Source organism: Rhododendron vialii, chromosome 5a, assembly GCF_030253575.1.
Source record: "Rhododendron vialii isolate Sample 1 chromosome 5a, ASM3025357v1".
Lineage (NCBI taxonomy): Eukaryota > Viridiplantae > Streptophyta > Magnoliopsida > Ericales > Ericaceae > Rhododendron > Rhododendron vialii.
In genome coordinates this window covers 37,858,470-37,929,066 of record NC_080561.1, presented here as the reverse complement: position 1 = coordinate 37,929,066, position 70,597 = coordinate 37,858,470, and the positions used below count along the sequence as shown (strand labels likewise).

The window sequence follows — 70,597 nt, the reverse complement described above, 5'->3', positions numbered from 1 at the left end:
GTGCACCTCAGACGCAAATCATTGCGCCTCAGGCACATTGAATCGCGCCATGGGCGCATTCTTGAAATTTCGTAACCTACCAAACTTTGCAATTTTGCCACGGACACTTCCGAACTCCTTTTTGCATGCGGTTTGAACCGTTGGAAAGCTTGTCTAGCCTACTTTAATTTCTAACAAATTTAGTTTGGCTCCAAAATTATTTATACATCAAAATATAGGACGACTTTACCCCCAATAGGTTAAAGAAAGCTAGCTAGCTAGGTTCTGTTGGACCATTTTCTTGACCCCCAGTCCTCCGTTAGATTTCTTCTGACTAATCTCATCCCATTTGACCACGTGCATTTTCTTTTTGTCATTCGAGTCACCCCAGAAAAATTTTCTCTGTAATTTCTCCAATTTCCTCGCAACAGCTGTTGGCATTTTAAATAGAGACATAAAATATAAGGGGATGTTTGCAGTTTTGGCATCACCTCATCGTTACACCATCACCACCTCCTCTCATCATTTCACGCACTATCACAACAACCACCTTGCCAGCATTCCACCACCATTGTTATTTCACCACCACCGACGCCACAAAATAGTTTCAAAAGTTCATAATGTTGAAATCTATCACCATCACTTCGCAAACACAATCTCCAATATCGAAGAGTGTTTTTTGGAATTCAAAACATTAAAGATTTTCTAAATTGTTTTGGATGGAGAATATTTCAGCAACATTCATCCCTAGCACTTCAAAACCATGACCACCACCAAAACAACATTGCGAGTATTATCACTTAAAAAAGAGGAAAATTTTTAAAATATCTCCCAAACTATACACTCAATGTCTAAAACATTCACTCCTGCTTTGCTGTACTCTCATACTTTTGTGATTATGTGGTGCTAAAATGATGGTAGTGGTGGAGATGTAGTAGTGGTGGTGGAGTTCCATGTTGAGGTGTGATAGTCGTGGCATTGTAGTGGTGGTGTTGGTTGTACGTACGTAGTTGTTGAACGAAGGCGGAGATGCCAGGGTTGAGTTATGGTGCCAACGGTGGTAGCAGAGGAAAAGGTGGTTGTAGTGGTGGAGAAGTGATGCTGGACTAGATGGTGGTGTAGAAGTAGTGTTACGGTGACAATGTTGGTAGTGGAGAGATAGTAGTGCTCAGATAATTTTTGTAGCGGTCTAATTGCTACCCCTTTTTCATACACCATACATTATTATTTTTATGGTAAGAGTCAACCGACTTTTAGAACTTTAAATATCCTCTTTTTCGATACGTTATAGGTCTTTATCCTATTTAAAATGAAGGAGATGTGAGCGTTTTACCGAAATGATTTATATTTCAACTCACTGAGACTAATTTGGTCATATCTTTTTATGTACAAATAACTTTAAATCCAAACTACTTGTATTAAAAAGTACACTCAACAAGCTTTTTAACGGTTTAAACCTTGCGAAAATCGGAACTCGGAGCCACTAAGGCTAAAACACATTTTTGCTCCTCTTCCCCTCATTCTATATTCCATTCAATACTCGCATTCTCAGTTCTATGGTATTTGTTCATTTTTTATAGAGTTTGAGAGAATTCATAAGGCATTCTAGACTTCATTAAAGCACAAAATCTGTTTAATCATCGGAATTTGCCTAAGACATACCCCCAAGACAATGCTTATACATTTATGAAGCCAAATTCCAATGTCCATATCACAAAAAATATCAATTGACCACTACGACTACCAAACCACCACCATTTTAAAACCTTGTCACCCCAGAAATACTATCTCCACTACCTCGACCGTAATCACCTCATCGTTGCACCATCACCACCTCCTCCCATCATTTCATGCACCATCATGACAACCACCTCGCTAGCATTTCACCACCATTGTTATTTCTCCACCACCGACACCCCAAAATAGTTTCAAATGTTCATAATATTGTGAAATTCCTATTTTCCTACTGATCCAATAATCAATAAATAATAGGAACGAAGAATAAACGATGAACACCAGAATATACGTGGAAAACCCTAAACGGAAAAAAACCACGGGAAGGAAATCATGCATTATAACTCATTGTACAGTTACGAACAAAACTATACTTACAACCTAGAATCGCTCTCGGTTGACCAAGGTTGATTGCCGAATCACTCGTTCACCGCACCCAGTGCTTGACCGCCGCTGCCTTGAATCACTCAAGCCTTCCAATAACCTGCGGAATCCACCGGAAATCCACCGGAAGAACACTTTGATTAGGAATCACAAAGTATGGAGAGGGCTCTTGGAATTAATCCAGAAGTTTGATGATCAATCAATCATATCTTTTTCCAAGAGACAAACTAAAAATCTCCCTTGGACATTTCTCAGTTTTGGAGCAAGAGAGGGGTTGCACTCATATATTCGGTAGTCTCGAAATTCCAAAAGACGCACATATAAATACATGCTAGGAAAAAACAGGAAGGTTGCTCGAGGAAGGTTGCTCGATCGAGCACTGTATATAACTTGTCTTTGAGTTGCTCAAGCATTGTGACTGGAAAACATTCCCATATTGCTCCACGCATGATTCTTTCATTCCCTTTTCTAATATGGCTACCATATGCACGAAAACCTCTTGACAATTAATTTCCTTCCATGAGCCAATTGCCTTGACAATCTCTACCTTTCTTCGTTTCCCTTTCTTGATATAGCATAAGCACGAAATCCTCTCGAAAATTCATTTCCTTCCATGTTAAATTCCTAAGCAGCCTCTACCACACTCAATTACATAATGTTTTTGATGTCCTTCCACTTCCAAAACAGACACTCTAAAAATAAATAAATTAAGTAATTAAAATGAAATAAATGGAGATACAAATCAATGTGTTTTTGTCATTAAATTTGCCAAATAAAAAAGAGACCTTACATATTGAAATCTACCGCCATCACTTCGCAAACACAATCACCAATATCGAAGAGTGTTTTTTGGAATATAAAACATTAAGGATTTTCTAAATTGTTTTGGATTGAGAATATTTTAGAAACAATCACCCAAAGCACTTCAAAACCACGACCACCACCAAAAGAACATTGCGAGTATTATCACATGAAAAAGAGGAAAAAATTCAAAATATCTCTTAAACTTTACACTCAATGTCTAAAACATTCACTCTTGCAATGCTGTACTCTCATACTTTTGTGGTTATGTGGTGCTAAAAATGATGGTAGTGGTTGAGATTTAGTAGTGGTGATGGAGTTGCTTGTTGAGGTGTGATAGTCGTGGCATTGTAATGGCGGTGTTGGTTGTACGTACGTAGTTGTTGAATGAAGGCGGAGGTGCCGGGGTTGAGGTGTTGTGCCAACGGTAGCAGCAGAGGAAAAGGTGGTCGTAGAGGTGGAGAAGTGATGCTGGAATAGATGGTGAATTGATGGTGGTGTAGAAGTAGAGTTACGGTGACAGTGTTGGCATTGGAGAGATAGTAGTGCTCAGATAATTTTTGTAGCGGTCTAATTGCTACCCCTTTATCATAAACTATACATTATTATTTTTATGGTTGGATTCAACGGACTTTTAGAACTTTAAAAATCCTCTTTATCAATACTTTATAGGTCTTTATCCAATTTAAAATGAAGGAGATGCGAATGTTTTACCAGAATGATTTATATTTCAACTCACTGAGAGTAATCTGGTCATATCTTTTTATGCACAAATAACTTTAAATCCAAACTACTTGGGTTAGAAAGTACACTCAACAAGCTTTTTAATGGTTTAAACCTTGCGAAAATCGAAGCTCGGGAGTGTCTGGAGCTAACCCGCAAAATTTGACAAATTGCTGAGTGTTATTGCGCCACAGACGCAAATCAGTGCGCCTCAGGCGCATTGCATCGTGCCCTGGGCGCATTCTTGAAATTTCATAACCTACCAAACTTTGCCATTTTGCCACGGACACTCCCGAAATTCATTTTGCATGCGGTTTAAACTGTTGGAAAGCTTGTCTAGCCTACTTTAATTTCTAACAAATTTAGTTTGGCTCCAAAATTATTTATGCATCAAAATATAGGACGACTTTACCCTCAACGGGTAGAAGAACAAATTGGTTCGGAAAAATCCTTGAATCAAACTAGCGTTAAACCAGATCGAAACCTATTTTATATAGATAAAGAGGGTATTCAAAGTACTAAACCCCTTCCCCTCATTCTATATTCCATTCAGTACTCGCATTCCCAGTTCTATAGTATTTGTTCATTTGTTATAGAGTTTTAGAGAATTCACAAGGCATTTCAGACTTCGTCAAAGCACACAAAATCTATTTAATCATTGGTATTTGCCTAAGACGTATGCCCAAGACAATGCTTATACATTTATGAAGCCAAATTGCAATGTCCATATCACAAAAAATATCACTTGACCACTACGACTACCAAACCACCACCATTTTATAACCTTTTCACCCCAGCAATATTATTGCCACTACCTCGACCATAATCACGTCATCGTTGCACCACCACCGCCTCCTCCCATCATTTCACGCACTATCACGACAACTACCTTGCCAGCATTCCACCACCATTGTTATTTCACCACCACCGATGCCCCAAAATAGTGTCAAATGTTCATAATATTCAAATCTATCACCATCACTTCGCAAACACAATCTCCAATATTGAAGAGCGTTTTTCGGAATATGAAACACTAACGATTTTCTAAATTGTTTTGGATTGAAAATATTTCAGAAACAATCACCCACAGCACTTCAAAACCACGACCACCACCAAAAGAACATTGCGAGTATTATCACTTTAAAAAGAGGGAAATTTTAAAAATATCTCTTAAATTTAACACTCAACGTCTAAAACATTCATTCTTGCTATGCTGTACTGTCAAATATACTTTTGTCGTTATGTGGTGCTAAAAATGATGGTAGTGGTAGAAATATAGTAGTGGTGGTGGAGTTGCTTGTTGAGTTGTGATAGTCGTGGCATTGTAGTTGTGGTGTTGGTTGTACGTACGTAGTTGTTGAACGAAGGCGGAGGTGCCAGGGTTGAGGTGTGGTGCCAACGGTGGTAGCAGACGAAAAGGTGGTCGTAGAGGGGGAGAAGTGATGCTGGAATAGAAGGTGGCGTAGAAGTTGTGTTACGGTGACAGTGTTGGTAGTGAAGAGATAGTAGTGCTCAGATAATTTTTGTAGCGGTCTAATTCCTCCCCGTTTTTCATAAACTATACATTATTATTTTTATGGTTGGAATCAACCGACGTTTAGAACTTTAAAAATCCTCTTAATCAATATGTTATAGGTCCTTATGCGATTTAAAATGATGGAGCTGCGAGCGTTTCACTAGAATGATTCACATTTCAACTCACTGAGAGTAATTTGGTCATATCTTTTTATGTACAAATAACTTTAAATTCAAACTACTTGGGTTAGAAAGTACACTCAACAAGCTTTTTACCGGTTCAAACCTTGCGAAAATCGGAGCTTGGAAGTGTCTGAAGCGAACCCGCAAAATTTGACAAATTGCTGAGTGTTATTGTGCCTCAGACGAAAATCAGTGCGCCTCAGGCGCATTGCATCGCGCCCTGGGCGCATTCTTGAAATTTCATAACCCACCAAACTTTGCGATTTTACCACGGACACTCCCATACTCCATTTTGCATACGGTTGGAACCGTTGGAAGGCTTGTCTAGCCTACTTTAATTTCTAACAAATTTTGTTTGGCTCCAAATTTATTTATACATCAAAATATAGGACGACTTTACCCTCAACGGGTGGAAGAAAAGAAATTGGTTCGGAAGAATCGTTGAATCAAACTAACGTTAAACGGGATCGAAACCTATTTTATATCGATAAAGAGGGTATTAAAAGTACTAAAAGGTGGTGAGAGTGAACCGTTAAAATAATATACTTTGATCTACGGAATGTTATTCAAAAGTAAACGACTTCTAGATCGTCGGAGACACTAAGGCTAAAACACATTTTTGTGCCCCTTCCCCTCATTCTATATTTCTTTCAGTACTCGCATTCGCAGTTCTATGGTATTTGTTCATTTCTTACAGAGTTTTAGAGAATTCATAAGGCATTCCAAAATTCGTCAAAGCACACAAAATCTGTTTAATCATCAGAATTTGCCTAAGACATATGCCTATAACAATGCTTATACATTTATGAAGCCAAATTCTAATGTCCATATCACCGAAAATATAACTTGACCCCTACGACTACCAAAGCACCACCGTTTTATAACCTTTTCACCCCACCAATACTATTACCACTACCTCGACCATAATCACCTTATCATTGCACCATCGCCACCTCCTCCCATCATTTCACGCACTATCACGACAACCACCTCGCCAGCATTCCACCACCTTTTCACCACCACCGACGCCTAAAAATAGTTTTAAGTGTTCATAATATTCAAATCTATCGCCATCACTTCGCAAACAAAATCTCCAATATCGAAGAGTGTTTGTTGAATATATAACATTAACGATTTTCTAAATTGTTTTGGATTGGGAATATTTTAGAAACAATCACCCACAGCACTTCAAAACCACAACCACCACCAAAAGAACATTGCGAGTATTATCACTTTAAAAGGAGGAAAATTTTAAAAATATCTCTTAAACTTTACACTCAATGTCTAAAACATTCACTCTTGCTATGCTGTACTCTCATACTTTTGTGGTTTTGTGGTGCTAAAAATGATGGTAGTGGTTGAGATGTAGTAGTGGTGGTGGAGTTGCTTGTTGAGGTGTGATAGTCGTGGCATTGTAGTGGTGGTGTTGGTTGTACGTACATAGTTGTTGAACGAAGGGGGAGGTGCCAGGATTGAGGTGTGGTGCCAGCGGTGGTAACAGAGGAAAAGGTGGTCGTAGAGGGGGAGAAGTGATGCTGGAATAGATGGTGAATTGATGGTGGTGTAGAAGTAGTGTTACGATGACAGTGTCAGTAGTGGAGAGATAGGAGTGCTCAGATAATTTTTGTTGCGGTCTAATTGCTACCTCTTTTTCATAAACCATACATTATTATTTTAATGGTTGGAATCTACCGACTTTTAGAACTTTAAAAATCCTCTTTATCGATACGTTATAGGTCTTTATCCGATTGAAAATGAAGGAGATGCGAGCGTTTTACCAGAATGATTTACATTTCAACTCACTGAGAGTAATTTGGTCATATCTTTTTATGTAAAAATAACTTTAAATTCAAACTACTTGGGTTAGAAAGTACACTCAACAAGCTTTTTAACGGTTCAAACCTTGCGAAAATCGGAGCTTGGAAGTGTCTGAAGCGAACCCGCAAAATTTGACAAATTGCTGAGTGTTATTGCGCCTCAGACGAAAATAAGTGCGCCTCAGGCGCATTGCATCGCGCCCTGGGCGCATTATTGAAATTTCATAAACCACCAAACTTTGCGATTTTACCACGGCCACTCCCGAACTCCGTTCTGCATGCGGTTGGAACCGTTGGAAAGCTTGTCTCGCCTACTTTAATATCTGAAAATTTTTGTTTGGCTCCAAATTTATTTATACATCAAAATATCGGACGACTTTGCCCTCAATGGGTTGAAGAACAAATTGGTTCGGAAAAATCTTTGAATCAAAGTAACGTTAAACCGGATCAAAACCTATTTTATATCAATAAAGAGGGTATTCAAAGTACTAAAAGATGGTGGGATTGAACCATAAAAATAACATACTTTGATTTACGGAACGTTATTCAAAAGTAAACCACTTCTAAGATCATCGGAGACACTAAGGCTAAAACACATTTTTGCGCCCCTTCCCTTCATTCTATATTCCATAAAGTTCTCGCATTCCCAGTTCTATGGTATTTGTTCATTTCTTATAGAGTTTTAGAGAATTCATAAGGCATTCCAGACTTCGTCAAAGCACACAAAATCTGTTTAATCATCGGAATTTGCCTAAGACATACGCCGATGACAATGCTTATACATTTATGAAGCCAAATTCCACTATCCATATCACCGAAAAAATCACTTGACCAATACGACTACCAAACTACCACCGTTTTATAACCTTTACACCCCACCAATACTATCGCCACTACCTCGACCACAATCACCTCATCGTTGCACCATCACCACCTCCTCCCATCATTTCTTGCACTATCACGACAACCACCTCGCCAGCATTCCACCACCATTGTTATTTCACCACCACCTTCAAATGTTCATAATATTCAAATCTATCGCCATCACTTCGCAAACACAATCTCCAATATTGAAGAGTGTTTTTTGGAATATAAAACATGAACGATTTTCTAGATTCTTTTGGATTGAAAATATTTCAGAAACTATCACCCACAGCACTTCAATACCACGACCACCACCAAAAGAACATTGCGAGTATTATCATTTTAGAAAGAAGGAAATTTTAAAAATATCTCTTAAACTTTAAACTCAACGTCTAAAACATTCACTCTTGCTATACTGTACTGTCATATATACTTTTGTGGTTATGTGGTGCTAAAAATGATGGTAGTGGTTGAGATGTAGTAGTGGTGGTGGAGTTGCTTGTTGAGGTTTGATAGTCGTGGCATTGTAGTAGTGGTGTCGGTTGTACGTACGTAGTTGTTGAATGAAGGCAGAGGTGCCAGGGTTAAGGTGTGGTGCCAACAGTGGTAGCAGAGGAAAAGGTGGTCGTAGAGGGGGAGAAGTGATGCTGGAATAGATAGTCATGTAGAAGTTGTGTTACGGTGACAGTGTTGGTAGTGGAGAGCTAGTAGTGCTCAGATAATTTTTGTAGCGGTCTAAGTAGCCCTTTTCAGAAATTATAAATTATTATTTTTATGGTTGGAATCAACCGACTTTTAGAACTTTAAAAATCCTCTTTATCAATACTTTATAGGTCTTTATCCGATTTAAATGAAGGAGACGCGAGCGTTTTACCCGAATGATTTACATTTCAACTCACTGAGAGTAATTTGGTCATATCTTTTTATGTACAAATTACTTTAAATTCAAACTACTTGGGTTAGAAAGTACACTCAACAAGCTTTTTAACGGTTCAAACCTTGCGAAAATCGAAGCTTGGAAGTGTCTGAAACGAACCCGCAAAATTTGACAAATTGCTGAGTGTTATTGTGCCTCAGACGAAAATCAGTGCGCCTCAGGCGCATTGCATCGCGCCCTGGGCGCATTATGGAAATTTCATAACCCACCAAACTTTGCGTTTTTGCCACGGACTCTCCCGAACTCCGTTTTGCATGCGGTTGGAACCGTTTGAAAGCTTGTTTAGCCTACTTTAATTTCTAACAAATTTAGTTTGGCTCCAAATTTATTTATACATCAAAATATAGGACGACTTTACCCTCTACCGGTTGAAGAACAAATTGGTTCGGAAAAATTCTTGAATCAAACTAACGGTAAGCCGGAACGAAACCTATTTTATATCGATAAATAGGGTATTCAAAGTACTAAAAGATGGTGGGATTGAACCATAAAAATAAAATACTTTGATTTACAGAAAGTTATTCAAAAGTAAACCACTTCTAAGATCGTCGGCGACACTAAAGCTAAAACACATTTTCGCGCCCGTTACCCTAATTCTATATTCCATTCAGTACACCCATTCCCAGTTCTATGGTATTTGTTCATTTCTTATAGAGTTTTAGAGAATTCATAAGGCATTCCAGACTTTGTCAAACCACACAAAATCTGTTTAGTCATCGAAATTTGCCTAAGACGTACGCCCAAGACAATGCTTATACATTTATGAGGCGAAATTCCAATATCCATATTACCAAAAATATCACTGGACCACTTCGACAACCAACCCACCACCATTTTATAACCTTTTCACCCCACCAATACTATCACCACTACCTTGACCATAATCACCTCATCGTTGCACCATCGCCACCTCCTCCCATTATTTCACGCACTATCACGACAACCACCTCGCCAGCATTCCACCACAATTGTTATTTCACCACCACCTTCAAATGTTCATAATATTCACATCTATCGCCATCACTTCGCAAACACAATCTACAATATTGAAGAGTTTTTTTTGGAATATAAAATATTTACAATTTTCTAAACTGTTTTGGATTGAGAATATTTCAGAAACTATCACCCACAGCACTTCAAAACCACGACCGCCACCAAAAGAACATTGCGAGTATTATTATTTTAAAAAGAAGGAAATTTTAAAATATTTCTTAAACTTTACACTCAACGCCTAAAACATGCACTCTTGCTATGCTGTACTGTCATATATACTTTTGTGGTTATGTGGTGCTAAAAATGGATAGTGGTTGAGATGTAGTGGTGGTGGTGGAGTTGCTTGTTGAGGTGTGATAGTCGAGGCATTGTAGTGGTGGTGTTGGTTCTACGTACGTAGTTCTTGAACGAAGGTGGAGGTGCCAGGGATGAGGTGTGGTGCCAACAGTGGTAGCAGAGGAAAAGGTGGTCGTAGAGTGGGAGAAGTGATGCTAGAATATATGGTGAAATGATGGTGTTGTTGTAGTAGTGTTAGGGTGACAGAGTTAGTAGTGGAGAAATAGTAGTGCTCAGATAATTTTTGTAGCAGTCTAATTGCTACCCCTTTTTCATAAACTATACATTATTATTTTTATGGTTGGAATCAACCGACTTTTAGAACTTTAAAAATCCTCTTTATCGATACGTTATAGGTTTTGCATGTGGTTGGAACCGTTGGATAGCTTGTCTCGCCTACTTTAATATCTAACAAATTTAGTTTGGCTCCAAATTTATTTATACATCAAAATATAGGACGACTTTGCCCTCAACGGGTAGAAGAACAAAATGGTTCGGAAAAATCCTTGAATCAAAGTAATGTTAAACCGGACCGAAACCTATTTTATATCATTAAAGAGGGTATTCAAAGTACTAAAAGATGGTGGGATTGAACCATAAAAATAACATACTTTGATTTACGGAAAGTTATTCAAAAGTAAACCACTTCTAAGATCGTCGGAGACACTAAGGCTAAAACACATTTTTGTGCCCCTTCCCCTCATTCTATATTCCATTAAGTACTCGCATTCCCAGTTCTATGGTATTTGTTCATTTCTTATAGAGTTTTAGAGAATTCATAAGGCATTCTAGACTTCGTCAAAGCACACAAAATCTGTTCAATCATCGGAACTTGCCTAAGACATACGCCGATGACAATCCTTATACATTTATGAAGCCAAATTCCACTGTCCATATCACCGAAAAAATCACTTGACCAATACGACTACCAAACTACCACCATTTTATAACCTTTACACCCCACCAATACTATCACCACTAGCTCGACCACAATCACCTCATCGTTGCACCATCGCCACCTCCTCCCATCATTTCTTGCACTATCACGACAACCACCTCGCCAGCATTCCACCACCTTTGTTATTTCACCACCACCGACGCCACAAAATATTTTCAAGTGTTCGTAATATTCAAATTTATCGCCATCACTTAGCAAACAAAATCTCCAATATCGAAGAGTGTTTTTTGGAATATATAACATTAACGATTTTCTAAATTGTTTTGGATTGGGAATATTTTAGAAACAATCACCCACAGCACTTCAAAACCACGACCACCACCAAAAGAACATTGCGAGTATTATCACTTTAAAAGGAGGAAAATTTTAAAAATATCTCTTAAACTTTACACTCAATGTCTAAAACATTCACTCTTGCTATGCTGTACTCTCAGACTTTTGTGGTTTTGTGGTGATAAAAATGATGGTAGTGGTTGAGATGTAGTAGTGGTGGTGGAGTTGCTTGTTGAGGTGTGATAGTCGTGGCATTGTAGTGGTGGTGTTGGTTGTACGTACGTAGTTGTTGAACGAAGGCGGAGGTGCCAGGATTGAGGTGTGGTGCCAGCGGTGGTAACAGAGGAAAAGGTGGTCGTAGAGGGGGAGAAGTGATGCTGGAATAGATGGTGAATTGATGGTGGTGTAGAAGTAGTGTTACGATGATAATGTCAGTAGTGGAGAGATAGGAGTGCTCAGATAATTTTTGTAGCGGTCTAATTGCTACCTCTTTTTCATAAATCATACATTATTATTTTAATGGTTGGAATCTACCGACTTTTAGAACTTTTAAAATCCTCTCTATCGATACATTATAGGTCTTTATCCGATTTAAAATGAAGGAGATGCGAGCATTTTACCATAATGATTTACATTTCAACTCACTGAGAGTAATTTGGTCATATCTTTTTATGTACAAATAACTTTAAATTCAAACTACTTGGGTTAGAAAGTACACTCAACAAGCTTTTTAACGGTTAAAACCTTGCAAAAATCGGAGCTCGGGAGTGTTCGAAGCGAACCCGCAAAATTTGACAAATTGCTGAGTGTTATTGCGCCTCAGACGAAAATCAGTGCGCCTCAGGCGCATTGCATCGCGCCCTGCAGGGCGCATTATTGAAATTTCATAACCCACCAAACTTTGCGATTTTTCCACGGACACTCCCGAACTCCGTTTTGCATGCGGTTGGAACCGTTGGGAAGCTTGTCTCGCCTACTTTAATATCTAACGAATTTTGTTTGGCTCCAAATTTATTTATACATCAAAATATAGGACGACTTTGCCCTCAACGGGTTGAAGAACAAATTGGTTCGGAAAAATTCTTGAATCAAACTAACGTTAAACCGGATCGAAACCTATTTTATATCATTAAAGAGGGTATTCAAAGTACTAAAAGATGGTGGGATTGAACCATAAAAATAACATACTTTGATTTACGGAAAGTTATTAAAAAGTGAACCACTTCTAAGATCGTCAGAGACACTAAGGCTAAAACACATTTTCGCACCCCTTCCCCTCATTCTATATTCCATTCAGTACTCGCATTCCCAGTTCTATGGTATTTGTTCATTTCTTATAAAGTTTTAGAGAATTCATAAGGCATTCCAGACTTCGTCAAAGCACACAAAATCGGTTTAATCAACGGAATTTGCCTAAGACATACACCGATGACAATGCTTATACATTTATGAAGCCAAATTCCATTGTCCATATCACCGAAAAAATCATTTGACCACTGCGACTACCAAACCACCACCGTTTTATAACCTTTTCACCCCACTAATACTATCACCACTACCTCGACCATAACGATCACCTCATCGTTGCACCATCGCCACCTCCTCCCATCATTTCACACACTATCACGACAACCACCTCGCCCGCATTCAACCCCCTTTGTTCTTTCACCACCACCGATGCCCCAAAATTGTTTCAAGGGTTCATAATATTCAAATCTATCGCCATCACTTCGCAAACAAAATCTTCAATATCGAAGAGTGTTTTTTGGAATATATAACATTAACGATTTTCTAAATTGTTTTGGATTGGGAATATTTTAGAAACAATCACCCACAGCACTTCAAAACCACGACCACCACCAAAAGAACATTGCGAGTATTATCACTTGAAAAGGTGGAAAATTTTAAAAATATCTCTTAAACTTTACACTCAATGTCTAAAACATTCACTCTTGCTATGCTGTACTCTCATACTTTTGTGGTTTTGTGGTGCAAAAATGATGGTAGTGGTTGAGATGTAGTAGTGGTGGTGGAGTTGCTTGTTGAGGTGTGATAGTCGTGGCATTGTAGTGGTGGTGTTGGTTGTACGTACATAGTTGTTGAACGAAGGCAGAGGTGCCAGGGTTGAGGTGTGGTGCCAACGGTGGTAACAGAGGAAAAGGTGGTCATAGAGGGGGAGAAGTGATGCTGGAATAGATGGTGAATTGATGGTGGTGTAGAAGTAGTGTTACGATGACAGTGTTGGTAGAGATAGTAGTGCTCAGATAATTTTTGTAGCGATCTAATTGCTACCCTTTTTTCATAAACTATACATTATTATTTTTATGGTTGGAATCAACCAACTTTTAGAACTTTAAAAGTCCTCTTTATCGATACGTTATAGGTCTTTATCCGATTTAAAATGAAGGAGATGCGAGCATCTTACCAGAACGATTTACATTTCAACTCACTGAGAGTAATTTGGTCATATCTTTTTATGTACAAGTAACTTTTAAATCAAACTACTTGGGTTAGAAAGTACACTCGACAAGCTTTTTAATGGTTCAAACCTTGCGAAAATCGGAGCTCGGGAGTGTCCGAAGCGAACCCGCAAAATTTTACAAATTGCTGAGTGTTATTGCGCCTCAGACGAAAATCAGTGCGCCTCAGGCGTATTGCATCGAGCCCTGGGCGCATTATTGAAATTTCATAACCCACCAAACTTTGTGATTTTGTCACGGACACTCCCAAACTCCGTTTTGCATGCGGTTGGAACCGTTGGAAAGCTTGTCTCACCTACTTTAATATCTAAAGAATTTTGTTTGGCTCCAAATTTATTTATACATCAAAATATAGGACGACTTTGCCCTCAACGGGTTGAAGAACAAATTGGTTCGGAAAAATCCTTTAATCAAACTAACGTTAAACCGGATCGAAACCTATTTTATATCAATAAAGAGGGTATTCAAAGTACTAAAAGATGGTGGGATTGAACCATAAAAATAACATACTTTGATTTTCGGAAAGTTATTCAAAACTAAACCACTCTTAAGATCGTCGGAGACACTAAGGCTAAAACACATTTTTGCGCCCCTTCCCCTCATTCTATATTCCATTCAGTACTCGCATTCCCAGTTCTATGGTATTTGTTCATTTCTTATAGAGTTTTAGAGAAGTCATAAGGCATTCCAGACTTCGTCAAAGCACACAAAATCTGTTTAATCATCGGAATTTGCCTAAGACTTACGCCGATGACAATGCTTATACATTTATGAAGCCAAATTCCACTGTCCATATTACTGAAAAAATCACTTGACCACTCCAGCTACCAAACCACCACCGTTTTATAACCTTTTCACCCCACCAATACTATCACCACTACCTCGACCATAATCACCTCATCGTTGCACCATCGCCACCTCCTCCCATCATTTCACGCACTATCACGACAACCAACTCGCCAGCATTCCACCCCCTTTGTTATTTCACCACCACCGACGCCCTAAAATAGTTTCAAGTGTTCATAATATTCAAATCTATCACCATCACTTCGCAAACAAAATCTCCAATATCAAAGAGTGTTTTTTGGAATATATAATATTAACGATTTTCTAAATTGTTTTGGATTGAGAGTATTTCAGAAAGAATCACCCATAGCACTTCAAAACCAGGACCACCACCAAAAGAACATTGTGAGAATTATCACTTTAAAAGGAGGAAAATTTTAAAAATATCTCTTAAACTTTACACTCAATGTCTAAAACATTCACTCTTGCTATGCTGTACTCTCATACTTTTGTGGTTTTGTGGTGCTAAAAATGATGGTAGTGGTTGAGATGTAGTAGTGGTGGTGGAGTTGCTTGTTGAGGTGTGATAGTAGTGGCATTGTAGTGGTGGTGTTGGTTTTACGTACGTAGTTGTTGAACGAAGGCGGAGGTGCTAGGGTTTAGGTGTGGTGCAGTCAAGGAAAGCATGACTCTTTTGAGAAAGTCTGTTATAAAAATAGTTAGCAATTTGAAAATTTTCAAAGCCATGATTCGGGACCGCAATGAGCAAATCTTTGTATCTTCCCCAACATGCATAAAATGACTCATTCACTCTTTCGGCAAAAGTTTGAATTTGATTCTTGAGATCAAACCAATTGGTAATGGTCATACGACTTTTAAAAACATTGGCGTCATGAGTGGCTATGCAAGGGGATGTGAAAATTTGATTGAGACAAAGGTAATCCCGCAAAGCCTTGTGGGATGTTTCCCAATTTGCCGCCGCCAATCTATTAGATAGATAAGACATAAAATAAACAGGCTAGAGGAGCTATGTTGCCACCTCTTTCTCAAAACAGTTTCGTGGGGTTAAGCCACCGCCACATATATACACAACAAAAGAAAAGGCAATTGATGCTCAATCTAGCTTCGTTACACCTCAAGTCAAATTGGTGGCTCGGTTAGAGGTATCCGCTAAGTCGAGTTCAAATTACATAAAGGAAAAATAAACGGAGTATTTACAATGGTTTGTCGAACCTCCAAATAAGCTATATTAAGAATTCCCTGGCAACGGCGCCAAAATTTGATTGGGCCCATTCGGTAGTCGTTGAAGTTTACCAAACGGCCATCAAATTCAATTATTTATTAACCAAACTACAACTAAAGATTTGCATAGTATAGTGAGGAAGTCCGAGTCGATCTACAGGAAGTTCGAATATAGCTTGTTTGGATTAGATATAAGGGTTTGCAGCGTTTAGGCGGCCAACTTTTAGTTTTCCTTTGAAAGGTGAGAAATACCCTTATGAAAAAGACTAGAAAATGAGTTCGGACTAAGAATTAAAGGCGGCAAGGCATAGAAGTTCATAACACCCGTAACTTAAACCAATCAAATTTTCTCAAATGAAAACACGGTTGAATCACACGGCATAGGTTATCAACCGGAAGGTTTTGCAATGAAAATGGTTAGACTCAATATAGTGTTTGAATAACAAGCTAAACACAAGGCGTGACATTGCTCACGGAACCATATGAGCAAGCATATAATCACCGGAGATTAACCACGCCAAGACGTGCATTCAAACTAAATATCAAGGTCATGAACAAGAAGCGTAGTTTGGAAAGCGAGCAAGTTCTTTGGTTCTTTTGGCAAACACGAGGTGAGATATAGCTCACGGAACCATATGTGCAAGCATATGATCACCGAAAGTTAACATCGACAAGTTTTGTTACATAAAAGGCGAACCACGCACATTTACAAACCAAACCTCAAGTCTTAAGTTGAGAAGAGCAAAATTAACCCTAAGTCGCGAAGCATTAATCACCCCGATGCCAAGCCTAATCAACTATTCACATATAGCAAAAAGACTAGAAAATATGTTTGGAAAGGTAAACATGATTAACCGATAAAAATGGAAATAAACTTGATTTATGAGAAGATCCATACAATAGCTACAACATTAACACATGAGAAAACATCAAAACACTTAAACTTACTTGAGTTGTTGAAGATTGAAAGCTTGAAAAACTAAGAACACAACATGAAAATCCTAGAAAGCAAGAAAAAGACTTTTGCCTAAACTAACTATCTATCTATGGCCATTAATGGCTTGCAAAGCTATTTATAGGCCTTACAAATCAGCCACAAAATGGACCAAAAGGTCCCCAAAATATCCCAAAAACATACTAGAAGTAGAACTTTCCATATATGGAAGGTTGAAAAAGTTAACAAAAATCTGCACTACGGGCTTTGGTACCAATACCTAAAAAATGAGGTATTGGTACCAAATGAACTGTCTTCCAATCCGGCATGATGGTACCAATACCTAAAAAATGAGGTATTGGTACTTCTGTGCAAAAACTGCAGAACTGAACAGCTTGGTTCACCAAGCCTTCTTGTAGTCCAACGGCCTTCCGATGCTTCATTGCATGATCAACGGGAGTTAGCGGAGGTGTCCCTAGTGGCCTTGGAGTCTCGGATATCCTCGAGGGCCATCCTCGATGCATTTGCATTACTTTCAAAGCCTTGGCATGCTTCGTGACATTATTGACCATCGGCCGTCCACTGAAGCTTCTTGCAACACCGTTAGGCTCCGGTGACAATGACCATACGCCGTCGGGCACTTGAACTCTTGGTGACATCCCGGAACGGCGACATCCCGGAACGGCCCTTGGCGTCCAAAATCGCCTTATTAGCACGTTTTACCTGAAACACATACAAAAATACCTTACGTGCAATATGGGATAAAAACAACAACATATATGTACAAACACAACATACTAAAGGACTTAAGCACCAGAAATATGCATTATTGGGTGCTTATCATGGTAACAAAGGAAAAGGTGATCGTAGAGGGGGAGAAGTGATGCTGGAATAGATGGTGAATTGACGGTGGTGTAGAAGTAGTGTTACGATGACAGTGTTGGTAGTGGAGAGATAGTAGTGCTCAGATAATTTTTGTGGCGGTCTAATTGCTACCCCTTTTTCATAAACTATACATTATTATTTTTATGGTTGGAATCAACCTACTTTTAGAACTTTAAAAATCCTCTTTATCGATACGTTAAAGGTCTTTATCCGATTTAAAATGAAGGAGATGTGAGCGTTTTACCAGAATGATTTACATTTCAACTCACTGAGAGTAATTTGGTCATATCTTTTTATGTACAAATAACTTTAAATTCAAACTACTTGGGTTAGAAACTACACTCAACAAGCTTTTTAACGGTTCAAACCTTGCAAAAACTGGAGCTCGGGAGTGTCCGAAGCGAACCCGCAAAATTTGACAAATTGCTGAGTGTTATTGCGCCTCAGACGAAAATCAGTGCGCCTCAGGCGCATTGCATCGCACCCTGGGCGCATTATTGAAGTTTCATAACCCACCAAACTTTGCGATTTTGCCACGGACACTCCCGAACTCCGTTTTGTATGTGGTTGGAACCGTTGGAAAGCTTGTCTCGCCTACTTTAATATCTAACAAATTTTGTTTGGCTCCAAATTTATTTATACATCAAAATATAGGACGACTTTGCCCTCAACGGGTTGAAGAACAAATTGGTTCGAAAAAATCCTTGAATCAAACTAACGTTAAACCGGATCGAAACTTATTTTATATTAATAAAGAGGGTATTCAAAGTACTATAAGATGGTGGGATTGAACCATAAAAATAACATACTTTGATTTACGGAAAGTTATTCAAAAGTAAACCACTTCTAAGATCATCGGAGACACTAAGGCTAAAATACATTTTTGCGCCACTTCCCCTCATTCTGTATTCCATTTAGTACTCGCATTCCCAGTTCTATGGTATTTGTTCATTTCTTATAGAGTTTTAGAGAATTCATAAGGCATTCCAGACTTTGTCAAAGCACAAAAAAATCTAATTAATCATCGGAATTTGCCCAAGACATACGCCGATGACAATGCTTATACATTTATGAAGCCAAATTCCACTGTCCATATCACCGAAAAAATCACTTGACCACTACGACTACCAAACCACCGCCGTTTTATAACCTTTTCACCCCACCAATACTATCACCACTACCTCGACCATAATCACCTCATTGTTGCACCATCGCCACCTCCTCCCATCATTTCACGCACTATCACGACAACCACCTCACCAGCATTCCACCACCTTTGTTATTTCACCACCATCGACGCCCCAAAATATTTTCATGTGTTCATAATATTCAAATCTATCGCCATCACTCCGCAAACAAAATCTCCAACATCGAAGAGTGTTTTTTTGGAATATATAACATTAACGATTTTCTAAATTGTTTTTGATTGGGAATATTTTAGAAACAATCACCCACAGCACTTCAAAACCACGACCACCACCGAAAGAACATTGCGAGTATTATCACTTTAAAAGGAGGAAAATTTTAAAAATATCTCTTAAACTTTACACTCAATGTCTAAAACATTCACTCTTGCTATGCTGTACTCTCATACTTTTGTGGTTTTGTGGTGCAAAAAATGATGGTAGTGGTTGAGATGTAGTAGTGGTGGTGGAGTTGCTTGTTGAGGTGTGATAGTCGTGGCATTGTAGTGGTGGTGTGGGTTGTACGTACGTAGTTGTTGAACGAAGGCGGAGATGCCAGGGTTGAGGTGTGGTGCCAACTGTGGCAACAGAGGAAAAGGTGGTTGTAAAGGGGGAGAAGTGATGCTGGAATAGATGGTGAATTGATGGTGGTGTAGAAGAAGTGTTACGATGACAGTGTTGGTAGTGGAGAGATAGTAGTGCTCAGATAATTTTGTAGCGGTCTAATTGCTACCCCTTTTTCATAAACTATACATTATTATTTTTATGGTTTGAATCAACCGACTTTTAGAACTTTAAAAATCCTCTTTATCGATACGTTATAGGTCTTTATCCGATTTAAAATGAAGGAGATGCGAGTGTTTTACCAGAATGATTTACATTTCAACTCACTGAGAGTAATTTGGTCATATCTTTTTATGTACAAATAACTTTAAATTCAAACTACTTGGGTTAGAAAGAATACTCAACAAGCTTTTTAACGGTTCAAACCTTGAGAAAATCGGAGCTCGGGAGTGTCCGAAGCGAACCCGCAAAATTTGACAAATTGCTGAGTGTTATTGTGCCTCAGACGAAAATCATCGCGCCTCAGGCGCATTATTGAAATTTCATAACCCACCAAACTTTGCGATTTTGCCACGGACACTTCTGAACTCCGTTTTGCATGCGGTTGGAACCGTTAGAAAGCTTGTGTCGCCTACTTTAATATCTAACAAATTTAGTTTGGCTCCAAATTTATTTATGTCACACCCTCGATTTTTAACATAATAATAAATCATTTCCATAAATAAAACCTCGCCATAATCCATACGATAACCAAAATAATGTAGTATTCCCAAAATATTACATCTTTGGCTCCGAGGCCCAAACTAACACAAATACTATATATTCAAGAGTTAAGGATTTCAATACTCCATAGTCAAAAGATCTGCAAATAAAGTTACAAATACATCTTCAAAAGTGATTGACAAAGATGCCTAAGTAAGTCCTCAATCGTCAGCTTTCAAAAATAATTCCTCCTTCAAGCATTTCAATCTTGCGGACTATTGCCCTGAGTTAGTACCTGAAAATGATAATAGGCTTGAGCTACACTAGCCCAATAGGAAATTCTATGCTAACATTATATGCAAGAGAAATGCAAGGATGATCACAAGGAAGAACGGGATGCAGACCACACAATAGGCAATAACCATGGCTTAACAATCGCACAAACTCGGTATGAAATTTGGTATACACCTCAATCTTTAATCATTTCACTTTCCATGTGTCCAACATCGCTTCACGTTAAGTGTCATGAGCCGAAGCTCCTGCCGGGCTAATTATGGGACCCCGATGTCCCCTGCCAAGTGCTCACCTAGAAGGTTGGGCCTTGAGTGTTCAATATGAGCATTAGCTCCTGCCGGGCTAATTATGGGATCCCGAAATCCCCTGCCAGGCACCCACCCGTCGATGGGCCTTAAATGTTCTCGTTATGTCGATAAGTGTTCAAGAATCTCGTACTCACATAACGTGTCATTTCAATTTAATCATAGGCTATATGGAATTCAACGTCCAATTATACCAAACAAGGGACGAGGGTTGCAAAGATACACAACGAACTCAACGAATATGAGCGATAATGTTATGGAGTGATCTGGTGATGTTTGGAGCAAGTTAGAAGCGATCGGGGGTCAAGACAATGGAGTCAAAACAAGGAACAAAACTTGGCCTTAAGGCATTGAAGTATAGATACTGCGAGTTTTAGTATCTATACAACCGGCCTTAAAAACGTTCCAGAGACGATTGCATCGATACTGATTAATTCAGTATCGATACATCAATAACTAAGTTCGTTCCAGAGATTATTGTATCGATACTGAATAGAGCAGTATCGATACAAATGGGTGTTCGAGCAGATTTTCTACAAAATTCGACGATTTCAACAACAACAACAACAACAACACAGGATAGGATTTAAGGCTAGAAAGCACTTCTATCACATATATTGAGAGGTAGAATCCTTACCTCGAGGCCAAAGAACGAAACCCACGAAAATATGAGCCCTAGCTTTCCGAAAACCTTGATTCGACCGAAGTACTCCACACCGAGCTTTAATCGACGAAAAGCAAGCCCAAAATCATGTGTAGAACGAGGAATGAAGGTTAGTTTGTAAAGGTTTTGAGGAGTTTTGGTGAGAGAGCAAGAGAGAGGGAGAGAGAGCCAGTGAGGGAAAAAAAGGAGGGAAAATGATTCCATGCTCTCTCTCACCCTCCTATATATACTCACATATATGTAAACTACACATTGTACTCTTCTACAATCAATTCTTTCACTTTGACCCCAAATCACATAAACACCATTGTTCCTTACTTCTTTCTTAATAAACATTTAAAATTAATTAAAATAAATACGGGTCTCTACATTCTACCCTCCTTAAAGGAATTTCATCCTCGAAATTTTCCAAGCCAAGGCTAGCTAACATATACATCATATATGCATGCAACAATCATAGCCATTAATCTTATGCAACAAGTCAATTATCAAGACACGTAAATCTTAAACAATCACATTGGTTCATTCCGAAAGTAGATGCGGATACTTCTCTCTAACAACGTCCTCCCTTTCCCATGTCGACTCTTCTCTACCCTGATTGCTCCACAAGACTCGCACTAACGGTATCGTCTTACCCCTTAGTACTTGATCGCGCGAATCTAGGATACGTATCGGTTCCTCTCCATAAGACACGTCGGCCTCCAACTCAAGTTCGGACCATTCTAGCACGTGCGACGGATCCGATTCATATTTCCTTAACATAGACACGCGGAACACGTCATGTACACCCGATAGCTTTGGTGGCAACGCCAAACGATACGCGACCTCCCCAATCTTCTCAATGATGTCAAACGGCCCAATATAACGTGGTGAAAGCTTCCCTTTCTTTCCAAAACGCAACAAACCCCTACGAGGCGATACTTTAAGGAATACGTGGTCCCCTTCTTCAAATGACAATGGGCAACGACGACGATCAGCATAGTTCTTTTGCCTACTTTGAGCGGTCAACAATCTTTGGCGAATCACCTTGACTTGTTCAATTATTCTTTCTTGTGCTTTCTTAAGGCATTGGCGAATAGCTTTCATACTCTCGGAAGCCTCCTTGATCATATCCGGCCCCACTAACGTAGCCTCACCTAATTCGGTCCAACACACAAGCGATCGACATGGTCTCCCATACAAAGCCTCATAAGGTGCCATCTCGATACTAGATTGATAGCTATTATTGTACGCGAATTCGACTAACGGCAAGTGATCCTCCTAACTACCCCGAAAATCCAAGACACAAGCCCAAGCATGTCTTCCAAAATCTGAATCGTTCTCTCGGATTGCCCATCGGTTTGAGGATGATACGCAATATTAAACAAAAGGTTGGTGCCCAAAGCGGCTTGCAAGCTTTGCCAAAAACGTGCGGTAAATCTTGGATCTCGATCGGACACGATAGATACGGGAATCCCATGAAGTCGAATAATCTCCCGAATATACAAACGGCTAAGTGCATCCACGAAATCGGTAACCTGAATAGGTATGAAGTGTGTTGTTTTTGTCAGATGGTCCACGATTACCCAAATAGTGTCATGCCCCCTCGGCGACCTCGGTAAACCCGTAACGAAATCCATCGTCACGTTTTCCCACTTTCACTCGGCCACAGGCAACGGTTGTAACTCCCCCGCGGGTCGTTGATGTTCGGCTTTCACTTGTTAACACGTAAGACACTTGGATACGAAAATCACAACGTCCCTTTTCATTCCGGACCACCAAAATTGCCTACGCAAGTCATGATACATTTTCGTTCCCCCAGGATGAACGGCTAACGGAGAATGATGAAACTCTCGCAAGATTTCTTCCCGACACGAAATGGGTACGAACAACTTTCCTTGATAGCGTAAACTTTGATCGGCGTGTATCATCCACCCTTCTTGAGCTTTTCCACTAAGAAATTTATCACGAAATTCCTCCGCTTCTTCATCGTGTTGTTGAGCCTCAATTACTCGAGTCGATAAAGTTGATTGCACGGTCAAGTTGCATAACGTAACCCCTTCCCGAACTTCCTCAAAATGCGATGCATAAAAGCCCAAATCGTTCATCATTTTCCACTCGTGGATAGCTAGACTCGCTAAGTGTATCGATTTTCTACTCAACGCATTTGCCACGACGTTCGCTTTCCCCGGGTGGTATTGCAATTCGAAATCGTAATCCTCCAAGTGCTCCATCCGACGGCGTTGTCGAAGGTTAAGTTCCTTTTGAAAAAACAAATATTTCAAACTTTTGTGGTCGGAAAAGACTTCAAATTTTTCACCATACAATAATGGCGCCAACTTTTCAAAGCAAAAACGACGGCCGCAAGTTCTAGATCATGGGTAGGGTAGTTTCGTTCGTGAGTTTTCAAATGTCGCGATCCATACGCCACTACTCGCCCTGCTTGCATCAACACGCACCCTAACCCTTCCTTAGATGCATCACAATATACAGAGTAGCCAACTCCACGTTCGGGCACAATCAAAATCGGTGCAGTCATCAATTGCTTCTTCAATTCTTCAAAGGCCATCTCACACGCGTCATTCCAAACAGAACGAGTCCCCTTACGGGTTAATCTAGTCATTGGTACAGTGCCGCTAAACGAGAGAAATCGAGAACGAAACGACGGTAGTATCCGGCCAAACCCAAGAAACTACGAATTTCAAACACGTTCTTCGGTTGTTGCCAATTCATAACAGACTCTATCTTCCCCGGATCTACAGACACGCCACCCTTCGAAACCACATGACCCAAAAATTTGACTTCAGATAACCAAAACTCACACTTACTAAGCTTGGCGTACAATTGGTATTTTTGCGCCCCTTCCCCTCATTCTATATTCCATTCAGTACTCGCATTCCCAGTTCTATGGTATTTGTTCATTTCTTATAGAGTTTTAGAGAATTCATAAGGCATTCCAGACTTCATCAAAGCACAAAATCTGTTTAATCATCAGAATTTGCCAAAGACATACGCCGATGACAATGCTTATACATTTATGAAGCCAAATTCCACTGTCCATATCACCGAAAAAATCACTTGATCACAAGGACTACCAAACCACCACCGTTTTATAACCTTTTCACCCCACCAATACTTTCACCACTACCTCGACCATAATCACCTCATCGTTGCACCATCGCCAGCTCCTCCCATTCTTTCACGCACTATCACGACAAGCACCTCGCCAGCATTCCACCACCTTTGTTATTTCACCACCACCGACGCCCAAAAATAGTTTCAAGTGTTCATAATATTCAAATCCATCGCCATCACTTCGCAAACAAAATCTCCAATATCGAAGAGTGTTTTTTGGAATATATAACATTAACGATTTTCTAAATTGTTTTGGATTTGGAATATTTCAGAAACAATCACCCACAGCACTTCAAAACCATGACCACCACCAAAAGAACATTGCGAGTATTATCACTTTAAAAGGAGGAAAATTTTAAAAATATCTCTTAAACTTTACACTCAATGTCTAAAACATTCACTCTTGCTATGCTGTACTCTCATACTTTTGTGGTTTCGTGGTGCTAATAATAATGGTAGTGGTCGATATGTAGTGGTGGTGGAGTTGGTTGTTGAGGTGTGATAGTCGTGGCATTGTAGTGGTGGTGTTGGTTCTACGTACGTAGTTGTTGAACGAAGGCGGAGGTGCCAAGGTAGAGGTGTGGTGCCAACGGTGGTAACAAAGGAAAAGGTGGTAGTAGAGGGGTAGAAGTGATGCTGGAATAGATGGTGAATTGATGGTGGTGTAGAAGTAGTGTTACGGTGACAGTGTTGGTAATGGAGAGATAGTAGTGCTCAGATAATTTTTGTAGCGGTCTAATTGCTACCCCTTTTTCATAAACTATACATCATTATTTTTATGGTTGGAATCAACCGACTTTTAGAACTTTAAAAATCCTCTTTATCGATACGTTATAGGTCTTTATCCGATTTAAAATGAAGGAGATGCGAGTGTTTTACCAGAATGATTTACATTTCAACTCACTGAGAGTAATTTGGTCATATCTTTTTCTGTACAAATAACTTTAAATTCAAACTACTTGGGTTAAAAAGTACACTCAACAAGCTTTTTAACGGTTCAAACCTTGCGAAAATCAGAGCTCGGGAGTGTTCGAAGCTAACCCGCAAAATTTGACAAATTGCTGAGTGTTATTGCGCCTCAGACGCAAATAAGTGCGCCTCAAGCGCATTGCATCGCGCCCTGGGCGCATTCTTGAAATTTTATAACCTACCAAACTTTGCGATTTTGCCACGGACACTCCCGAACTCCGTTTTGCATGCGGTTGGAACCGTTGGAAAGCTTGTCTAGCCTACATTAATTTCTAACAAATTTAGTTTGGCTCCAAATTTATTTATACATCGGGTTGAAGAACAAATTGGTTCGGAAAAAGCCTTTAATCAAACTAACGTTAAACCGGATCAAAACCTATTTTATATCAATAAAGAGGGTATTCAAAGTACTAAAAGATGGTGGGATTGAACCATAAAAATAATATGCTTTGATTTACGGAAAGTTATTCAAAAGTAAACCACTTCTAAGATCGTCGAAGACACTAAGGCTAAAACACATTTTTGCGCCCCTTCCCCTCATTCTATATTCCATTCAGTACTCACATTCCCAGTTCTATGGTATTTGTTCATTTCTTATAGAGTTTTAGAGAATTAATAAGGCATTCCAGACTTCGTCAAAGCACACAAAATATGTTTAATCATCGGAATTTGCCAAAGACATACGCCGATGACAATGCTTATACATTTATGAAGCCAAATTCCACTGTCCATATCACTGAAAAAATCACTTGACCACTACGACTACCAAACCACCACCGTTTTATAACCTTTTCACCCCACCAATACTTTCACCACTACCTCGACCATAATCACCTCATCATTGCACCATCGCCAGCTCCTCCCATTCTTTCACGCACTATCACGACAACCACCTCGCCTGCATTCTACCACCTTTGTTATTTCACCACCACCGACGCCCCAAAATAGTTTCAAGTGTTCATAATATTCAAATCTATCGCCATCACTTCGCAAACAAAATCTCCAATATCGAAGAGTGTTTTTTGGAATATATAACATTAACGATTTTCTAAATTTTTTTGGATTGAGAATATTTCAGAAGGAATCACCCACAGCACTTCAAAACCACGACCACCACCAAAAGAACATTGCGATTATTATCACTTTAAAAGGAGGAAAATTTTAAAAATATCTCTTAAACTTTACACTCAATGTCTAAAACATTCACTCTTGCTATGCTGTACTCTCATACTTTTGTGGTTTTGTGGTGCTAAAAATGATGGTAGTGGTTGAGATGTAGTAGTGGTGGTGGAGTTGCTTGTTGAGGTGTGATAGTCGTGGCATTGTAGTGGTGGTGCTGGTTGTACGTACGTAGTTGTTGAACGAAGGCGGAGGTGCCTGGGTTAAGGTGTGGTGGCAACGGTGGTAGCAGAGGAAAAGGTGGTCATAGAGGGGGAGAAGTGATGCTGAAATAGATGGTGAATTGATGGTGGTGTAGAAGTAGTGTTACGGTGACAGTGTTGGTAGTGGAGAGATAGTAGTGCTCAGATAATTTTTGTAGCGGTCTAATTGCCACCCCTTTTTCATAAACTATACATTATTATTTTTATGGTTGGAATCAACCAACTTTTAGAACTTTAAAAATCCTCTTTATCGATACGTTATAGGTCTTTATCCGATTTAAAATGAAGGAGATGCTAGCGTTTTACCAGAATGATTTACATTTCAACTCACTGAGAGTAATTTGGTCATATCTTTTTATGTACAAATAACTTTAATTGCAAACTACTTGGGTTAGAAAGTACACTCAACAAGCTTTTTAACGGTTCAAACCTTGCGAAAATCGGAGCTCGGGAGTGTCCGAAGCGAACCCGCAAAGTTTGACTAATTTCTAAGTGTTATTGCGCCTCAGACGCAAATCAGTGCGCCTCAAGCGCATTGCATCGCGCCCTGGGCGCATGCTTGAAATTTCAAAATCAACCAAATTTTATGGTTTTTCCACCGGCAATCTCGAAAGTAAACCAATTCTAAAATTGTCGAATCCACTAAAACATGTTTTCGCTTGTAAGTGAAAATAAGAATGCTGAAAAGAACTACTATATGTCACCAAGTAGGTCCAAAGCTTGAAAGCTCAAGTGGTGAAGTTGGACCACACTCTCTGTTTCTCCACTAGGATAGGATGGGTTCCAGAGGATTAATGCTCAAAGCCCAAGTTAAAGGGCAGTTGATAAGGTATAAGATAGAAAGAAAGCAATGGCTACAGTTGCAGGAACCGAAGAAAAATGGCTACTACTCTGCCATCCATTTCATCCTCTTTCCTCCCAACGATCCACCATCAAAATCCTCAATTCTCCCTCTTCCATGCTCCGAAACCAAAAATCAAAACCTCCCGAGACCGCGTCGCTTTCAAGATCCAGGCTGCTAAGCTTCCTGCAGGGGTATGTTCTTTATTTGGGATTTTTTTTCCCTTCTCAGTAGAAATGTTAGATACAATTTGTTTCTGCTTAAAAATTGATTGAATCGAAATGGGTTTTTATAATTTTTAGGTAGAATTGCCAAAAGTGGAGCCAACGTTCAAAGCACCATTTGCTGGGTTCACAAGGACTGCAGAAATATGGAACTCTAGAGCTTGTATGATTGGCCTCATTGGGACTTTCATTGTGGAATTGGTGAGCTGCTTTCACTTCTCTTTCTTTCTTTAGAACTGTGCTTGGTTATTAGTTCATTACTGTTCCTCAAACAAATCATGAATCGTATGCTTGCGATTGCGTATTTATCGACAGGTCAAATCAAATATAGAACACCCAAGAAAATCTACTCCTTACTCTAGTTTCCAATGAAAACGAAGCGAGATTTCATTTCCCCAAGATATGTTTTCAGATACGGCTATAGCCATTCCTCCGCTTCCATTCATAAAGGTGTAAGTTGAGACGAGAAATAAATGAACCAGTATTTGATCCTTTTTGAGATGTTTAGTCGAATCCCTCCCGATTTATGGGTTTTTTTTCCCCATCTTTTCAGAGTCTCAAAGGGGCATGAAACCGATAAAACCTCTTTAATGGGAACGAATTCTTTACGTTGATCCTGTTGAGAGCAGTCGCCAGATTGATTTTTAGAGAGTTTCAAATCCTACGATTTCTTTACGCATACCTATAATTATGGTTTTTCTTTTTTTTAATCGTTGGGGGTGATGTCTCTCGTTTTTCAGATCATAAACAAGGGAATCCTTCAACTGATTGGGGTGGAAATTGGGAAAGGTCTTGATCTCCCTCTATGAGGATTCAATCAGAAGAGGGAGCATTAGCGAGCAGTATGTCAACAGCACTTGAAGTTTTAAACCCTGTAACTTATTCAAGGTTTTCCTTATCAAGCTGTCAGAGCACATCCCAGATGCATAAATTGACTCTTATTTGTTTGCCATTTTATGAACATGAAATGAGTTTCACATTCAAAGAATTTGAGAACCTCATGGAACGAGGAACGAAAACAGAACTACAGAAGTACAAGGATAGAGAGCCAAATGATTTGTTGATCGAGCTGTATGAAAGTTGGCTCGAACACCTGAGCTATCAAAAAAAAATACCGATCAATATAGATGCATAGATCCGGTGGAACATTCTAGTGATATATAGCAGTCACTACAGAGGGAACTTACGTTTGGTTGAATTAGCCAGAAGGTCTATCAACTCCAACTCGCGTACTATCAACCCGTGTGTTACGATAACCAATTCGGGATTTTGATCCGATTTTAATTGGATTCCTGCTAGCGGACTGTGGTATTGGCCCTCCAATTTACCGAAACAATGAACAAGAAAGGCATGTGCAATCTTTTGGCTATTTTAGCAAACAATGAGCTTTTGCTTCCAAACTTGGAAGATTTTAAATAAAATAAACCATGACACGTTTGCATTCAAAACCTTTAATTCTTGGAAGCGGACTGTGCAATTCATTCCAGATCCAGACTTCAAGCATTCTTCCTATAAAGTTATAAAAGCTTATCCACAATACACACTATAGTCGTTAAATTAATAGTTGTGTAACGAAGTTCACCAAATGGACATGAGAATTGCGAAAGTAATAAGTGCTTGCCTCCATGAGGTCGTCGCTGTAGTCTTTCTATCTGCCTAGCTTTGGTAGATTTCCCCCGACGCAATCCACAGAAATTCCACGAATCCCTAGGTGGATAAGTCCGACGACTCAGCACCAGTGCACGGAATGTTAAAATGTCATGGAGGCCAAATATTCCAAATCTTACGGTCACTGGAGGGTTTTCCCGGTTCGTTAATTTCAGAGGCCCGGAATTAGTTGAGGTACGCACAACCTGACCCGGACATCCGGTTTTTGGAAAGAAAAAAATTGAAATCAAAGGAGTTCACAAATCACAACCATACAAGTCAAGCAACCATACAGGCTCAAACTGAGCCATGAAGGGGCTGCTCTAGGATTTAAGATTAGCATTGACAAGAACGTGCAGAAAATATTTATGATAAATAACTCTTATCTGGGAAAAAAAAAAAAAAGTAGTGGTTTGGTTGAAAATTAATTGAACAGAGTTTATATTATTGTTGTTGGGCTATCATCTCTACTTACTGACTTCAAGTGGGTTTTCACTCACTTCGGCTTCGTACAATTGTTCCAATATTAACAATTGTACGAGGCCGAAGTACATTAGAAAAAAATAGTGTATTCTTTGGAGTTTGGACCCTTCTCACTTTTTTGTAAAGCCGCCCTAGCATACATGCTCAACCAGTTGAAATGTGGGTTCAGAAGGGATATCTAGCTTATGGGACAAGGGTGAGAAAGTAAGATCCATAATATCATATGTCTCTTTACAACCCCAAACCCTTCTAGTGTTTTCGAAGTTAATGCTTTAAGTACCCCTACTTTCATCACTAAACAAAACCACTATTTGGATCCCTTTGCAACTCCTCTAATTAAAAAGTTTTTATCCATCACTAACTTGGTTCTTGGTTTGGGTTTGGAGGAGGTTTTTGGGGTAATAATTGGACAGAAAACTTATTAAGGACAATTCGCAAAGAGAAAGAGGTTGGTTTTAGAGGCCCAAAGCAAACACAATTAAGCAAAAGATATGGCTTCTCCCCCACCCATTGGGTAATTTTTTTGTGGGAGGGCCAGGCCATTTTCAAAAAAAAAACCAAAGTACTGGACGTCCCAAACCCTCTCATTCCCAATCTCTTCCAAAGCCCGACAACGCGAACAAAATGTTTTGTAAATTTTAGATTTGCTCCATATAATGCTGTCGGATATCCACCGACCACAACAATTCTAACGACAGAGAATCCTTGGAGAAATGAAAAAACATGCTTTGATCGCTTGCAAACAAGTACCATTGATTCAGCGGATCGATCTCTAGGCTACGGCATACACAAAGGATCCTACTTACAATCCGACTCATTTTTTTCTTTTTTTTTTTGCAAGTAATACTAATAAAATTTTACTGAAAAGGCATCAACGGGATGTCACCCATGTACAAAAGAAAGCATCCAGCGCTATTGTTTTCATAGTGGATGAGGTATCTTTCATGTTAAACTAGTAAATGTACCACTTGAACAAGAGCAAACCCTCCATTGGAAGCAATGCACAGATGCCCCCTTATGTTTAAAAAGTGAAAAAGGAGCAAAGATAAGCTATAAAACCAATGCCAAAGGGAGGTACAGCAGTTAACGAGGTTGTTTTACACTTGTACTTCACATTGGAAGCAGTTGTCCAAACCCCTCATTTTTGGCACAACTGCAGACCCCTCCCTCTCTCTGTCTCTCCAACAACAGCATCAAACTTGAGCAATGCCACCTTCCTCGCATGTCTTCTGCTTTCTGTTCTTATTGTCCTCCCTCTCTGTCACAAGTACATTGTTTTCCTCCTAAATTCTTTTACGTGGTTTGTCTCGTTCAATACTTCATATACATTGTTAGACCCGTTTCCTACACGTTTATGTGCGAAATCATACTCATAGTCTGTTTCACAGTAGACAATGAGTTGGTAGCAAGATAGTTGTGTTTTATGTCAGTTTGTGGCCAACGAAATTGTGTGTAAGGTTACGGTCTTAAAGAACAGGAATGCTCTTTGGTTATAAACTCACTAAGCAACTCAGTAATTCTTCAACTTTTTTCTTTTTGTTATTGCAGATGGGGCTCAACTTATACTTGTAAACAACTGCAATGAAAGCATATGGCCAGGAATGCTAGGCGGCGCTGGTCAGCCTACGCCAAAAGATGGGGGGTTTCAACTGAGCAGCGGTGAGGAATCAGTCATTGACGTGCCAGAGAAGTGGTCAGGGAGAATTTGGGCCAGGCAAGTAGTGGCGGAGACAATTAACGAAACTATCTTAGCATCATGCAAAAATTTCCAGTGCATGAAAACTAGTCTGGATCTAAACGTAGAAGACAAATGTACCAGTTTGTTCTTATGTTTAATTAGTATCAATGTTTTTTACTTGTGACGGAAAAGTTCGTTGAGAGTTTGTCTAATATTTGAGAATACTGACGTAAAATTTCTGCCTCTGCCACAACAGGCAAGGTTGCAGTTTCGACGCCAGTGGAAAAGGCACTTGTGAAACCGGAGATTGCGCCAACCAACTCCACTGTCGGGGCATGGGCGGAGTACCACCGGCCACGGTGGTGGAAATGACGCTCGGGACATCAGTTTCACCCTTGCATTTCTACGACGTGAGCTTGGTGGATGGATTCAACTTGCCGGTATCAATGGCTCCTGTGGGAGGCGGTATCGGGTGTGGAGTGGCGGCTTGCGTGGTGGATTTGAACATTTGTTGCCCGTCGATGTTGGAGGAGAGGATAGGAGGGAAAGTGGTGGGGTGCAAGAGTGCTTGTTTGGCTATGCAATCGGCCAAGTATTGTTGCACTGGGAGTTATGGGAACCCCCAAACTTGCAAACCAACACTGTTTTCTCACCTGTTCAAGGCAATATGTCCTAAAGCCTATAGTTACGCTTTCGATGACTCTTCTAGCCTTAACAAGTGCAGGGCTTCACGCTATGTCATCACTTTCTGCCCACCCAAATGAGATCAACACTAGGAAATGAAGTGTGTTAAGTGTTGGAGATCCCTTTCATTTTCCTTTCCAGCAATTTGTGTTCCAATATATTTGGTTAGTCAAAGGCAATGTTAGCTTATTAGAAGATGCATGGAACATCATCCTAAGGTAACCTTGTAATTATTCAACGGAGATGTATGCCATACAACCCGACCTCAGGCTCTTTCTTACCAACCTATTTGACTCTTTGTGCTGCAGTTATTTAGATGGTGTCCCGAGATTGAAGAGATCGGATTCCTCCCGGGTACACAAGAAACAAAGATACGAACTGGGTAATTAAATAGAAAAGGAAAAGAGATGTTTCCAATTCATCAATTACCTTTGGCTCGAAATCAAGAAAACACTCAAATGAGAAAGAATGAAACTTAAACACATACTTTTACTTTAATTTCATGCAACTCAGTGGGGGAATGTGAGATGCTTATTCAAAATCAACTGTCAAGCCAGATAAGCGACTTAATTTAATAGAGATCAAACTTGAAGTATCAAAACAAAGAAGAAGAAAAAAATACTTTACTGTTCCTCAATCAAAGAAACTTTCCACCATCCATGGAACCAAATTTCCCATCAAACAAGTTCTCAAGAGTCTTCTTACCTTTGTGTGCTGCTCATGGTGCTCCATGCCTCTGACTGCAAGTCTGCAACCTATTGAAGCAATCAACACAGATCAGTACTGAAAACCAATGCTTGGAGAACTGGATGCTGCGAACAAAAATCATAGCTTTTAAATACCAGATTTCATTGTTGAAACGGAACAGGTCTTGAAGCAGGCAAGCAGCTTCCCCAGACAGCAAGTAAATTTTGAGGTAACCTATTAGTTGGAGTAGACAACAGGTGCAAATTTTGTGATGTAGATAGACAAAATTCTTAATTTACAAGTAGCTCAGACCTCATCCAGCCATGCAGGTGGTCATTTTCCTATGGACATGACTATCATACAGTAAATTTCCTCATCTCTCAAGAATCACCACGTGGAATATTAATGCCCGGAACCATCACATTACAAGCAATTCAACATCAAAAATAGTACCAACATCCTTGTCATTCCAAATGTAATATCATGCAGAGCCTCTTGTGTTCCAAAAACATTTTCTACAAAAACCAGACAACCAGTGGCCATATCTCAATAATAACACACAAACATCTGAGTGCTAATTTGAGAGACAGACAGTAAAGAAGGCATTGTTACACAGGATTTTTAAAAAAAAGAAATTCCACAAAAACGCGTCCAACTAAACATATGAACACGCCAAGCTACATTACTGTCATCGGTCACTAGTCACTACGGTGGTGGTCACCTGCATCAGCATCTCCATTTGAGCTAACTTGGAGACGGGCTCCATCCTCTGTTGAAGGACCTGGACCAAGCAACAAAGGGGTTTCCTTCTTTTCAGTACTAGCATTCCTACCAAATTCGGGATTTGCAGCCCAGGCTCTCAGAGGAGGTTCAAAATGCCCACCGGCAACATCAGGTGGAAGTGCATCATCCCCTGGAAGAACAAGAAGCCCCTTCTCCCTAAGAGAAGACGGCTCGTCAAAACAGGCATTCCAGAGGGAATCCACAAGCTGCCTCTCGTCCTTGACAGCCCCAAGATCCTCCATAGGCATCGCACTAATACCATTCATCCTATCTTGAAGAATTTGCTTCAGTTTCTCATCTTCCTCCCCAAAACCACCCTGGGTTCCATCAGTCCTGTCTTTGGCAAGCTCAAGGAGGCCGCGAAGTGCAGCTTCTCTCACTTCTGAATCTTCACTGGAGGCGAGGTGCATCATAATCCGAGGAAACCCTAGCTCAGTGACTACATTACAGTCAGACTGGTTCTCCCGTAGTAGGTAGTGGATTAAGTTGAGTGCTTTCCTGCAACATAAACTTCATAAGAAATTCAGAACCTTGGACTAACTTCTCCGCAATGGTGTATTGTTTTTCCTATAGGGGCCCTTGTTTAGAAATTAATCCTTGTCTAATTTTCTTCACTTTTCCGACTCCACTCTTCAGATGAAAAGGACCATGACAGACCTTTGACCATAAACTAACCCAGGTTCAAAAGGACGGAAAAAAAAAGGGCCAAATAATAACCTAGGAATTGAAAAAATCCTGACTCAAAATAGAAACATAGTCACGGAAAAGTGATGAAAATCAAAATGGCACCACAATTGATATATTGAGTCAATTGAGTCATTAACACAGGTTACCTTTGGAATCTCGCATTCTCTGAACTCAAAGCATCTCTCAGAGCACCATAACCATTTGCAAGACGAAATGCAGCAATTCCCGGCTTGTTGTGCATGATTAAAGCTGAAACACACCCACACCATAATTAGAACATTCCCTAAATCCATCCACCATAAGTCGCAAGGAAAAAATGCAGCGGAGTCCCAAATGATAGACTGCAGAAGCATTTCTGAGCGTAGCTTTAACATAATAAAAATTCAACAGGAGGGGAAAAAATACTCACAGGATATTGCTCCAAGTGCTTTGGTACGAGCAGTAATATCCTCGTCTGAAGTAAAATTCGAAAGCAGAGGTTCCAAGCCCTTTGCTTCCATCACCAGTTGTTGACTCTTTGGGTTATTCTGAACAACTGTGGTGACAACATCTGCAGCCTTAGCTCGAATATTAGCATGGGAGTTCTTCAGGTAACCAAGGAGAGGAACCAATCCACCAATTGAGTTAAGATCTGACAGATTTGAAGAGTCAGCCAAAGCACCAAGTAACTGCTTTGTACAGATGCAAATACCACTTTCATTCATCACAACCTACAGAAACTTTCATTGTTTACATGGTAAACCTAAACAAGCCGCTATTTTAACCTTCTCAATCAGTAATCCACGATGTTTACTGATCAACACATTTTACCCATGAAACTACACTTTTTTTAACCTTTTCAATGGGCACTTTAACACTTTTGTCCGATCAAGTAATTTTGAAGACAATAGCGTCGACACAATGCGTTGAACCCAATGCAGAACCTCAGTAGGAACTTGTTTAACCTCAAGGCCTCAACAATATGCAGATGAACACAGATAATTAATAACACCAGCAGTTCAGGAATTTCCAAACTTAGCATCCCAGGAACGCTTTCTTGAAAGTGCAACTTCAAAGGAAATTATCCAGATGAGTAGAAGTGACTAAAATTAATGAACAGATGTATATAGAGCATAAAGCACAATGACATGCTAATGATGCCGCAAAAGAACAAATGGGGACAATTTGGGTAATAAACTATTCACTTGTTCTTCTTGAGGCTAATACCTTGAATGATAACATGCATAATCACAAGGCGCAACCTTTTTTTTTTTTATGATCGGCACAAAAGGCACAACCTTAATGAAAGAAAGAAAGAGAACATGAAAGAAAGATTCTAGCTTTTTCAAATAATGCAAGTTAAAAGCATCCTTAAAAGAGAAGAAATCATTTCCTAGGGTTCAACTGTACTTGAGAGAGTGAGTGACATTCTAGAACTACAAATTCTAGCAACCATGAAATGAAAAATTGCAAAACAAAATGTCCATATGGCACCAAATAAGACATCCCTAAATGAGGAAGAGGAAGAGCCAGACTCCAAATCAAGAATGGCCTTACCGTTAGCCATGTCAATGGACTCGACATGCTCCTGTAGCTCCTCTAGCATATCTGAAAGAATGCAAGATCAGTAAAAAAGAAATTGAATTCAATCTTTTTAACATTTTACACGATTCCAATTGGAGACTATGTTTTCAAATACCTTCAATATCTGAAGCAGTAACTCCCTGCTCCTCCAGGACTTGCTCAGGAGTTTGCATAACGAGAGTTATCTCTTTCATTCGCTTGATGACATCCAAAGTTTGAGATTGCATAGCTTCCATGAACCATTTTCTGTCCTCCTCGCTTAAAAAGTACAGAAAAGAAGACAAATTTAGAGTTGATTTGGGATGACAAAATAAATTTTTGCTTGCAAAGTTCACCTAATGTAAGGACCGCATTTAAGAGTATTAGTGGATCCCACAATTTGCAAAACATACTACTGTAATGTCCATCCCAGAAGCGACAAACTTATTGTAATGCCACAGCAGGAGCTTTTAAAATGGTAGCCGACGCGAGGATTTGGGAAGGGTATAAATGAGAGGGAGTGTGAGAAGAAAGAGCCTTCCCATTTCCCTAGAGACAGGAAGACTTGCCTTTTAAGCTATCACTTCCTAGAAGGAGCTCTGACACTAGACCTATGAATGCCTTAGCTCTAAGCCGTACGTACGATTGCCGTATTCAGTCTCGTAGAAACTCTCTCTCGTGTTATGGTGAAAATAAATCAATCTTTCCATTCCATCCACATAATATGCATATGGTCCTTTATATGTAGAACTGGAGGAGAAAAAGTAACCAGTTGAGCTTCAAAAATCACAACAGACATCACCACTAGTCCACTATAACTAACTCCTGACAACCTCATTAACAAATTCCTGACTGACTCGCTAATCAGCTATACTTCACCGTCATTTTCGTAGCCACCACGAAAATATTCAGAATCAAAGGAATTCCCTGAAGTACAATAGCTACCCGAATGCTTACAGCATAAACTAGGTCACTTTTGACATCAGTAGCTGTCTAGGATTAGTGGGCTTCGTATCATATCCTGTTCATTAAGAGCCCATCCACTAAAGAAACCAAGCTTCATAATCAGTAAGATCAGTTTCCAAATTCCAAAGTTAAGCTATACTCTTATTCACTTAAGTGCTAATTTGTTTGACAGGACTGATAGTGATGGGATCTCACAGAATATGTAATCTCATTGGACTGATAGTGATTCAATTAATGATATCACAATCCCCATGGTATTGTATCTCAAACATTGAGATATAAAAAAACCCATGAATATTTAATCAATACATAACAATTTTATCCATAAACTCAGACACTCATATCCAATCAAACAAACGGGCCCTAAATGATTAATTCTACAATATCTCAAAGCAATAATCCTCGAAAACATGTCAAGATTGCAAAATTACACAAATCAAAACTCAACCATGAAATCAAATGCCACTTGTATAAGAAGAGAACAATTAGCACCACCACCTAAAGCAACAGTGAGGACAACAAAAAACCACAATATTCAAAGTAAAGATAATAACTTATCCATTCAAACAAAGATAGACAAACTGATATATAGGGATAGAAGGGTACCTCAAGTTACGAGAAGGACGAGTACCATCTGAGTTAGCGAGGCTCCACTTGAGCAGTCCTTCCCAATCAGGTCCTTCTTTCGCCATTACTAGATAGATTCGATCAAGGAGACAAACAGAAAAAACCCTAAAGTAAGATAAAGTTCATATCTTTCTTCCGAAAACAAGAAGCAAGAAAAGCTCTAATTGTGGCGAGTTGTATACCTATAAAGGAACATTTTTTTCGCTGGCTAACATAGGCAAATATGTAAATTAATCAAATAGTAACACATTTATAGAAGTTATACAAAACCCAATTCTCATCCTACAACTCATCGTCTTCTACACATATTAGTTCAATACAAAATAATCTCATCCTCTAAACCCAGTTCTTACTTCTGCGAGGTCCATGCATTTTAGTTGTGCACACGGATCGCATATGGTAAACAACCATAAAAAAGCATCTACTAGAGAGAGACGAACACAGAGAGAGAGAGAGAGAGAGAGAGAGAGAGAGAGAGAGGTACCTGTTCTTAACGTTGCCGGAACTGCTGAGGTTTGTTCGGTTGGTTCCAACTCTGATCGATTAGCAATTTACGGCTTGAGGCATAAACCCACACACATAAATATCCTTAGTTCTACAAAAATCGAGATGGGAAGTAGAAGCTCACAAAATCAACCAACCCATTGGAAAGAACTCGAAGGTTCTGGAAGAAGACGTGAAGAGTCCAGACGAGTTCGCAAATAGGGCTTTGTCGGTCTGGATTTAGTTCTACAACAGGCCGGTTTATTGGGCCACGGGGTTGGGCTGTATTTGGTCCCACGGACCCAATCAATCTCTTGTTAGTTGGCGGATCTAGAGGGCGAACTTCTCAAACCGAATCGATACGATCGGTTTTCCAATTCTCAAGAACCGCAACCGATTATTTTTTTAAGAAAACCGTTCGGTTCGGTTTGTTTTTGTTCCATTTTTTGTCCGTCGGTTTGGACTTAACTTTTCAAGAAAAAAAAAACTCAGATTCTTCTCATCGAAATGAATCAATAACTCACAAAAGTTTGGAGCAAAACTAACAAATGAGTGAAAAAAATTCAAATAAAGACAAAATTCTCAGATTTAAGTTAAGTTCATAATAACGCAGCCAATGTTTGAACTTCGAGCTCGCGATCTGATCTTCGAAGTGTTGAAGTCTTCGAAGGGGTGGGTATTGGGTAGGCGTTGGGTTAGGGCTTTTTTGATCGTAAGTGTAAATTGAAGAAAAAAGATATTTACTAAATAACAAGGTTAGATGAACCGCGCGGATTAAAAGTATAGCCTTTTAATAATTTCGGTTCGATTCATCTCGGATTGAGTTTTTACAAAACCGAACTGAAGCTCAACTTTTTTGAAAAATTAAAATCGAAACGAACTACATCATTATAGCCGACGAGGTGTATTTTGGCAAAAATAAGTCACTTGGTCTTTTTTTTTATTCAATTTTTTCCGCATTTCTTAGTTTAGCTTAGTCTTTATTTCAAAAAATACGAGTTTCGATCATAATTTAATGAAGTGAGATTAGGTACTAAAAATTCTTCTATCATATGACAAAAAAAAAAGAAGATCCAATTAGTTTTTACTTCTCCGGTTCGTATTAACGAGACGAATCGAAAAATCAAAAAATGTAGGCACAAAACTAATAAATGAAATTTTTTTTAAATAGAAATAAAATAAAATAAAAACCCAAAAAACTTAGCTGAACTCAACACTGAACTAGAGTTGGAATTTTTTTGAAAACAATAAACACTAATTTTTTTTTGAATTTTAAGATCTACGCGCCTATGTTAGAGAGAGAAGATTCTGTCTCACTCTCAGTGGAGAGAGAAAACTCTATGTCAGTTGATATTTTGTTTATTAATGACTCAAACGGTGGTAGACTTCCGTTAAAAAAAGAATTTATTATATCACTTCCCAAATTGATAGTATCACTCTTCTTTAGAAGTGTAGTTATAAATTTGAGAAGCGGTACTATCAATTTCTATATGAAATTGATTTTGCCATTTCTCTAGATATTAGCATTATAAATTTGGAAAATAACATTATCAATGCCCTCACAAAAATTTGGTTTATCATTCCGACTAACTACTTTACCCACGAGGCAGATTTTGATTGGTACGAGGCACCATCCATAAAAATTGACGTGATTTCTCGTTTTTTTGACTGGATGAGAAAGCGGGACCCTCCTTATCTACAAAAGCACAAGATTGATTTCCGATGTGGCGCCCTTATCCAGCATTCTGATTTGTGAGTGATAGAGAGGGGGCAATACAACTACACAAAAATCTGAAACTATACCGCTCTCTCCATCCCACAAACCCAGATTCCAAAAAATGGCTTCAATTGCTCCTCTTCAGGCTCTCACTTCTGCCAGGATTTCAGCAACACAATCAACTGGGAACCCATCTCTGTCCAGATTCTGCTCTGCATCGACGTTAACGGGTGCGAAGGTTTCGCCTCGGAAAACGAGGGAGAGGAAGACCAAGAACGGACCTTTGACGGTAGTCTCTGCCGTTGGAGACGTATCATCTGCGGGAACCACGTATCTGATTGCCGGTGCGATAGCTGTGGCGCTCGTCGGAACCGCCTTCCCTATTCTCTTCTCCCGCAAGGACGTGTAAATTCCTCTTCTCTTCTCTCTCCCTCTCCTCTGTTTTTTTTTTTTTTTTGGAAAGCTGCAAAAACAAATCGAAGTTTCGTGAGCAGCTTGAAGTTCGGCTCGCTAAGCGATCGCTTGAGCTCGCCTCATAAAGTTAATAAACGAGCTCGAGTCCAAATTTTGTACTACTTTGGATAGCATTGCAAACAAATCGAGGCATTCGCGAGTAGCTTGAGGATTGTTTGAGTCCGCTCATAAAGTTAAATAAACAAGCTCAATTTCAAAATTTTAGGCTCATTTAGTTAACGGATCGAGTTGGAGCCAACCAAATCTCAACTCGAATAGGCTAGCAAACACAAAAATGCATTCATAAAATTGTAGTGTGTGATATACCTTGTAAGTTAAACTATTTTATAAAAAATTTCTTCCAGAGTTTGAGCTTAGCTTGCATATATTGTTCAACTCAAGCTCGAATTTTATAAACGCTAACAAGCTTGAGCTCACCTAATTTTAAACAGAGTCAGAGCCGATCAAACGCTTCAAATTAAACTTATTGACTCGGGTTGTTTGCAGCCCTATTTTAATTATGCGGTGTGTTTGTGGCAGGTGTCCTGAATGCGATGGTGCGGGTTTCGTTAGGCAATCTGAGAGAACCCTAAGAGCGAATGCGGCTCGGAAAGACCAGACGCAGATTGTGTGTGCTCGTTGCAGTGGCCTTGGCAAGCTCAGCCAAATTGACAAATAGACTAACTACTATTTCTTGATAAATGAAATGAAATGTCAGCACTGTGAACCTCTTTCTTGATGTATCAATTTCAATGATGATATGTTTGATGCATTCCCTCTGTCATGAGCATTTTTGGTAGTTGTTAGAAAGTGTTTTGACTCAATTAACTGATCAGTATTTTGACAGTGAATATTCTTAGCAGTTAGCAAACGCATCTTTTAAGTATTCGGTCGAAAAAAATTGGGATGAAGTATTCATCTCGACGAGGAAAACCAAAAACGTAAAAAATATGGGTCGGAATTGAAAAGAGTTTGATGATAAAATAAAGTTCAAAGAAGTTTACAGACAGAGCTGTCTTTTTTGAATTTTTTGTCTTTAATGATTTTTTTTTAGTTTTTGATTATGATTTTTTATTTTTTTATTACTTTCATTATGAAGGGTGATTAATCCAAAAAATTTTACACAAATTAAATAAAATTCAAACAAGAAGACACTGTAAAAAAAAAATTAGGCTTGACCTATAATATATAAACCAGGGGCTTGGAATCCAGTTCCTCTGATGGGACAATCATTCATGTGATGAAAAAACAGGACTCCTCATGTGCTCGCTCAATACACTTTTGGACACCTCGGATGTGCCCGCTTAGACACCACGTCAACAGAGTGATGTGTTATCCACCCGGCACTGAAAAATTTCTCCATTCGACGATCTTAACGGTACATCTCTTGGGCATGCATTAATGTGTATATCATCCATGCTAATAATTGAATTCATTGGACATGCATCGATATTCGTTTGAGCTAATAGTAATATTTAATTTAAAGGCAATGAACAGTCAAAGTATTACCATCCTTTAAAATTAAATATGATCAATCAAGCGTTTATCAATGAACGGTTTCGATTCTTAAGTAGGACCATGACAGGACTCATTGTGCCTCACATGAGGACTAATCACATGGGAGATGATCCTTTCTCATTGCGTTTTAATTGGTACTATTTGATGATCAATATCGAAGGATTCAAGATTCTCCCATCTGATATCTTGACGTGATCCTGATTATGTGATGTGAAATAGAATTCACTTGACGATCCAAGTTGTTCTTTTGTAAGTCAGATATGTTTATCATCGAGACAAAAAATCAGGTTTATCCGATATCAGTAAGAATTTGATCGGATTATATTGGTCATAAGAGAAATTGACAGTTAGTGTCTGATTGCCTAGTTCCCTTGTACCAATTATGCTCTATTCATGAGAGGATCATCAGATAAGAAGATCCACGCTCGTCTTCAAGTCGCTCAATAGAACAATTAAAGGTTTGAAACCATTCATCGAAAATATTAACCGCTAGTAAATGTCAAGGTGGTGATTTTCGCACTCTCTAAATCCTTAACCGAAGTGCATTTAACAATTTGGAGAGTGCAAAAATCAACTCCATATTGATTTTCACACTCTCCTTGGGAGTGCGGTTAACAATTTGGAGAGCACGAAAATCACTCTCCAATATCAATCACTATATAGGGAAACAAAATAAGTTTCCAGTATCAAAACGACTAGGTATCTAATTGATGGACTTCGGGTTGGTGCTGTGTAGTGAAGTGCACAGCACCGTGCTACACACCTCCGAGCCGTCGGATCGTACATTCAATGGCTCGGACCTCATCTTAGCAACCAACGATCAAAAGTAGTTCATTGCCGAATTGAGATTCGAGCTGTTGGATGCATGATCCGATAACTCAGAGGTGCACAGCACACCACTACACACCACCATCCCCCAATTCCTAATTGATTTGAAAGGCTCTTTTGTTCGCCTCATTTAGTAGGTAATGCTTATGAAAAAAAAACAAAGTTTTCCAAACATCACTATCAACATGACCACAACACATTTGTCTGATAATCTATTCCCGAAATCATACGTACTTACCCTGATCATGACTTATATTCTACAGACATCACATACTAGATGAGTTGAATAAGATGAATGATTCAGATTACGATTTTGGACTTGGGATCCTTATGAACGGCACCTCAGGCACCAGTGTAACACGCCGAAACGGTGTTGTGGCCATGCATTAGATAATTTTGCTCGGCTGTCCAATCGTAAGTGGAGTTGCCATTCATATGTGGTGCTTCAACAGGGAAGCGGGGTTGTTGAGCCCATCTCATAGCAGCGTGTGGCTGTACTAAATTTGACTGTCCAAAAGTATTTTGAACGGTTTAAATGGTCCTACTATTTATTACCGTCAATAGTATTCTATTATCGGTTATAAAATGACTCTTTTCTGAACCATTGATTACAGATACGAACGATGAAATGGGCGCAGCTGCACGCTGTTGTGAGATGGGCACAGCAGCCCCGAGTCGCTTCAACACCTAATAAAGACTCCAGATAATACGCCTTATCAACTCCAACAAGGTCGGACCCCAAAAAGAAGACAAAACCTAACCCAATTCTATTTCTTACCTTTTCCGCCCAATCCTCTTAGACAAATTATTCAGTGTACCCGGGACACCGCCAAGGGACACCCGGAGGCTCCTTTTCTACCACAATGTGTGGGGCGGCAATCGTATGGGTCCCATCACAACGTACGGTGAAAGAGGAATATACACATCACGTGGCCGTGCCAAGGCACTGTATAATCATCACACGTCCTCTCATATTCTCTCATTCCCACAATCTGAAACTCATCCTACCTTTGTTTTTTCACGTATGTTGGTTGCAATGGCAGCATAATTTGTGAACGTTCATTGCATAAGTAAATATAGTCGTACATTTATATCTCGAAGAATTATATCGGAGAGTAAGATGAAGGGGGATGAGGATCTCGGGCCGGATCGCGGGATGGATTTCGAGACCGACGACGAGGAAAACCAGGCCGAAAGGGTTTGCGAAGACGACGGCGACTACGAATCAGAGTCTGATGTCACGGCCCCGTCGCGAAGTGCTTCCATGCATCAAAACATTGACAACCCAACATGGCCTCAAAGTTACAGGTACAAGTATATATGTAGCTTGTGTTTTTTTCTGAAAGTTTCAATTTTGGCTTCTAGTTTTTGCGCATGCATTGGAATTTTTTCATGCACGTGGGCCCCTATTGGCAAAACCTAGAAATCGAATTGCAACATTCATAGTAAAACAGAGTTAAAATAATTTATTCGTCTACGCTTCCGATTTTTATTAATGAATCCAAATTTTCTAGCGACCCACCGAATTGACGGCAACGTATTGAGCACACGGCAACGTATTGAGCACACACCCTCTTTACGAACTTTTTGTGGCTTAAATTTATGAATTTTTTTGGCCCGAGATACGAGTTTTTTCGTGATTTGTTTCGTTGTCTTAGAGTAAGCTTGTTGATGTGCTTCTACCTTTTTTCTTTCTAATTCCGAATGTAAAAACATTAGTATTCAGCACAATGAGAAATTAATCAATAAGAGTTTCCTTGCCGTCGTTGAAAGAAGACTTAATTTGTGGTTTCGAAAGGAAGTTAAACTATGTGGTAGCTCATGGAAATCTTGCGCTGCAAGGACGCATTGATTGAAAAACATGGCCAATTTGTGACTGATTTGATTTTCAATTCAGGCATTGTTTGTGTGAATTTGATCCATTCGCACGGATTAGGGGTATGTGTGCGTCAGAGGTGGAAAAGACAACAAAAGAAGTACATGTTCGTACGATGACAAATTCATTACAAAAAATGGGTACAACGTCGAACGTCATAAAAACAAGGTGAAATCCTTCGAAATCCAATTGATTGTGGAAGAGATAGTTGAACTCGATTTAACAGTACCAAAGACAGGATGTGATGTTCGAGTTGCTGGAGTGTCATCATTAGAGAGACTGTTGCTAGATTGTCGCAGTGCATGTACATTGTGTCACCCTTTGCACCATCTTTAATAAGCAGAGACACGGGTACGAGTAGAACACAAAAACTAACATACTTCCTAACACCAATTGAATTTAAGAGACAAGGTAAAATTCGGTTTCGACAATGACATTTGCCCAATGTTTTCAAGCAGGCTGTCCATGGACATGTACACAAGCGCGACACCCCCCAACATTAGCTTCCTAACAGGCTCTTTCTTGATATCAGCCCGCAAGAGATCTCAGGCTGGTGCTCATTCTTCTCTGCCTGCAGACCATTTCCAGAGTAGTACTGAACCCCTCATTTATCCAGCAACTAGCTTGGACAAAGATGAAGTCCCTACTTCATACTTACCGGGTGAAAAATTATCTGCAACTAGTTCTCAGCTGTCAAGGTTCTCTAATTGTCAATCGGTTCCGACAATGCAGCAGTGTTCATATGCACAATCCCTTCTTAATGGTAAGTTGGCGACATCCGTATGTAGATCTTTCACTCCTAGTTTCCTTATCTATTTTACTTTTGAAATGCTAATTGGGAGAAAAACTTAAAAAATGGAAGTGTATTTGACTCAAGGTCTAGTCAAGCTGGTGGTGAACAATACGTCTACTGCCACAGGAACAATCAACTAAGACATAACATTAAAAACAAGAAAGTGTAACAAAAAACTACGCATGGCACAACAGAAACCACAAAATGGCGTAACATCTTCGAATCATAAAATGGCATAACATTTACCTAAAGAAGGCATAACGTTTACCAAAAGGAGACATGACATTTTTCGCTATATCATGCATAACATGGTACGCCTTTTCAAAATCACTTTTCTTATGGTGTCTCCCGTCATAACATTAACCACTCAATGGTAACATTCGTCTTGAGAAGGCAGAACATTTTACGATTGGGGGGCACTATAAGATGTATTTTAAGAACACTATTCACTTCGTACTAGAACAAACCGTTCGACACACAAAATTTAGTCAATCTTATCATTTTTTCATATAAGACACACATCCTTAAACAAGAGTTCCATGCACATGCTCCAAGGATATGCCAAGTTTTCATCATTTAAAACTGGACCAGTCTTTCTTGCAATTTTCAAATTCAGTGACAGATCTTCATAAGAATTGCTTTTGGAGCTGCTTCAAATGCTCTCTTTCCCAATACCTCTAACAATTTGAAATCCTTTTTTCTTGCATAAAAATGCAGCAATCAATGTACTATGTGGAATAGGACTCCTTTCAACACCATATGCACTCAAACAAGGAGGGTGGTGGAGCCTCGCCATTCTCTTCATCTTCGGTATCATTACTTGCTTCACTGGAATTCTTTTGAAGCGTTGTTTAGAAACCTCTCCTCGTCTCCAAACGTACCCAGATATTGGACAAGCGGCATTTGGAACCCCTGGTCGTATATTTTTATCCGTAAGTCTCAAACTGGATATCAGTTTTCTATATCAGTGATTTTGATATTTTTTGGAAGAAGAGTGGTTGGTTTGTTGCGAGATGCTGACACTTGGGTTTTTGGTTGTTGCAGATATTCTTGTACATAGAGTTATATGTAAGTGTGAACTTATTCTCCCCACCTGTTTCATTAAAGGTCTTAGTGGGTATTTTTCACCAGTTCAAGTCAGCTCCACTCCATACCCAATCCCTCCATATCCTTCTAAGCACTCATAACATGTGATCCATCATAAACCCAGAAAGAAAAATATGTCTGCCCAAAGTTCAAACGGGAAGTTATATTTTGCTCTATAAAATGGACTGTTAAAAATATCTTAAGCTTAAACCATCCATTTAACACATCAAAATGCAACTTGTTCGCGTGCCTGTCGATATTCGATCGATTCTTTGTGGGTACTACAAGATGAATAATTCAGATCATAGTAGTGGGCTTGGGATCAACTCTCAAAAGAGAGGTTTGGAGGGTTATGGATGGAGAGGAGCTGAATCAAAAGTTGAATTATTGAAAAGAAATCAGAAGTGAGTTTCTTAAAAATCAGTAGCTCTTTTCTGCTCTTTAAAGTTGTTATCGGTCCATAAGCCCAAAGCAGAAGCAAAAAAAGGGGCTGATCTTGCAAGCAAACACTCTGTTATATATTGCTTTGTTTTGGTCCCCTGCTAGTATCCTTACTGACAAGCGAGGAGCCTTTGCAGTCATCTTGCGTGGAATACTTGATTATGATGAGTGACAATCTTTCTGCACTGTTCCCAAATGCCAATATGAATTTCTCCGGAATTCACCTTGACTCTTATCAACTCTGCATGATCACATCAACACTCATCATACTTCCAACTGTTTGGCTTCGAAACCTTAGCTTGCTGTCGGTTATTTCAGGTTTGTAACTGAAATTACGCTTGTTTTACCTATTTTCTTTTCGCTGATTGGGGTTCAGCTACTAAATATTTGCAGCATTTGGTTTTCAGTTGGAGGAGTATTCACAGCTGGTGCTGTGTCACTATGCCTGTTGTGGGTTGGAGTGGTTGACCAAGTTGGTTTTCACCCAAGTGGACCAGCTTTGGACCTTGCAAAGCTTCCTGTCACACTTGGGCTTTTTGGTTTCTGCTATGGGAGCCATTCAGTTTTCCCAAATATCTATTCTTCAATGAAGGAACCGTCAAAGTTTCCCTCTGTTCTAATAATCAGGTAAATCAGCGATCCTTGTAGTCCAGTTCATTGATCTGATTTCTGAACTTGCACAAGACAATGGTCGAAATCGTTTGACAAGCTTTGTCATAATTCTATCATTGGTTCACTTCGCTGCAGCTTCAGTGCATCTTGTTTACTGTATGCTGCGGTTGCAGTATGTGGCTTTTTGATGTTTGGTCACTCAACGAAATCACAGTTTACCTTAAACATGCCCTCGGGATTTATGGCTTCCAAAGTCGCAGCATGGACCACGGTAAGATTGTATAGGAGTATATAAGTCCATCTAGTTGTCCATAAACTTTTTGGAGAATGAAGTCCTCATTCCATCATAATGAAAGCGGTGTTGCCACACATTGTTCTGGACACTTTTTCGGTCAAATTTTCTCGCGTATCATTCTCCAATATCACCACGTTTCCTTGGGTTAATGTCCTTGCTGGAATTTGAGGTAGTTTTCCGAATTGCTGTAAGTGGAATGAAATGAAATTTATCTGTCTCTGCTGTAGGTTGTTGCGCCTGTCACCAAGTATGCCTTGACAATTACCCCTGTAGCATTCAGTTTAGAGGAACTCTTGCCTTCGGCTCTGGATAGATCTTACAGCATATCAATACTCATCAGAACGATTTTAGTGTTCTCAACTTTAGTTGTGGCATTGACAGTTCCATACTTCGGTAAGAACTTCCACCCACATTCTTATCGATTCAAATCATTTCTTCCTTTTTTGCTTCTGCTTATTCAGTTCAACTGCCTATTAAGGCCAAGGAGGGCCATGAACATATATCTCATTGACAGTTCCAAACTCATTTGTGTAAATATCATTGCAGGTTCAGTGATGGCCTTTATTGGATCTTCGCTTGTCATGCTCATTGTAAGTTTCTCAATTTCTTTACACTTCAGTTCAATGTTCAGTCTTTGATGCCCATCTCTCAAGCCGAATCCATGCTAAGGTTGACGATTGGCAGTGGGCGTGAACCAATGCCTACTACTTGACCTCGATGACTCGATCCTATCAAACTATAGCTTGCTTTCCTTCCACCTTGCCCTCTTATTATTCTTTTCATCAATTTATCGACAGTATGTTAAGGATTATCTTCTGTTCGGTTGTCAATTACAGGCTCTAATTTTCCCATGCGCGTGTTATCTCAGCATTTGTCGTGACAGGTTAACAAAGTTGCAGGTAATCATATTCTTTCCTTGCTGGCATTTTCAATGATAGCTTGTATGTGGTTTTACGCTCCGGTTTCTTGCTAGAAAAATTTTCAGTTAATGTGCAATACGTTTTCAGCAGAAAAACAGTTTCTTGTGCTCGGGTTGCAATCCTTGAAATTGAAAACATTTTCCACCTTTAAAATGTAACATGCCGAAACAAGCAGTGTTAGTATGAACGACCATTATTGAGATATTCCAATAATTTTTCTTTTGCAGATTTGGGTTTGCATTCTCATAATGAATGTGGGGTTGATATGTGCTATCGTCGGCACATATTCAGCAATTACAACCATAGGTGATGAGAAAGTATGATCAGAGAGAGAAAGAGAGCAGCCTAGCTCTGCTGCACATATTTTTGTTGTGTCATCAAACTACAAGCCATACAAAAAGTATACAAGCAAGTCAAGACTCAAGAGATTCATATACCATCAAAACATCAGAAAGAGAGACTGAATGGAAAGCATTCAGTGGGCATAAGTTTCAGCCCTTGTTTTGGCTGACATTTTTAGCTTGTTCATTAATGAGATTGAGCTATTTTTGTTACCAAGGGCCAAGGACGGACCGAAGGGCAGATGATCCTGGACGATTGCCCTACCCAATTTTCAACTTTCTTCGTAATTGTAGTAGTTTTTCCGTGCAATTTGTAAAACCATATAGGATGCCCATGGAATGTTTTCCTTTAAATCCTAAAACCCGTCTATCCAAGTTTCAATATAAATGCATTTTACGTCATTTTACAACATGAAATTGTGTCGAATGAGTCCAACTTTGACATAGTGATAGAACAATAGGTTTTACATTTTTCTTTCGAAATAGATATGGTCGCACAGTATGCATTTATGCAGATCATATTTCAGGATCCAAGTCTCCTCGAGTCTTACATTGGCTCCGGAGCTGAAAACTGGATTGTCTGTTCTTTCATTCAATTAACAGAAGTGTCCTTCTGTATATTTTATATGATAATGTTCATCTTTTTGTGTTCTGCAGCAAACTTAGAGTTTCAAGCTTCCTAGCTTAATTTTAACTACCCTTTTCAACCCCAGTGGCCTAGTTGTCAAGACTTTGAGATTTATGGTTTGCTTAGGTCTCCAGAGTTCTACCAATTCTCGTGACGCCCGTCTATATGGAGATTGTTCCAAACTTTAATCGGGCTCCCCACTAGCGGATGTAGGATCGGTCACCAAGGGATTAATCGAAAGACGTGCAATCTAGTCAGAACATCTTATGTTTATCCAATAAAATAAAATAAAAATAAATAAAAAGAACAATTGTTAACTACTCTTTCCAAAAGCCCATCTGTCATTACAATGCAGGGCTGAAAAGGATACAACCCATAACCATCGCTGTTGCCAAAAAAAGAAAAGGAAATACAAACAAACACTCTTGCTAAAGCAATCTATACGATATTTTAATGCAAGGAGATTGCTTTTTTTTGAAAAAAAAAAAATTCATGATTGATGAAAGCCCTTCTCTTAATTAGATTGATGAGAGCCTATTTTCCCAATTTTCCTTTGAAAAAGAAGGTATATCCTACATTTAGGGACATTCTATTATCTTATTACTATAAAGGGATATTGCTCGTAGACTCAAAAACTAGATAAACATTAGCACGCCATAGGGCTTCATGCCCATTTATGGAAACTTATTTCTAGAGCCAGTCAAGCTCGATCGGGCAATGCCTTTCCAACACCAATTCTTTGGGAATTGAACAGTCGTTTTCGAGCCAAAAGCCCGAGATCGAACCGATTAATGCGTTTATCTTGAATAAGTGTGACCGACGCACCATAGCATAGCGCAATTCTTGTCGAATTTTCCTTTTTCCTTTTAAGAAAATCATCATAGGCATTATAGGAGGAAGGACCGGTGAAACTTGAACCAAGACTACGGCCCGGGCTCTCGAGGCCGGCCCTGAGAGGGAGAGAAGTGTACGAGGAACATATTTAGTAGAGTTTATAACTTGTTCGTTTGGGGCTCTCAAAACCCCTGCGCACGGTCCTCAGTAAATTTCATCCATCTATCTTTCTCCACTCATTACTCTTTAAAACCTCCTTCAAAATCCAAACCGAACAGAGTCGTGAGCCTCACGAATGTTTGGATACACAAGGCTTGTATCATATACTCGAATCAAGAAAACGTATATTTCGTCGTCCTTTTACTTGGTAGGTAATCTAATACTGTAGATAGGTTTTGTAGACTTACAGCAAAGATCCTGTGCTCTCTCTTCTTTGCTTGAGACAAAAGGACATTTAAAATTTTTTGTCCAAATTATTTGTCACTTTCCCTGCATCTTCACTACACTAAAGAATAAGGGGCCATGAAAACACCTGAACCAACAAACCTAGCTCAGGTCTTCCAAACAAGTACGTACACGTCCTTCATGAAAGTGATAAATAAATTTGACCTTAAAACTAATCACCTAGAGTAATTAGTGGTTTAAGTTTAAACACGTTCCATTTTGGTAGCTAGACAGTGTAAGTGCATGCTTCGGAATGGGAGATGCTGATCTCCCTGTAGAGCGGTGCAGAGCGGCCGATCCGGCTGTGGCTCATCTTGGTAAATCAACGGCTCGGATCTTAATCGAGTAATGGATAGTTCAGATTTTTATGTGCTCTGATTCGATTTGAGCCGTCCGAACCGAGATGAATGGCCGGATCGGCCGCTCTGCACCCACTCAGCAGCATCTCCATGCTTCAATCACGGTGAAAATATTTTCTCAACTATTTAAAAAGGGTTGTTGCAAGTTAATTCGGGATCCAATAGCACGACTAATTATTTACGGGTCATGGAGTACGGTGGTCCGTTCTGCTTTCTTTCTAAACTTTTCTTTTAAAAAAGAAGGTAATTTCGAACTCACATATTATGAAAATGAAAAATAATTTTCTGATTTTTTTTTGCATCATTTAATTAAAAGATCTCAATAAGATTTATCAAACAAGATTCATATTGGAAGAAAAATTATTTTACGTAAACACATGATTTTTTAGCTTGAAATTACCTTCTTTTTCAAAATGAACTTTTAAAAAGAAAGTGGAACACTACTCTCCATAACCACACATTCATGTGGTGTCCATATACTCGATCAGCCCATATGAAATGTATGATTATGAAAAGAGTCGGACCACCACGTAACGGTGCCCCAAGACCTCCTAGAATAATCCACCATCAATCTCCAAGAATGCTTCTTAGGCTACGTTTGGGATCTCTAAAACACTGAATTAGTTTTTAGATCTTTTTTCCCTTCTTGTCTTTTCGGTACGTCTTGAACAGGGGAATTAGGAAACTCTAAACTAACGTACCATGGTTTTTAAATAATTGGAAACATAACAAGCATTTTACACAGGCCAAACGGAACCTGATGAAAATGCTCCAAGTACAAGTCAAATGCAGATACTATTTGTTGCTTATAACATGGCTTGTGTTACGTACGTAATACTATCAAAAAAAAAATTTACTTAAGTATCACATAAACTAAACTTTACTGGAGACAAATGCAACGGAAGAAATTAAACTTTACAGTAATTTGTAGCAAACCAAGCTGGCCCTAAGCTAAAGCATGAGGCGCTACCATATTAGGCTCTCGAAAATTTGGAAGTCTTATGGGGTCCCTCCAACAAAACAAAAAAGGGGAGTCTTTAATCTTCGCCTTAGGCTCAGAAAAGTCAGAGCCGGTCCTGGCAAACAAGCGAAATCGATATGATCTCAAAATCAAGTATGATAGTCACACAATGCATCTGCATGAAGTAAAGTGTTTGAGAGGGATATAAGAGAAAGGATTACATGCCAAAATGAAATTGTAGATTGTCTTTGACATCACTCTAAGGTTGTTTTCTAACAACTGTGTTGGTCCAATCAAAGTGTTATTCAAGCTCTTACTAATATTTCTGCCCTAGCTTCAGTTAGAAACATAAAATATGCATCACCTAATCAAGCAAACACCCTTTCCTCTCTATGCTCCTCTACCTATTTATACAAACCCCATCAGATGCTTTTTGTGAAAACAGAAGCCAAACAGAAGGCAATAGGAAGAAAAAAAAATGGCTACTTCTCATTTTTCATCTCTAGTATTCGTATACGCATTTCCCTTCCTTTGGTTTGCAGTCACGGAGGGTACAGGTGTAACGAGGCACTACACATTTGATGTATGTGTCACTTGGCCCCGAGACTAAATTTGGTTATAGCTTTTGTTTTTGCTTAATGATGACAACTGTTTTGTAGATCAAGTTGCAAAATGTGACGCGGTTGTGCCATACGAAGAGCATGGTTACTGTGAACGGGCTGTTTCCAGGGCCTCGCATTGAAGCTAGGGAGGGTGACCGTCTTCTCATAAAAGTAGTTAACCATGTTCAAAACAATATATCAATTCACTGGTATGAAATGACACACACACAGAATTTTTGTTTTTCTAGTTCATTCGCAATGACATCTAAATGGTATAACATTTTCATTTGAGACAGGCATGGCATTAGGCAGCTCAGGTCCGGATGGGCCGATGGGCCTGCATACATCACACAATGCCCAATACAAACTGGGCAGAGCTATGTGTACAACTACACTATCGTTGGCCAAAGAGGAACTCTCTTCTGGCATGCCCATATTTCGTGGTTAAGATCGACTGTCTATGGTCCTTTGATCATTCTTCCCAAGCCTAACACCTCCTACCCATTTGTCAAACCATACAAGGAAGTTCCCATCATCTTCGGTAATCAACTTTCCACATCCTAATTTCATTCAACGTAAAACTACAAACTCGGTAAAATGTCAAACATTCTGTGTGCATAGATTACGTACACTTTATCGAGATTTTTCTCTTAACCAAATGCCAATGTTATTTTACATTGCTTACACAAACCACAATTCTTGTTGTAGGTGAGTGGTTCAATGCAGATACTGAGGCAATAATAAGCCAAGCCCTACAAACTGGTGGTGGTCCAAATGTCTCTGAGGCATATACCCTCAATGGGCTTCCAGGCCCATTGTACAATTGCTCTGCCAAAGGTACGAAAAGCTTTGCTTTGTTCGGCTCCCATCTTTGAAAAATATCTTTTCATATCATTTGCATCTGGTTCGATATATAAGGGGCTGAATTGAACAAACCTTCTCCATAACACTGATAACAGATACATTCAAGCTGAGAGTTAAGCCAGGGAAGACCTACCTTCTTCGCCTGATCAACGCGGCACTCAATGACGAGCTCTTCTTCAGTATCGCAAACCACACTCTCACTATCGTCGAAGCCGATGCCATTTACGTCAAACCGTTCGAGACCAGCATCCTCCTCATCACCCCCGGACAGACCACAAACGTTCTTCTCAAGACCAAACCGTTTTTTCCGAGCGCCACTTTTCTCATGATGGCTAGACCGTACGCCACTGGCCAAGGCACGTTTGACAATTCCACCGTGGCAGGCATTCTGGAATACGAATCGCCCTCTCTCCACTCTCCAAAGCCGATGAAAAAATTACCACTCTTCAAACCAGCATTGCCGGCTCTAAATGACACTTCCTTCGCCACCAATTTCACAAACAAACTCAAAAGCTTAGCCAATGCTCAATACCCTGCCAATGTGCCCCAGAAAGTCGATAAGCGTTTCTTTTTCACAGTAGGCCTTGGAACAAATCCATGTGACCAAAACCAAACATGCCAAGGGCCAAATGGAACAAAATTCGCGGCTTCTGTCAACAACATATCCTTCATACAACCAACCATGGCCCTGCTCCAATCCCACTTCTTTGGGCGATCAAACGGCGTTTATAGCCCGTATTTTCCATTCAACCCAACCCATTGGTTTAACTACACGGGTAACCCGCCAAACAACACTATGGTGGGAAATGGAACCGAGGTTTTGGTGCTGAATTTCAATACTAGTGTGGAGGTGATATTGCAGGACACAAGCATTCTTGGAGCTGAGAGCCACCCACTTCATCTCCACGGGTTCAACTTCTTTATTGTGGGCCAAGGGTTCGGGAACTTCGACCCGAATAACGACCCGAAAAAATTCAATCTTGTTGACCCCATGGAGAGGAACACAGTGGGTGTGCCCTCTGGTGGTTGGGTTGCTCTCCGATTTCTAGCTGACAACCCGGGTAAGTTTTTTTTTGTGAGGTAAATGTCACTCCTTTTTATATACCAAAATTCAAATTTTCATATACCAATGAATGTCCGTATAACTGATTTTTTGTGCGAGTACACTCTTTTGCGAACTCTACAAGATGAACTGTTCAGATTACCGCAATGAACGCACGGTGGAGCCCACAATAGGAGGAAGAAACTCCATGGTTTTCCACCTCTTCCGGAAATAATTTTTTCTCAAATTAATATATCATTATATAACTTTTCGCAAATATAATTCTTGTTTGTCTATCATATGGTAGAGTGTGAAAATTCCAAATAAATAAAATTAAATCAATAGTGTACCACCCTATAGTAAATTATCGAATAAAGTTTTTCTAATATTGGTATTGATGGTGTTAAATATTTTGTGACTAGGGGTATGGTTCATGCACTGCCACCTGGAAGTCCACACCAGCTGGGGATTGAAAATGGCTTGGCTTGTTTTAGATGGAAAGCTTCCGAACCAAAAGCTGCTTCCTCCACCGTCAGATCTTCCCAAATGTTGATGACTTTTTATTACCCTCCATTTGCAGTGATATCCGACTTGAAATTATTATTTTTTCTTGTTTAATTGTTTCACCCATATTGGGATTTTCTTTTTTGTTTTCTTGAGAAGTGTTGTTTAAGTTAAATACGCAATTGTATCCCGGGAAAATTGAATGAAGAAGAGTGGATCAACTTATTTTTTGTACCCTTCAAAATTGTGTATTTATGCAAATTAGTGTAATTTTAATACTTTTGGTTTTTTATTTGTCTTGATTTCTGTTCCAAAAGTTAAAGTTAATTTACTAGACCAAAAATTAGGAAAATTGAAAAGTTCGAAAAACAATAAAGGACAAAGACAAGGCCCTATTCTACTATGGTTCTTATTTTTTGTTTTACGAGACAAACCATTCTCTTACAATACATTACCTTCAATTCAAAAAATAAGTACGTACTATGTACTTTCCTTAGTGGAATGGGGCCAAAATAGCCCTTGACATGATCAAATTAAACCACTCAGATATAGTGTTGTTTAAATTAATTATGCAATTATTTTTTTGAAAGAAGATGATATACTTATTATCTCTATTATTAGTCAAACCACTACAAGAAAAATTGCATTGGGTGACGAATGAAAATCGTCGCAAATTGTATGTTTTTCGTCACAAATAATATAGGTGACGAAAAAAAATTTGTCGACTAAAGGTTATCGAGGATTCCTACCTGGTGACGAAATCTATTTTTCGTCACCTATAGTGCCTTTTGATGACGAAAAATTTCGTCACGGAAAAATGACTTGCTGACGAAATTTTCTTCGTCACCTATTGTGCTTTTTTTATGACAAAAAATTTCGTCACAAATTATTCCCTTTGGCTCGTCAAAGGTGACCCATCGGTGACGAAATTTTTCGTCGCGAAAGACATTCTTATATGTGAAAAAAATCTCACTTTCTTGCTCCTGCGGAGTTTCGAACCCGAATCTCCTAAGTTTTGCACGCAAGCTTTAACCAACTACACCACACAAACTTTTCAGCATATGTTTGAAATATCTAATATATAACACATACATTGAACATTAAAATATATTTTGAACTATTAAACATTAAAATTAGCAATTTTAATAAACATGAAAGTTGTAGCTCTTTATGTTATTGTTCAAACCCAATTTAGATTATCTCAATCGGAGTTCTGAGCAAAGAGTTATGCCCGAAATATACTTGGTGACAAAGCGTAATTCATAAATTTCGTCACCAAAGGATAAATTTTTCGTCACTGAAAACGTAAAAAGAAGACGAAAATATTTTTCGTCGCCAAATTGGTTCATTTGGTGACAAAATATTTTTTCCGTCACCGAATAGTTATCTTTGGCGACAAAAAATAATTTCGTCTCCTTTTTTACTCTTTTGGCGACGAAAATTTTATTTCGTCGCCAAATAGGAGCCTTTGGTGACAAAAATATATTTTTCGTCGCTAAATAGTTATAATTGGTGACAAAATAATTTCGTCAAGGAAGTTATCAAAACAGTGACGAATTTATTTTTTTGTCGCCAAATATACTCATTTAGCGACGAAATTAAATTTTGTCGCCACTTTTTCGTCACTAAACATACTTTTTCTTGTAGTGAACTCCACTTGCTTTTCAGGCGAAATAGTTTTTGATGACACATTACTATACAAAATATTTTCTGGTGCATGGTGTAACGGAATAAATAATCAACTAAAAATCAAAAATGTTTTTCATGGTCCATATACAGAACAATACATCACCCATGTTTCTCTAGGCAGCCATAGCAAATAGATGGGATGATCTTACATTACAACATGGCTCTGTTTGGAAAAGTTTTTATTTCCAATTTTTTATTTTTGTTTCCGATATTTTTCAAAACAAGCATTATAAACATGTTTGTGTTACTATATTTGTTTACAAAATACATAATCAATTTCACTAGTTTACAGAAATTCTAGAAACACAGAAATTGCATTTTCATTTGTTTTGAAAACACTTTCGGCAGCCCAAAAAATAAATAAACAAAAACTATTATGGACACAACCATGTTTTCTGTTTTTATTTTTTAATAAATAAACAAAAACTCATTTCTTGTAAAACTGGCAACTTTACCAAACGGAGCCTTTACTTTACTAAGTCTAATAAACACTGATTGAAAATAAATAACAAAACACGACTGCTTTGATTACTGATAATGCAATTAGACTAGAGTGGCTGTTCTTTCCTTGATGTGTGTGTTCTAGATAGAGGTGACGCCAACCTATTAGCCGTGGGGTCGCCAGACACCATAGAACAAAAAACTAGAGCTAGAGCTGGTGTATATAAGTTCTGTCACATTAATAGTTTGTATGACTCCATGTTCAACACTGTAATCCATTAGATAATTTTTCCCCATAGCCCCATAACTCCTACTACTTTGGTCAATTTGGTGCCCCCACTTGGAAAGAAACATCACCTGAACATAGCAAGAGGAGTATTTAGGATTCTCTTTCATTAAAAGCGCTTGGGTGTATAGTTACGAATTTTGAAAACTGGTCTAAATTTTTTATGTACAAGTATATCTAAATGGACCTATTTGAAACTTTATTTTTTTCGTTGGAGATAAATGATTATTTTATCATGAACTATGAAGTACTAATTTCTATGTGAAATAATTAAAATTTGAACAAATGAATGACCCCGAAGTTAATAATCAATTATCTAAATGAATCTATTTGAAACTTTATTTTTTCGTTGGAGATAAATGAATTTTTAAATTTTTTTATCATGAACTATGGAGTAATTTCTCAAGCTAACGGGCACAATTATATCGTGCGAGGGCACAATTATATCATGCAAAGCACATAGCCTCGTCACTAGTTTGAACAAATGAATGACCCCCAGTGTTAATAATTTCTGGAGTTGCCACTGGTTCCAGACGCCATCCGCAACCACTTCCAATTGCCCTGGGAGTCAACATGCATGACAGTGCCCGAACTTATAGAATCGATCCGCAAGGTACAGAATATTCACGATTCCCTTCATTCAAAGCCCTCCTCCTGCCTGAATGTTCACCCTCTTGCTCGGTTCCCATGACTCACCAAAGTCCTTCTGGCCTTGTTCGTTTGGGGGACTCAATTATTCTAGGCATGATTTCCAATAAATTTTCTCTATTCATCTCTCCAACAATGCTACTCACGCAACAATCCAAACACAATAACTCACACAACCTCTCACATACATGTGGGAGCCCACACATATTAGTATGTGTGGAGTCCACATGTATGTGAGAGGTTATGTTTGGACTATTGTGTGAGTATCATTTTTGCTATCTCTCTCCACGCATTACTCTAAAAAACCTCCTTCAAAACCCCCAAACGGACAAGGTCCCTGTGACTCGAAGAGCAACAACCTAAACTTCAAAATTAAGAACTTTTTCTGTGTGAAACAAATGGATTATCTTTGTGTCACAATTAAACATCGGAAAACAAGTTATCTTTCGGGGGGAAATTCTACCAAAATCCATTTTGGCAGAAAAAGGTGTTCTGCCCCCAAACAAACAGAAGAGGAAGAAGTCTCGTCTAAAAGAGACCAATTGTTACCATACCGACCAGAAGGAAGAGGAAGGCATGAAGAGAAATCAACCCGAAATGCGTGAAACACTTCACTTCGATTATGAGTCCCGAAATGCGTGAACCAGTGCCTTCGCATCCCGTGACTCAATAATCGAAGTGGAGTTTGAAAATTGATATAGAAAATTCAGATTATTACCATTTTTTTCTTACCATTTTTACCGTTCGCTGATTTCTGACTGATTAATTTTTGGACGGAAGTGGGCCTTAATGGGCCAATGGGCTGACGGATAGTGGCAAAATTCGTGGGCCTGGTAATGGGCTGGCCAACCAGTCCTTTTGAAGGAGCAAAACTACACAAGTAGGGGATGATGCATGGATCGTACTTTCTTTTATAGTGACTGAAATCAATTGGGGATCGTGCTGCACAGGGACCGGAGGGGGCTGCTGTCCCGGCTGATGAGGCCCCGCTCCGGTCTCGCTCCAACGATCGAAAACGTTCACTTCGTAGAGCTTGTCGAGTTGAACAAATACGTAAAAAATCAGCTCGATCGGATATCATTAAGTGCCTCATCGAAACCTTTTCGTCTTGAAAAGAATGGATCCGAAACACTGAATCAAATCTACTAGAACCCATTATTGGAAAGTTATATGTGTTCCGATCAGGCACTTAAAGATATCCAATCAAACTGATTTTTTGCATATTTGTTCAACTCGACGAGCTCTACGAAGTGAACATTTTCGATCGTTAGAGCAAGACCAGGGCGGGGCCCCATCGGCAGGGACAGCACGCTGCTGTCCCTTGAGGGACAGCAGCCCCCCAGGTCCGCTGCACAGCACCCACCAACCCGAAGTGCGACTGAAATGGAAATGGAGGTATGATATCCCGTCACCTCCGTCATTGAATATTGTCCCATCACACCACACCACTATTTATAGTGACTCCACTGCACCTATTTCAAGACCGAAACTAAGATCCCCCAACGTATCAGTGGTGTTAGAAGTATGTTTAGGAGCTACGGAAACTCGAACGTGAGCATTGTCCAACTAATTCCGAGTTTCCAACCATGAACCAACCCCTCATTGATTGGCAAGTTCATTAGTATTGACATTGCCATATGAATTTTCTCCCTTCGCGTTCAATTTAACTTCACAAAAATAATATAAAGAAGGAGAAAGAAAAATAATAATAATACTCCGATGTCAGAAAAACATAACAAAACAAAAAGAAGGGGGAAAAAAAAATACTTATTATTATAAGCAGAAAAACCATGCTTCAAGTTACATAAGTGTATACATAAAACTCTAGAATATTGAACTAAAAGTTGATAATAAATAAAACCATTCTTACCAGTAAAACGGATGCTGAAATAACTTATAGTAATAGATACCATGTAAAACAGGTGCTGAAAAAACTTATAATAGATAACAAAAGCAGCCATGAATGTTCGACGAACTTAAACGTTCGGTTGATTCAAACACAGAAATTAAAGCTTAGAAGTTGACAATGAGGAGGATGGATCGATATCGGAAGAATTTCAGAAAATGGGCAAGTAGGTTTCAAGCAACCATTTCAGGAACCCTCTCTACCTAGCAAATTGAATTCTGGGGTTTTGAAATTAAGAAGCTTGTGAAAATGGTAGCGACAATAGTACACCAGCCATGCACCAACCTAGCTTGCTTCTTCAACGATTCCTTCATGGCCTATTATACTTCATGAAAATGACAAATGCGTCCCCGATAGCTTGCAGTACTTCTTAGAAAAGAACACTTCAGATAAGCATTGATTTGTTTGGTTCCCGCCAATTCACAAGTTTATCATGTTTGTTAGTAGAAAATGTCATTTTCCATGCTCCTCTCAAAGTAAAAGCTTAAATGTATCGCATTTAAGCTTGATGTACCATTTGTCAAGTTTCTTAATAAATTTTTGGTGTTTCAAAAAAAAAGAAGCTTAAGTCTATCGCATTTAGTGCATCTGATCACCTAGAAATTTAGGAGTGCATTTGGGGATCTTAACCAAGCAATGTATAGTTCAGATTTTTATGCGAATTTTTTTGTGCTAAGGTTCGATCCGAGCCGTTCGAGCCGATATGAACGGTCGGATCGGCCGCTTTGCACCCACTCGGCAGCATCCACATGCTTCAATCACGGTGAAAATATTTTCTCAACTATTTAAAAAGGGTTGTCGCAAGTTAATTCGGGATCCAATAGCACGACTAATTATTCTTAATAAATTTTTTGGTGTTTCAAAAAAAAAGAAGCTTAAGTCTATCGCATTTAGTGCATCTGATCACCTAGAAATTTAGGAGTGCATTTGGGGATCTTAACCAAGCAATGTATAGTTCAGATTTTTATGCGAATTTTTTTGTGCTAAGGTTCGATCCGAGCCGTTCGAGCCGATATGAACGGTCGGATCGGCCGCTTTGCACCCACTCAGCAGCATCCACATGCTTCAATCACGGTGAAAATATTTTCTCAACTATTTAAAAAGGGTTGTCGCAAGTTAATTCGGGATCCAATAGCACGACTAATTATTTACTGGTCATGGAGTACAGTGGTTAGGTAGTGCTCTAATACTCACCATAATCACACATTCATGTGGTGTCCATATACTAATCAGCCCATATGAAATGTATGATTATGAAAAGAGTCAGAGCACCATGTAACGGTGCCTCAAGACCTCCTAGAATAAATCCACCATCAATCTCCAAGAATGCTTCTTAGGCTACATTTGGGGTCTCTAAAACACTGAATTAGTTTTTAGATTTTTTTTTCCCTTCTTGTCTTTTCGGCAAGTCTTGAACAGGGGAATTAGGAAATTCTACAATAACGTACCATTGTTTTTAAATAATTGGAAACATAACAAGCATCTTACGCAAGCCAAACGGAACCTTATGAAAATGCTCAAGTACAAGTCAAATGCAGATACTATTTGTTGCTTATAACATGGCTTGTGTTACGTACGTAATACTATCAAAAAAAATTACTTAAAGTATCACATAAACTAAACTTTACTGGAGACAAATGCAACGGATGAAATTAAACTTCACAGTAATTTGTAGCAAACCAAGCCGGCCCCAAGCTAAAGCATGAGGCGCTGCCGTATTAGGCCCTCGAAAATTTGAAAGTCTTACAGGCCCCTCCAACAACAAAAAAAAGGGGGGAGTCTTTAATCTTCGCCTTAGACTCCGAAAAGTCAGAGCCGGTCCTGGCAAACAAGCGAGATCGATATGATCTCAAAATCAAGTATGATAGTCGCACAATGCATCTGCATGAAGGAAAGTGTTTGAGAGGGATATAAGAGAAAGGATTACATGCCAAAATGAAATCGTAGATTGTCTTTGACATCACTCTAAGGTTGTTTTCTAACAACTGTGCTGGTCCAATCAAAGTGTTATTCAAGATCTTACTAATATTTCAGCCCTAGCTTCTCTTAGAAACAGACAATATGCATCACCTAATCAAGCAAACACCCTTTCCTCTCAATGCTCCTCTACCTATTTATACAAACCCCATCAGATGCTTTTTGATGAAAACAGAAGGCAATAGGGAAAAAAAATGGCCACTTCTTCACATTTTTCATCCCTAGTATTCGCAGCATTGCCTCTCCTTTGGTTTGCAGTCGCGGAGGGTGCAGGTGTAACGAGGCACTACACATTTGATGTACGCGTCATTTGGCCCCGAGAATAAAGTTGGTTACAGTTTTTTCTTTTTGTTTAGCACTTTTAACAATGATGACAATTGTTTTGTAGATCAAGTTGCAAAATGTGACGCGGTTGTGCCATACGAAGAGCATGGTTACTGTGAACGGGCTGTTTCCAGGGCCTCGCATTGAAGCTAGGGAGGGTGACCATCTTCTCATAAAAGTTGTTAATCATGTTCAAAACAATATATCAATTCACTGGTACGAAATGATACACAAAGAGAATTTTTGTATATAAAGTTCATTCACAATGACGTCTTAATGGTATTGCATTTTCATTTGAGACAGGCATGGCATTAGGCAGCTCAGGTCCGGATGGGCCGATGGGCCGGCATACATCACTCAATGCCCGATACAAACTGGGCAGAGCTATGTGTACAACTACACTATCGTTGGCCAAAGAGGAACTCTCTTCTGGCATGCCCATATTTCGTGGTTAAGATCAACTGTCTATGGTCCTTTGATCATTCTTCCCAAGCCTAACGCCTCCTACCCATTTGTCAAACCATACAAGGAAGTTCCCATCATCTTCGGTAATCAACTTTCCACATCCTAATTTCTTTCAACGTAAAACTGCAAACTCGGTAAAATGTCAAACATTCTGCGTGCATAGATAACGTACACTTTATCGAGATTTTTTCTCTTGACCAAATGCCAATGTTATTTTAGACTGCTCACACAAACCCCAATTCTTGTTGTAGGTGAGTGGTTCAATGCAGATACTGAGGCAATAATAAGCCAAGCCCTACAAACTGGTGGTGGTCCAAATGTCTCTGAGGCATATACTCTCAATGGGCTTCCAGGCCCATTGTACAATTGCTCTGCCAAAGGTACGAAAAGCTTTGCTTTCTTCGGTTCCCATCTTTGAAAAATATGTTTTCCTATCATTTACATCTGGTTAGATATACAAGGGGCTGAATTAGACAAACCTTCTCCATAAGTACAGATACATTCAAGCTGAGAGTTAAGCCGGGGAAGACCTACCTTCTTCGCCTGATCAACGCGGCACTCAATGACGAGCTCTTCTTCAGTATCGCGAACCACACTCTCACTATCGTCGAAGCTGATGCCATTTACGTCAAACCGTTCGAGACCAGCATCCTCCTCATTGCCCCTGGACAGACCACAAATGTTCTTCTCAAGGCCAAACCGTTTTTTCCAAGTGCCACTTTTCTCATGATGGCGAGACCATACGCCACTGGCCAGGGAACGTTCGACAATTCTACCGTGGCTGGCATTCTAGAATACGAATCGCCCTCTCTCCACTCTCCAGAGCCGATGAAAAAATTACCACTCTTCAAACCAGCATTGCCGGCTCTAAATGACACTTCCTTCGCCACCAATTTCACAAACAAACTCAAAAGCTTAGCCAGTGCTCAATACCCTGCCAATGTGCCCCAGAAAGTCGATAAACGTTTCTTCTTCACAGTAGGCCTTGGAACAAATCCATGTGACCAAAACCAAACATGCCAAGGGCCGAATGGAACGAAATTCGCGGCTTCTGTCAACAACATATCCTTTATACAACCAACCACGGCCCTGCTCCAATCCCACTTCTTCAGGCGATCAAACGGTGTTTATAGCCCGTATTTTCCGTTCAACCCGACCCATTGGTTTAACTACACTGGTAACCCGCCAAACAACACTATGGTGGGAAATGGAACCGAGGTTTTGGTGCTGAAATTTAACACTAGTGTGGAGGTGATATTGCAGGACACAAGCATTCTTGGAGCTGAGAGCCACCCACTTCATCTCCATGGGTTCAACTTCTTTATTGTGGGCCAAGGGTTCGGGAACTTCGACCCAAATAACGACCCGAAAAAATTCAATCTTGTTGACCCCATGGAGAGGAACACAGTGGGTGTGCCCTCTGGTGGTTGGGTCGCTCTCCGATTTCTAGCTGACAACCCGGGTAAGTTTTTTTTTTTTGGTAAATGTCACATTTTAATATTTTATAGCCAATCAACTGGAAAAACCAAGGGTAGAAATCCACAATATAAATACTTGTTCAAAGAAAATCTCTGTCCGTAGTTATAGCAAATTAATATATCATTATTTAAGTTTTTACAAATATAATTCTTGTTTGTTTATCATATGGTAGAGTGTGAAAATTCCGAACAAATAAATAAAATCAATATGTAGTAAAATTATAAAGTTTTTCTAATGTTGGTATTGATGGTGTTAAATATTTTGTGATCAGGGGTATGGTTCATGCACTGCCACCTGGAAGTCCACACCAGCTGGGGATTGAAAATGGCTTGGCTTGTTTTAGATGGAAAGCTTCCAAACCAAAAGCTGCTTCCTCCACCGTCAGATCTTCCCAAATGTTGATGACTTTTTACTACCCTCCATTTGCAGTGATATTCCACTTGAAAATATTTTTTTTTCTTGTTTAATTGTTTCACCCACATTGGAATTTTCTTTTTTGTTTTCTTGAGAAGTGTTGTTTAAGTTAAATACGTGATTATAAGCCGGGAAAAAAGTATGAAGAAGAGTGGATCAACTTATTTTTTGTACCCTTCAAAATTGTGTATTGATTCAAATTAGTGTAATTTTAATACTTTTGGTTTTTATCAATTCTTGATTTATGTTCCAACTTCCCAATATTTGCACAATCTAGAGAACAAATAAAGTTAATTTACTAGACCAAAAATTAGGAAAATTGAAAGGTTCAACGAAAAAAAGGACGAAATTTTCTTTTTGATAGAACGAGCTCTCCACAAAATTATGAGATTGACAGGTCTTAGAATGACAAAAACAAGGTCCCGTTCTGCTAAGATTCTTAGTATTTTTTAAGTACTTATTTTTCGTTTTATGAGATAGATTAATCTCTCACAATACAACACATTACCTTCAACTCAAAAAAAATAAGTACTTTTCCCTTAGCGGAACGGGGCCAAAATAGCCCTTGACATGATCAAAACACTCACATATTGTTGTTTAAAATTACTTAGGCTTATTTTTTGAAAGAAGATGATATATTATCTCTAGAGGTGGCAAATGAACGGGTCTGTGCAGGTTGAAATGGGTCGCGGGTCAAATATGATTAATGGGTCAAATAGTAAAGGGGTTGAAATGGGTCGGGTCGAATAAAGCCAAATTCAAACCAGCCCAACCCGACCCGTTTTCTTTCTTAGGAGTATTAGTTAAACTCCATTTGTTTTTCAGGCTAAATCCTTTTTGATAACACATTGCTATACAAAATATTTTCTGGTCCTTGGAGTGACGAAAATAAATAATCAACTAAAAATCAAAAAATGTTTTTCATGGTCCGAACAATACATCACCCGAAACAAATCGATGGGCTGGTCTTACAATATTACAACGTTTAACTTTACTAAGTATACTAATAAACTTCGAGATCTAAGACTATGTTACACTTCAATGTGTCTTTAGACACGGACATCTACTAGTAAATAACATAACACGACTGCTTTCAATAACTGGTCGCAACCTCGAACCAAATCTTGTTAGCTCTCGCAATCCATTGACCGAATCCATGGAATCCTTGTATACTGTTACACTTGCTACACTGTTTGTGCCGCCCAGCGTAGAGCTTCTAAACAGGCCTCCGCTTCCACTTTGATTACTGATAATGCAAATAGAGTGCTAGAGTGGGCCGTTCTTTCCTCGATGTGTCTGTTCCAGACAGTGGCGACGCCAGCCTATTAGCCATGGGGTCGCCTGACACGATGGAACAAAAACCGATTCTTTCAACATCCAATCCTGACGTAACTCATTTTCTTTCTTCATTTGGTGCTTATTGCTAGAGCTAGAGCCGGTGTATATGAGTTTTGTCCATTAGTAGGTTGCATGAACCCCATGTCTAACACTGCAACCCACTAAATAATTTTCTCCTATGCCCCCATAACTCCTGCGTACTTTTGTTAGTTTGGTATCCCCCTCTCTCTCTCTCCTCTCTCTTCAAACGGATTTTTTGTGCCCCTACCTCTCCCTCAAAAAACTATTGCACTCCAGAAATTTTGGAAAGAAATTAACATACCTAAACTTGGCAAGAAGAGTATTTAGGATTCTCTTTTATTAAAAGCTTGGGTGTGTAGTTACGAATTTTGGAAACTGATCTAAATTTTTTTTGTTCAAATATATCTAAATGGACCTAATTGAAACTTTATTTTTCGTTGAAGATAAATGAATTTTTTTTTTTTTATCATGGAACTAATGAATGACCCCAGTGATAATAATTCCTGGAGTCGTCACTAGTTTCAAACGCCATCCACAACCACTTCCAATTGCCTTGCGAGCCAACATGGCAGTGCCCAAATTAACTTATAGAATCTATACACTTGGTACAGATAACATTCACGGTCTCTTCATTCAAAGCCCTCTTCTTGCCTAAATGTTCACCCCTCGCCTAGTCGTCTGGTTCCCCTGGCTCACCAAAGTCCTTCTGTGACTCGAAGATCAGCAACCTAAACTTCCCAAACTAAGATCTTTTTTTTGTGTGAAACAAATGGTACATCTTTGTGTCACAATTAGATATTGGAAAATGAGTTATCTTCCGGGAAAAAAAAAATCTACAAAAATCCATTTTGGCAGAAAAGGTGTTCTTCTGCCCCCAAACAAACAGAGTGTGAAAATTGATAGAAAAATCAGATTATTACCATTTTTACCGTTTGCTGATTTCTTATTGATTGATTTATAAGGTGGCAAACGGGCGGGTTTAGAGGCGGGTTGAAACGGGTCGCTGGTCGAATATATGTCAAAAGGCAAACCGGTCGGGTCGAATATGGGTCAAGCCAAACCCAAACCCGCCAACCCGACCCGTTTTTCTTTCTTTTTTTCTTTTTTTTTTTAAATTTTAATTTTAAAAACTACTTCCCCTATATCAAAACTCAGACTTGCTAAACAAAAATACCACATCTATGAACCTTTCAGAATCAATAAGAAAAAAAAAACCCTAGTCATGCCTTAAAAAAAAACACGAAATTCGTCTCTGGTTTTACTATTAAAATCAATGATGTATGTACAAGAATTAATATGGGTAAAGAATATGGTTAGTTTATGTATGAAGAGAGAGAGAGACTTACGAAGAGCCAAAGCTGCCGCTTAGGTTTGTATTAAAAAGTCAAGTGACTTATTTTTTTGGATGATGTCCCTAGTCATTTTGGAGACACCGTAATTTTTGACATAACTTCACCATTATGAGCATAACTAAAACCCATCACAAGCATAACAGAACCTAAATAAAGCATAACCAAGGAATATCCAAAAAACCAACCAAGGCATAACAAAACCTAACCAAGGCATAACAAACAAGTTATGCCTTGCTATGGTTCTTTATGCTCATAATAGTTTTGGTTCTGCTCATAATGGGTTTTGGTTATACTCATAATGATTTTGTTATGCCAAAAGTTACGGTGTCCCCAAAATAACTGGGGACACCAAAGTCATTCCCATCTTTTTTTTGTCTCTATTCAAATTTTTTTTGTATTTGCTTGTTTTGCAACAAACTTTTTACCCCTATTAGTTCGTCTCGACGAGAGAATCGAAAAAGTAAATTTTTTTTTATTTTTACCCTAATATTTTTTATAATATTCAAGATAAATCCCAAAAAACCGGTTTTGGGGCTTTATCTTGGATGTTTTTAAAAAGGGAATGAGATTGCTACATCTAATTTATATGATCACCCAAAGATTTTTGACGGAAGTGGGCCTTAATGGGCCAATGGGCTGGCGGATACAGTGCCAAAATAGCTGTGGGCCTTTTAATGGGCTGGCCAACCCAGTCCTTTTAAGGAGCAAAACTAACACAGGTAGGGGATCGTGCCCCGTCACACCACATCAATATTTGTAAGGGATTCGCGGCACTTATGCCGAGACCGAAACTAAGATCCAACAACATGTGAGTGGTGTTATAACTTATAAGAAGTATGTTTAGGGGCTACGGAAACTCAAACCTAGATATTGTCCAACTAATTTCAAGTTTCCAATCATGAACGAACCTCGGCCCACATTGGTTGGCAAGGTCATTAGTATTGACCTAGCCATATGAATTTTCTCCCTTCGCGTTCAATTTAACTTTGCAAAAATAATATAAAGACGGAGAAATAAGAAGAATAGTAATAGATGTCAGAAAATACGTAACAAAACAAAAAGACGGGGAAAAAAATCTTATAAGCAGAAAAACCATGCTTCAAGAGTTTTTTTTTGGTGTGTGCGTGGGTGTTGGTTGTAAATAACCATGCTTCAAGTTACATAAGCGTATACATATAACTCGAAAATACTTAACTAAGGCTCCGTTTGTTTTGATGTAAAATGTTTTACGATGTAAAATATTTTTCATGAAAAATATTTTTTCAAAAAACAAACTTCAAACTTTTATTTTTCGGTTTTTGGTTGGCACTTGAAAAGTATTTTCAGAAATTGACAAAATAGTGTAAAGAGAGGGGTGGTTTAAACGGTTGAGAATATTATAACTAAACGTAGGTCAAGACTGACGATTGAGAAAACTGAGCAGTGAAAATTGTAGTAAAAGGCAATGGGTTCATTTCGGAAAGTAACTTACGGGAGATTTAAGGGTAAGTCATTTTTATCAAATTAATGAAAAATGTTTCACATGTAAAATATTTTCATCTTTTTTACACAACCAAACACCAGAAAATAGGTAAAACATTTTACTAAAAACATTTTATGCCCAAACAAACGGAGCCTCAATGTTAAATAAAACTGATCTTACCATGTAACTCGATAACATGAAACGGGTGCTGAAATAACTTACAATAGATAGTAACAAAAGTAGCCATGAATGATCGACGAAATTAAACGCCCGTTCGATTCAAACACATAAATTAAAGCTTAGAAATTGGCAAGTAGGTGTGACGATCCGAATTTTTGCATTGCCTAAAAAATAAATAATCTCCATTAATTACAAGTCTCCAAAATAAATATACATGGTGGGCCTAAAACCTCCAAAATGACACAGATTTTCTAAACAATTTCTAAAACTAAATCTTTCAATACTCCAACTCTAGTCCCCACTAACTTGATCCACACCTAAAAAATATAAAAGGGCTGGGTAGTATATGCAATACGAGGATAATAAATATGGCTAGCAATAAGATTATGTTCAATAAATGAGGATAACAATCAAACTGGATTATTATGAACGTTTTTCATTTGTAGTCCTACACCCAGCTCATCTCGGTAACATATTAAGAACCACCCAGGTCAAAACTTTGTATTGGGCACTTGAGCCCCATATGTTCTTTGGACTCTCCATAGGGCAGTCAATCCCATATTTCTCCTAGTTCTTTGACCCCGGTGGGATAACACAAGTACCAATCTGTTCCATGGCTTTCAGTCAAATATTTTCTGCATGTGTCACGATACAAAAAGTGACAATAACTGAATTAATAAACTTAAGAGGTCAAATGAGTATAAATATGAGAGAATCAAAAGAATACTTTTTGCAAAGAGATTTAGTTAGGAACGTACGTAATGCACACTATCCAGTACCTCAAATCATGATATGACCGTAGAATATGTAGACTATACCTCCAAGATCAACATATCGAAACCCCATCACCACCGAAATTAAACTTACCTGACTTTTCTATCCACCAAACTCCACTTTATGTTCCCAGTATTAGTACGCTGTCCACGACCTCCAAATTTATCTCTCCAATTCTTAAACTCACTGCCTGACTTTGCTATCCACCAATTCCACTTTATGTTGCGCCGTGATTTCGGGTACGGACAATTTCTAATTTCTTACATCTAATATCATACCTCCACATGAACCACAAGGCACACATGCATGCTCACCACATACATTGGTCACCACTCACTACCGGACTTTGCTATCCACCAATTCCATTTTATGTTGCACCGTGACTTCAT

The 70,597-nt window shown here is 39.0% G+C and overlaps 7 protein-coding genes across 8 annotated transcripts; 6 read left to right on the top strand and 1 right to left on the bottom strand.

Annotated features, from left to right (window-relative positions):
- Positions 1-27,781: 27,781 nt before the first annotated feature.
- Positions 27,782-29,055, top strand: LOC131326428 (light-harvesting complex-like protein OHP1, chloroplastic). The gene is made up of 3 exons (XM_058359213.1): positions 27,782-28,037; positions 28,146-28,268; positions 28,808-29,055. Exons 1-3 carry the CDS (start codon positions 27,882-27,884, stop codon positions 28,874-28,876), a joined length of 348 nt encoding a protein of 115 aa, XP_058215196.1. The 5' UTR covers positions 27,782-27,881; the 3' UTR covers positions 28,877-29,055.
- Positions 29,056-29,259: 204 nt separating this feature from the next.
- LOC131326426 (thaumatin-like protein) lies at positions 29,260-32,844 on the top strand. The gene is made up of 3 exons (XM_058359212.1): positions 29,260-31,464; positions 31,746-31,911; positions 32,132-32,844. Exons 1-3 carry the CDS (start codon positions 31,404-31,406, stop codon positions 32,637-32,639), a joined length of 735 nt encoding a protein of 244 aa, XP_058215195.1. The 5' UTR covers positions 29,260-31,403; the 3' UTR covers positions 32,640-32,844.
- Positions 32,845-33,679: 835 nt separating this feature from the next.
- On the bottom strand, positions 33,680-38,565 carry LOC131326425 (hsp70 nucleotide exchange factor FES1-like). 2 transcript variants are annotated; one of them, XM_058359210.1, is made up of 7 exons: positions 38,336-38,565; positions 37,831-37,918; positions 36,395-36,537; positions 36,253-36,303; positions 35,126-35,347; positions 34,863-34,965; positions 33,680-34,527 (listed from the first exon to the last, which is right to left on the bottom strand). In XM_058359210.1, the coding sequence occupies exons 2-7, from the start codon at positions 37,914-37,916 to the stop codon at positions 33,945-33,947; spliced, it is 1,188 nt and encodes a 395-aa protein (XP_058215193.1). In that variant the 5' UTR covers positions 37,917-37,918; positions 38,336-38,565; the 3' UTR covers positions 33,680-33,944. The 2 variants fall into 2 exon arrangements, with proteins under 2 accessions (XP_058215193.1, XP_058215194.1); XM_058359211.1 differs by lacking the exon at positions 36,253-36,303 and having other exon boundaries at positions 38,336-38,519.
- Positions 38,566-40,010: 1,445 nt separating this feature from the next.
- Positions 40,011-41,276, top strand: LOC131326424 (uncharacterized). Its single transcript, XM_058359209.1, has 2 exons — positions 40,011-40,456; positions 41,045-41,276. The coding sequence occupies exons 1-2, from the start codon at positions 40,173-40,175 to the stop codon at positions 41,181-41,183; spliced, it is 423 nt and encodes a 140-aa protein (XP_058215192.1). The 5' UTR covers positions 40,011-40,172; the 3' UTR covers positions 41,184-41,276.
- Positions 41,277-43,481: 2,205 nt separating this feature from the next.
- Positions 43,482-49,631, top strand: LOC131326423 (amino acid transporter AVT1E-like). The gene is made up of 11 exons (XM_058359208.1): positions 43,482-44,158; positions 45,185-45,489; positions 46,237-46,451; positions 46,564-46,587; positions 47,184-47,364; positions 47,454-47,673; positions 47,794-47,929; positions 48,181-48,346; positions 48,500-48,543; positions 48,790-48,852; positions 49,101-49,631. Exons 1-11 carry the CDS (start codon positions 43,971-43,973, stop codon positions 49,194-49,196), a joined length of 1,638 nt encoding a protein of 545 aa, XP_058215191.1. The 5' UTR covers positions 43,482-43,970; the 3' UTR covers positions 49,197-49,631.
- Positions 49,632-52,788: 3,157 nt separating this feature from the next.
- LOC131326422 (laccase-17-like) lies at positions 52,789-55,696 on the top strand. Its single transcript, XM_058359207.1, has 6 exons — positions 52,789-53,023; positions 53,100-53,251; positions 53,339-53,583; positions 53,751-53,879; positions 54,002-54,967; positions 55,371-55,696. Exons 1-6 carry the CDS (start codon positions 52,919-52,921, stop codon positions 55,499-55,501), a joined length of 1,728 nt encoding a protein of 575 aa, XP_058215190.1. The 5' UTR covers positions 52,789-52,918; the 3' UTR covers positions 55,502-55,696.
- Positions 55,697-62,540: 6,844 nt separating this feature from the next.
- LOC131326421 (laccase-17-like) lies at positions 62,541-65,315 on the top strand. Its single transcript, XM_058359206.1, has 6 exons — positions 62,541-62,698; positions 62,788-62,939; positions 63,027-63,271; positions 63,440-63,568; positions 63,685-64,650; positions 64,939-65,315. Exons 1-6 carry the CDS (start codon positions 62,594-62,596, stop codon positions 65,067-65,069), a joined length of 1,728 nt encoding a protein of 575 aa, XP_058215189.1. The 5' UTR covers positions 62,541-62,593; the 3' UTR covers positions 65,070-65,315.
- The last annotated feature ends 5,282 nt before the right edge of the window (positions 65,316-70,597 follow it).

Bases quoted from the DNA above. Each gene is read 5' to 3' on its own strand.
- LOC131326423 (XM_058359208.1), top strand. From the start codon at position 43,971: ATGAAGGGGGATGAGGATCTCGGGCCGGATCGCGGGATGGATTTCGAG. The intron at 44,159-45,184 runs GTACAAGTATAT...GTTTTCAAGCAG, and splicing joins ACATGGCCTCAAAGTTACAG to GCTGTCCATGGACATGTACA. The intron at 48,853-49,100 runs GTAATCATATTC...TTTCTTTTGCAG, and splicing joins ACAGGTTAACAAAGTTGCAG to ATTTGGGTTTGCATTCTCAT.
- LOC131326421 (XM_058359206.1), top strand. From the start codon at position 62,594: ATGGCCACTTCTTCACATTTTTCATCCCTAGTATTCGCAGCATTGCCT. The intron at 62,940-63,026 runs GTACGAAATGAT...CATTTGAGACAG, and splicing joins AACAATATATCAATTCACTG to GCATGGCATTAGGCAGCTCA. The intron at 63,569-63,684 runs GTACGAAAAGCT...CCATAAGTACAG, and splicing joins GTACAATTGCTCTGCCAAAG to ATACATTCAAGCTGAGAGTT.
- LOC131326424 (XM_058359209.1), top strand. From the start codon at position 40,173: ATGGCTTCAATTGCTCCTCTTCAGGCTCTCACTTCTGCCAGGATTTCA. The intron at 40,457-41,044 runs GTAAATTCCTCT...TGTTTGTGGCAG, and splicing joins CTCTTCTCCCGCAAGGACGT to GTGTCCTGAATGCGATGGTG.
- LOC131326428 (XM_058359213.1), top strand. From the start codon at position 27,882: ATGGCTACTACTCTGCCATCCATTTCATCCTCTTTCCTCCCAACGATC. The intron at 28,038-28,145 runs GTATGTTCTTTA...TATAATTTTTAG, and splicing joins CTGCTAAGCTTCCTGCAGGG to GTAGAATTGCCAAAAGTGGA. The intron at 28,269-28,807 runs GTGAGCTGCTTT...CTCGTTTTTCAG, and splicing joins GGACTTTCATTGTGGAATTG to ATCATAAACAAGGGAATCCT.
- LOC131326425 (XM_058359210.1), bottom strand. From the start codon at position 37,916: ATGGCGAAAGAAGGACCTGATTGGGAAGGACTGCTCAAGTGGAGCCTC. The intron at 36,304-36,394 runs GTATTTGAAAAC...GCATTCTTTCAG, and splicing joins TACTGCTTCAGATATTGAAG to ATATGCTAGAGGAGCTACAG. The intron at 35,348-36,252 runs GTAAGGCCATTC...CAAATCTGTCAG, and splicing joins GTCCATTGACATGGCTAACG to ATCTTAACTCAATTGGTGGA.
- LOC131326422 (XM_058359207.1), top strand. From the start codon at position 52,919: ATGGCTACTTCTCATTTTTCATCTCTAGTATTCGTATACGCATTTCCC. The intron at 53,584-53,750 runs GTAATCAACTTT...TTCTTGTTGTAG, and splicing joins GGAAGTTCCCATCATCTTCG to GTGAGTGGTTCAATGCAGAT. The intron at 54,968-55,370 runs GTAAGTTTTTTT...TTTTGTGACTAG, and splicing joins ATTTCTAGCTGACAACCCGG to GGGTATGGTTCATGCACTGC.
- LOC131326426 (XM_058359212.1), top strand. From the start codon at position 31,404: ATGCCACCTTCCTCGCATGTCTTCTGCTTTCTGTTCTTATTGTCCTCC. The intron at 31,465-31,745 runs GTACATTGTTTT...TTGTTATTGCAG, and splicing joins GTCCTCCCTCTCTGTCACAA to ATGGGGCTCAACTTATACTT. The intron at 31,912-32,131 runs GCAAGTAGTGGC...CTGCCACAACAG, and splicing joins TCAGGGAGAATTTGGGCCAG to GCAAGGTTGCAGTTTCGACG.